This window comes from Adiantum capillus-veneris, chromosome 1 (assembly GCF_014529385.1).
Source record: "Adiantum capillus-veneris isolate H3 chromosome 1, ASM1452938v2, whole genome shotgun sequence".
In the NCBI taxonomy this organism is placed as follows: domain Eukaryota; kingdom Viridiplantae; phylum Streptophyta; class Polypodiopsida; order Polypodiales; family Pteridaceae; genus Adiantum; species Adiantum capillus-veneris.
Genome location: NC_140931.1, coordinates 13,486,845 through 13,558,933, shown reverse-complemented (window position 1 = coordinate 13,558,933; position 72,089 = coordinate 13,486,845). Strand labels below are relative to the sequence as shown.

General features: G+C 42.2%; 1 protein-coding gene across 1 annotated transcript; it reads right to left on the bottom strand.

The window, feature by feature from the left end:
- Window positions 1–13,322: 13,322 nt before the first annotated feature.
- Window positions 13,323–55,284, bottom strand: ATP5 (delta subunit of Mt ATP synthase). The gene is made up of 6 exons (XM_086514318.1): window positions 55,070–55,284; window positions 54,921–54,977; window positions 54,211–54,454; window positions 39,839–39,951; window positions 39,015–39,101; window positions 13,323–13,598 (listed from the first exon to the last, which is right to left on the bottom strand). The coding sequence occupies exons 1-6, from the start codon at window positions 55,163–55,165 to the stop codon at window positions 13,473–13,475; spliced, it is 723 nt and encodes a 240-aa protein (XP_086370444.1). The 5' UTR covers window positions 55,166–55,284; the 3' UTR covers window positions 13,323–13,472.
- Between the last annotated feature and the right edge of the window lie 16,805 nt (window positions 55,285–72,089).

The following is a 72,089-nucleotide window of genomic DNA, read 5'->3' as shown; positions in this document are numbered from 1 at the left end:
ACGATGGTAGAGTTAAAATATGAGATGGGAGTAGGCTGACATTCGAAGACGGGGTTACCTACCTCTAAACTTTGGACCATGCGCCTTCTTAATGAGCATCATTTCTATTTTCATGACGTTTGGTGGACCGTACTGCATGAGAATATGAGTCCATTTATTGCATTTACACTAGTTGTCCTTGTGTGATGGCGAACCCACGTGTCCTTTTGGAGTTAGGGGTCGGCATCACCATCTCCAAATAGGAGAAACAGATCAACCTTGCCTTTTTTGCGATCTTGCTCTCACCCACCTCTCTTGATCTCTTCTCAATGACCTACAAAGCTTTGAGTCTGTTACTGCCACATCACCATCGCCCTTGTCTTCACCTTTTCGTGATCTTGGTCTCAGCCACCTCTCGCGATCGTGCTTTCAGTGACCTCCAAAGCTTTGCATCTGCTGTAACGTGCTCCTTCACCATCTACCTCGGTGCCATTGAATATTGCAGAGACATGTTCTCTCTCTCTCTCTCTCTCTCTCTCTCTCTCTCTCTCTCTCTCTCTCTCTCTCTCTCTCTCTCTCTCTCTCTCTCTCTCTCTCTCTCTCTCTCTCACACACACACACACACACACACACACACACACACACACAGTGTGTGTGTGTGTGTGTGAGAAAGAGAGAGAGAGTAGTCGTTAAGGTCGGAGCACGATAACAATGGGTTGAGATTCTCCATGTGTACTTGTGAGGTTCAAAGCATAGTGGAATAATGACCCCTGTTTGGGCATCGTGAGTAAGTGGGCTTAGATAGGCTCTGGGCACACGAGGCTTCGTTATCAGCTATTGATAACTAAGCCAACTATCCTCAGCAGAGTATTAAATAAATAACAAAGCCTCTTGAATGGTTCTAACGAGGCCTCTCAACGCACGGGTCAAAACCACGTGAAATAGGGCCTTAATAATTTCCCAAGGGCCCCTTTCGGTTGGTTATAACCCTTTGTGCCGAATGCATGCGGAGATACCGTGAATTGTATTGATATATTCTCTTGGGTCAGAACCAAGCGAAAAAGGGCCTGAAGAATCCTTCAAGCCCTCTCTTTGCTTGATCCTGACCCCAAATATGTGTGCATAGTACCGAGAGATCACCTTGGTCAGAACCAAGCGAATATGGGCCTTGGGGGATTCTTTACGCCCTTACTTGCTTGGTTCTGACTTTTACCAAGTCCTCTACTCTACTAAACAAGCGGTCAAAACCAAGCAACTAAATACCTTTAGCGTATTAAATGAATAACTCAGCCTCTTGCATGGTTCTGACCGGGCCTCTCAACGCACGGGTCAGAACTCGATGAATAGGGGCCTCAATAACTTCACAAGGGACTCCTTTGCTCGGTTCTAAACCTCTGTGCCAAATGGATACAAAGATACCATGATTTGTACTAATATATTCTCTTGGGTCAAAACCAAGCGAAGAACGGGCTAAGGACTCCTTCAAGCCCTCTATTTGCTTGGTTCTGACCCCAAATGGGAGTGGTTGACCCAAGCGAAGAATGGGCTAAGGAATCCTTCAAGCCCTCTATTTTCTTGGTTCTGACCCCAAATGGGAGTGGGTACAACATGAATAGTACCAAGATGGTCACGTTCATTATATAACAGTATCTTTGTCTTGCTGTTTCTTTCAGACATGCGGAACATAGTACTAGAGATGGACGATGTAGGAGAGGATACATGTGAAGAAACATTGTTCACGTTCCTATACAGCGTCCGTGCTCATGGCCGTGCACAAGAGATATCACTAATGTTTAATGCAGAGTTGTCTATCCAGCGGATTATTGATTGCTTAATGGAGTACCTACAAACGCATTTGCAACAGTACGAAGCAGTCATTTGTGCTAGCTCTCTAGCAATTGATGGCAAGTGATTTGTGCATCCAACAGATCTTGACCCTGAGAAGTGTGCTACAAAAAGGTTGAATCGTTGTCTGGAAAAGTGTCCCTCCAATGCATTGCTTATTAAAGAAAGATGTCCTAAGCACTCTAAAAGGTGTCCCTTAGTGGAATTCAACCATGGGTTTGTGTGTTACTTTTACCCGTTGACGGATGGTAAGTCAGAGACTTCCCAGTCATCAAATTTTGGTACTTGCCCATTGGCACAAAAGGAAGAGGTAGAGGACGTGGGGTGACAGTTTGACCCAGAAGAAGAGCGGGTAGAGGTATTGAAGGAGACGTTTGATGCAGGCTTAACTCTTGCTTCTCTTGCCAATGCAGCACTTGGAAGCAAGCAAGAAAGCACGTATGAGGAAGGGTCTTTGACTCTGAATTGTGCTCCCACTTTTGCTATGCCCAATGGGGTGCACTAAATTCTCCTCATGGATATTATGCATGAGCTGAATATACATGAGGACTACTGCTTAGCTACAATTGCAAATTTTTGTGAGACAGACATAGGATTTGTGAAGGATGGAGTGGATAAACATCTACTTGCTGACACATCTATTCACCACACACAATTCACTTTAGGGGGTCAACTACTCAAAGATATAATCAACGAAGCAAAGTCTGGAGAAGCCAATTTTCCAACAGAGGAGCAATTCCAATCGACCACAAGACATCTCGGCTTGGAAAACATAGGTATCCCCGTGGCACCCCTTGCCCAAATGGCAAATAGCCAATCAATTCACTTGTGGGGAAGGTCCATGCTGGAAGTGGACGAGAATTAGATGGTAATTCCTTTAGCAACATGCAGATGATTGTGCCCATGTCCCAATATGCAATATTGAGATTAATCTAATTCTTGACAGGTGCTTGTGTATGATGGAGTTTCCTTAGAAGAGCAGGAGGCTCAAGGCAAGAACTTGTCACTGGAGTGCAAGGCAAGGATGCGGCGTTGTCTCAGTACATTGAGCTTTTTAACCACAAAAAGGTTTGTAGAAACAATTCAAATACTTGACACTATTGAACGCATATCAATAATAATCCATAAATGTTTTTATATTGTTTTGTAGATCATAATATACCACAAGGAATACTCTGAGCATAATGCAAAGTTCCCTTCGTTTGCAATTAAAGTTATTACAAGATTGTGTGGTGGATATCCCATTCCATTGAACGCAAAAAGGATAATCTTGATAAAGAAACAACTTGCTCTACGCATTTTTGGCATTGGGCATGGGTGCCAAGCACTCGGGGGCCTCTGTTTCATGTCGTACACAGCGGATGCCCTAGCGACAGGAGCCGAATACCCGGAGATCTTGGATCCATACAACAAAAGGCTATTTTTATGGGATAGAAGACGCTAGATGCTTGCAGGAACGTTGCCATCAACAGAGGAAAGAGTTTGGCTCAGGGGCGTGCACGTCAAAGAGGTACACAATGAAGAAGAAGGGGGTGCAGCGAAGATAATAAAAATGATGGGGTCAGACCATCTTCTCCCGCTCTGGACTCTTGACTATCGCCACCTCACATGGCGCTCCCCCACATTTGAGTTGTCCCAAGCCCTTAGCTTCCTCTCTTTGTGGATGAGTTGTAAAGAATGTGTAATTTTTGAACTCTAAAGAATCTCTTTCTGGCTTGCTCTATGTATAAGTCGTTTAGAAGTCCATTGGTGTAACTCTAATAGGCTATTGGATCTATCTTTGCCTCCACCGTATCTAGTGTGCTTAAACTAACATGTTCTTGCCATGTAGTGTATATTTTTCATGCTTTGTGTGGACCATATTGACAAAGGTAAGTGTTGAAGATAAAGGGACTGGGGATTGCAAGTTCAAATTGATGTTTTCATCAGGAAGAGAAGTGTTGTTCATTACTATGACTAACAAAATATCTCAAGTTTTGGCAGCGAAAGCATAGAAGCTCGCATTTAAAATCGTTGTAGTCCCATGTTTAGAGTTGATAGAGTTCCTGTACCTTATGTTTTTGGAGGGAACGCTTGTAAATTGGTGTTTCAAATCATTAGTCATACGGTTATTTAGATTCTTGCCAAGAGAAAGAAGGACAAGAAAAGAAGACGACGGCTACCAAACAATGAGTGTCATTTTGGCTGATTATTGATGCAAAAAAGTGTCACCTAAAATATATTATCTAATATTTTTATTTTCTCTCTCTAAGATGATAGGGAACTTCTTACAGAGCCCAAAAGTGAGTCCAAAGCGAGCTCACTTGAAAATGCAATAGGTCAACGGAGTCCTTCGAATGGGGAGAGGTGTCAAGGTATTTCCATAATTCCATAACTCACTGGTCCCCTTGGCTCTCTTAGGCTAAAAACATTCTGCTAACCCCTTTTTGGAGAGAATTTTCCAAGGAGGAGCATCCCTGAAAAATCTCTCTCTCTCTCTCTCTCTCTCTCTCTCTCTCTCTCTCTCATCTACATTTGCATATTTATAGACATATATCTACCAAATATGTGACGGCCTCTAGTCTAAGAGTGTCATCCTTCAATGCATAACAATCCTTTTAAGAATTCCTTTGTAAGAGTATGTGAGGAAATAGATACATTATGCCTAATATGATGATCAAAAAATAAACCAAATAAATAGTAACATCCATACTCTCCTTGATTGTAGGCACAAAGAAAGGGCATCACTATTAGAATCATATAGACCAAAAGGCATAGTATACATTGTCAATCTGCCATTCAAATTCAAATGTGTATATAGCCAAGAAAGTATGAGCTTTTACAATTGGCAAACATGTTTACAATACCAAAATGCATGTCTAAGTGTCTCAGGCCTCCCACACATTGCACATTTCCCATAAGAAACATTTTTCTTTTGCATAATGTACCAAAGAAGGAGAGATCCAACCAACAAATCTCCATAGAAAAACTTTGTATTTGAAACAACAATGCATCTGCCATACATGTTTCAATATATGCATCTACCACTCTATGTCCTTTTGACTTGCCCAAGCCTTACTACATATGTCAGTAACATCATTGGCAAGCAACACCAATTGATACAATTCCTTAAAGGTAGCTTTGCTAGGAAATGCCTAGTCTCTAACTCTTACATCTATGTTCATATGAAGTGGTATTTGCAAAGGTTCAATCTAGGTAACCAAAAACTACCATACAACTCTAAATCCCACATAAAGTCTATGTACATTCTTTTTGCTATAAGAAAAGAAAGGGGGGGCCCTTACTATTCAACATTTGTTTAACTATTTGGGTCTTTCTTATGCACGACTTGATCGACTTGATTCAACATTCCTACCCCGCCCTCTAGTGTAGCTTCTCACCCTCCCTCTTCCAAACGTAGAGTCACTAGATGAAGGAGTAAGAAAGGAAGTGTAGGAAGTAGACGGAGAACCAAGCTTGTTAGGCCGTTTGGAAACCTGAGAGTCCTCATCCTCTAAGCTAGGCTTGATTTGTGCAACCATACCGTTGATCCCCTTATAGTTACCAAAGGTGGTTAATAAGGTGCCACATCCATCTCCACCCAACTCCTGGAGGGTGTCACACATAGTACTTCTATAATGCATGAAAGCAATTTGTCCAAGGACCAAATCCTTAGCTTGTCCACCAAGCCATGAACAGAAGAGGGATAGATGAAATTCTTCAGCTTTGTCAGGAAAAATGCTTGATAGATTGTTGAGGGCATACCAAATTGCATGGTCAAACCAGATAATTCTTGACTCACAAGGTGCTTTAGGATCCAAAAATCTGCAAGCACACTTAAGGTAGGGTCTGAAAACGTTCCAAACAGTTTCAGTGTAGTATTCTGCATTGCTTTTACTAAAGGTCATCAATCCTTTAGTTCTTACATAAAGGCCAGCATTGGAACTAGATTTTTTATCATCAAGAAACCTCATGTTGAACGGTGCTTTAATAAGATCTCCCTTATCAAGGAGCTGAACCCCTTTCAAGATTTTGAGTTTGCACTCCTCTATGGTAGCCGGTGCCAAGTTAGCTGGGAAGACCCAGGTTTCCATAGAAATTGGAGCAAGGAAGCCAGAGGCTATGGTCTACACCCAAGGATTCAACTTCGATCTATCACGAAGGTAAGAAAGGAAAGGCCCTAGAAACCTTTGGCACTAACTCACTGAGGGAACAAAGGTCTTTTTGAAATTCTTTGACAGCTTCGAAAGCAGCAGCATCTCTACAGAAGAGGCTATTAGGCGGAGGAACCATAGGAGTCGAAGGTGCAGCAACAAAATTAGGACTAAGCCCACAGAATTTCCTGAGCATATTAGACAATTCGGATCCTTTAGAAGAGAACGTTGCTAGATCTTGATTATGGGTTTTGGCAAGACACGCCACGTTAGCAATATATTCCAATAGAAGATTAATTCCATCAGCCCTGTTTTTAACGAGGAGAGCGAGCACTTTTACCCACTGGTCAAACGAGACAAGATGGATAAGGGATAAACTAGCATCCTTTGAGGCATCAAAAATAAGAGAAGAGGCTTCACCATCCTGGATACACTTCAGTACAAGGAGAGAGGTTCCATAGGTAGCGAAAGACCCTGGGAGAGAGAGATAATCTGCAATGATTACAAAGATTAGGTATACCATCCAAAAACTCGTACCCAAACTCATCATAGATCTTATGGATACTACATTCCTTTTTTGAGTTTTACATTTCCATGAAAATAAGGTCTAGTCCTATTCAAAGTATAGGGAGAATTAAGTTCTAGTTCTCTAGCTAGGCGCATTTTCTCCGAGATCAAAGCTCTCTTCACAGGATCAGAGCAGACCTTCATTCTAGCAATAAGTTTCTGAATGCCCTGGAGGACAGTAATACTATTTTAAAAGGTGAACTAACAAGGCACAATAGTATTTTCTTATGCATGTAAGTGCTAAACAAGGGTCATATAGATTGGTAGCATTAGCAACTTTAAAATAGTCCGGTCAAGAGGACCACTGCGACTGTGCACTAATGCCCCTGCTTTTTACAATATCCTAAAATATAGTAACAAGCACTAAGTGCTAGAACCGGAGTCCGAGATGAAAGGACAAGTCCTTCCCTCTTTTGCGCTTATTGTGTGTGTGTTGCTGTTTTAAATACATATATACGCAAACGAACACAAGTATTCACGAACACCCACATCCTAGACAAGTATAAGGGTTATGCACAAAAATTTATTTACATGTTTGAAAATAAATTATGTACATGATATCAGTAACCTAGAATACATCATAGGAAAAATATAATCCCTAAGAATGGTAGTAGAGTTGCTCCCCATTCGAACGAGCATCAATTCCAAAACATAAAGAATAGCCTGTTTTAATCAAAAAAGGTAGCCCTCACCTGCACCCATAATAAACAAGAAAACGCTCAGTTAGCAATTGTTTACCGTATACAGGTGATGCATGGACATCCCAATTGTTATCCATGTCACAATGCTAAAACAAATAATTCTTTATGTTTTTCCATATGATCCTTTGAAAATAATTTCACATGATACTATACTTCTTCTTTTTATTCTTCACAGCACCATATATATATATACACTTAGAAAAAAGTATCTCATGCAGATTTTATGTAGTAAAATACTCGGTATTTTTCCTCTCGAAGTGATAGAGGAAGGGTTCTTTTACATACATACGTTGGGGGATTTTTTTTATTTTTATCATAATTTCTTAAGGCCTTTGTTCAATTTTAAAACCCAGTACATACTGTTAAGGTTTTAGACAACATAAGTAGAGATCTAAGTATCATAGCATAAGGCAACAAATTCCCAGAATCAAGGTCAGCCGCGTTTATAATATGCACACAATATTGCTTATTTCTTGCTTAGGAATACGCAGCTCACTTCCTTGCTATAAAGCATTGAGATGTCTATATTTAAAGTATTTAACCAATCATTTTCAAGAGTATAATGAACCTAAAGTATTCAGCACACAGTACCGACACAAGATAGACGGCATCCCCAGAAAAAAAACAGGCTATAATACTTTTACACCGAGATGTGAAACCAAGATCAAGTCTTCCATACACAACCAGATCATCGAAGAAAAAATTTCATCAGAATATTACGTTCCTTCCTACTAGAGAGCAAAGTAAAATTCAGTATATATATTTAGAAATGAATACTTGCCAATCGTCTCCTAGTGCACCATGTTAGTCACCTAGGATTTAGTAGCTCACCACATTTTTGATCCAAATTTTGTAGTTTATCATTGAACTATACAGCAGCCAATTAAGGCCACTACCCTATTTTTTAGAGAACAATTTAGAATATTGGTTTCTATCATAGAATAGATCTATCCTTGAATAAAAGTCCTCATTTGAGATGCCTTACTGCTGTTAGTATACCACATGGCTAGGGCAAATATACAAATGATCACGGGCTAGACCTTTATATCAGGCTCATTAACATGGTTGTAATTAGGTTTTCTATGATGCCCGGAATGCAAAAATTGCTCCATCTCGGTTTAGAGCAGAATTTTTTCCGCTTTAAGAGATATCCTATCGTACACTATCCATAAGTGCCCCAATTATCGGCCTTTTATGTTATAGATACACAAAACCCTATCCATGTCATTAATCTCTATTTTTAGAAGTCAAGATAGGCCTCCTAGCTATTCAAATATTATGGAAACAGATTTTTAACGATACAAGCTTGATTCTTTACCCATAAAAAATCTCATAAAGGTGTCACTTTTATCATCATGTCCTGTAAAACACACAGTCAGCAAAACAAACTTCGCCTTGCGATTAGATACATATTGAAGTTTTCTAGAAGCCAATCAACAACCAGACAGAATACGACAGAGGTAGAGATAGTCCTCTTTAACCCGGATTTTTTCAGCAGATCTCTGACATAGTACAATACAATCAGTTCTCACATCCACAACCCCACGGTATGTATGACAAAAATGCCCCTAATCATAAAAACAAAGCACCATTTTACAATTTTTTATAGTTACGAACCAATCATGAGGTAGGAGAAACACCCACAGCAATCCTATGTCCCATAGGGTATCATTCTTAGTACGTACGCTTCATTTAGTTTGTAAGTTAGAACCCAACAACATGTATGGAAAGATTATCTCCGCATCAGAATCAAAACATAATACCAAAACAAATACACAGTATTTTCCACGCAGACAAAGCTACAAGCTATTCGACCTGTGAACTCGGAGTAGTAGGCAGTCCAGCCCCCACGATGATTTCCTTCCCACTTGTCATGATAGTCGAAGACAATTTTATCCGAGTGCAGAACAGTTCTCACCCCTCAATGTAAACATTTACATATTCCCTTACCATATACAGTAAACAAATGCCAAGTGAGTGCAAATACTCGCAAGTTTATATAGCCTTGGTGTCAATATAGAGCGTACTGTACAAGATCAGATTCGTCAACCCGTAATCCCAAAAGATATGCATACTGCAATACTGCTACGAGAGGATGACACAGGTGCACAAAGCCAAGCAGAAGCAGAAGAACGAGCACAATCGTCGCCGAGGCATGGCGTGTAGATCGAACAGCCGTGCAGGGTGTGGGTTGTCAGTAATAAGTATCTCAAAGGCAGAAGATAATGACCCACTCTTAGTCCAATTTAAACTTTTATGAGAAGTAGTAGTTACCAATTCCCCTTAAGAAGGAAATACCATGTTAAGCTAACATTCCCATGCACCATAGAAGTGCTGAGCGGTAGACAAGAGGTAATATACCCTGGTAGGCTACACCCAATTTTGATGATGGTATTTAAGAAACAATTATTCCAATCCTACTGTAGACAACTAGTTAGTATTTCAAAGGGTACTACACATTTTTCAAAGTTCTCCTTATACAAAGACCAAAACATCTATACAATACAAGTTAGGTGTGCTTCTCTTCTTTTTTTAAAGGGGATTAGGCCAAAAAAGTTATAGTATTTTCTCGTTCTGTATAGAGCAGGCCTGGAGTAGCATTAGTACACACGTACTAGGTTTTTTGATAATAGATTATATGCAAAAAAAATACCATAAGCAACTATATGCAAGGTATTCAGAGGAAAAACCAAACAATTATTCCATATATCTATCAAGGCTAAGTCATATCTTCCAGATATCTACAGCTTTGGTGGGCTAAAGGCCCCATACCCGATGATATTTTTAAGTACTAAGAACCAATTAGTCCGTGTCTATTAGTATTTCAAGGGGTAATGCATATTTTTCCAAGTCCCTTTATAAAAAAAGCTTTCCTACACCCAAGTTAGGTGTTTTAAGGTATTTCCTTGTTTTGTATAAAGCCCAACCTGGAGTGGCATCAGCACATACGTACTAGATGAAGGGTTTTTAACACTAGGTTATATCACTTCATAAGCAACTACATGCAAGGTATTCAAAAGATTCTTAAACATTATTCTCTATACCTATCAAGGATAGGTCATATCTTCCACATACCTATTGTTTGGTGTTTTAACCCGAGTCAGGGCATAGCAGAGTTATACCCTATTTAGTATAAGAGAAAGGAAGCCATTGGAGTGGCATCAGACACTAGTACAAGAAGTTAGTAAGCTTTTTTACACTTATCCTTCATGGCAACAAACACCGATCTAATATTAGCTTTTGCAATCCAACACCTGCAGCAATCTAATGAGTTAGCTCGCAGATCATTTGTCAAAAAATATGACAGCATCCTCTTTCCGAACCAGGAAACATCTGTAGCCCAAACACAGTGGTGGACATATCAAGATAAACTCACCAGAGTAACATTATGGGGTCGAGAGAATTTCAAGAAGAACACTAGTCTGGCAATGGTAAAAGAGGCCATGGGTTTAGGTCCGAAGTACTATTACGTTGAGCAGTCTAAGAGGCGCGATTTCTCAATGCGATTATTCCTACTGGCACAATTTATTCCTCATCACAAGCTCTTCTTATGTCCTCATTTTGGCCCCTATTTATGAGGATACTTTAATTATTCTCCCCGAACCAGAGGTTTAAGCGTGCCATTAGCTAATCGTATCCTGCCCCTTATTGAACGACCACCCATATGTTTCTATTGCGATAGTTGTTTGTGTGATCATGTAATTGATGGCTTAACTGTGATGTAAGAGGAACCTAGGCGGTTTATCTACTCTTATTTATGATAAGACTCTTTTTCTTGTAAGCAACACTCTAATTAAGAGCGCATTTTAGATTAGCTTTGCATAATTTTTGCAATCCCTAATTTCATGCTTCAAAAATCCTGCAATAAGAGCTTTCATTATAGCATTTTCAAGCTCTAGAATCGGATTTGATTAGCCCCATTAACTATTGAGTTAACACCGTGCGTATGTGTGGTTGACCCTACAAAACCGAACATAACACACTATGGGCTCCCTTCACATGCAACCCACGTGGAGCATGGCCGATAGCCCATTCACTATTTAGGAAGGTGCCTAGAGGTTGAGGATTCAAAAAATCCACTTTTGGATTGCAGGGACACTAAAGATGAGAAACACGCACACAATCATCTATACCACAGTATAGGGAGCAGATAAGGAAAATTAGAGTAGAATTAAAGAAAAGAACAAATTGATGTGGGATTTTAATCTCCCTCTAAAGCTAGAGAAGATACCACCATAAAGGAGCACTTTAAGAGGTTTCTCAAGGGTTAGATTAGATGAAATTATATACTAGAATCCATGGTGGCAAGATTGTGGGCTTGATTGTTTTAATGACCTTGCCCTCCTTGACAATGCAAAATGTCTCCAAGACTCTAATAACAAACACTTGAATGCAATAAATGTCATAAGATAAGATATACAATCAAACTATGGTGATAAATCTTAACATGCAAGGCAGTGGATGGTTTATGCAAAGAGATTATTTCATAAGCTACAGATCTGGCAATTGCAAGTGTGGCTTGTGTCAACACAAGAACGACTCACTGCACCTGAGTCTTGAAAGGAGATGTTCTACCACATGCATTGCCCATCCAAAATAGGAAAAGTGAGCTTCCAACACAAGAGGATATCCGTCATGGTGACCCTCCAACCTAATGAACATGTGAACAAGAGGATGAAAGGAGGATGTAAGGCATTCAAGTCTAAGGACCTTGAAGGAAATGGACTCGTATAGTACACAAAAAGAATATAACCCCATCGGAGAAGAATCATAACAACCCTACATACCTAAGGAACATATTGTGACCCTTCAACACTGGAGAAGTTACAAAGGACGAATACATTCCGTAAGGTTTAAAAAATTAGGTGAGGATGGTGTCACCTAACCACCATCAGCATGGTTCTCTCTTTTTGTCTCCCCCAGAGACATGTTACCACGAAATGCATTGATCCTCTTGCAAAACGGAAGTCATATGAATCTATTTCCTCCATATGATTCTTTTTTTGTTTTTTCTTTTTTATGGACCGTCTTACATAACAAAACAAATGCAAATCAATTGTGTCCATAGACAGCCAAATCCTCTTTCCTTTGTCGTGAGTCTGAAAGAGTTGTCTTAGCTGGCTGTATATTATGAGGAGACAGTGGCCTATGAATTATCTACCTTCAGCCGAGAAATTTGAACTGTCCTATCTAGCTTCTACCCTCTCTAGAGAGAGAGAAAGAGAGAGAGAGAGTATTGATCTCAAAACTAAATCTGTGCAAGCTTGTAGGGCCGAGCAACACCACTAAAAAGAAAAAAACCAATCAAGGCAAACAAGTTAAGTACTAGTTATAGCTTTCAACACAAGCCCACTTGCAAACAAAAAGCCAGTGGCTTTATGATGATTCATCTTAGATGATTTGTAACTATTCACGAAAAAATAATGAGGCTGAAAGAATTTCAGTGTCGTGATCTATTAGCTAATTGGATTGTATGATAGATGTGTATCTTGGCCTTACACATTTAATTTGCTACCAAGAAAGGGGGGGAAAAACAGTCCAAGCTGGGGCAGAAGCAAAAAATGGAGTAAAAAACTGCACATTGAGACCAAGGCAACTCCAAAGGATTGAGCAGATAAATTAGTGCTCAAAACATCCCACCTACCAATTTGAGATTTACCTCTGAATTTTAAATTTGAAGGGAAGAACACCTATGAAACATCGAGAAATTTAGTGTAAAAACCTTCAAATATAGTCTAAAATGTCTCATATTTGGGTTTTCCAAGTTTGTGGAAAAAAGTTTTCACGAGCACTGGGATAAATATAACCTCACACTCAGACAACAATAAAGAGGAAATTGCTCACCTTCAGTACTTCAATTGTCCCTGCACTTTGCTCCGTTTGATCTGTGGCTCAAGCACAGCTTTCAACATAAACAACAAATACACTAATACACATACTATCTTTGTACTTTTATTGCCTTCACATCCTAGCAGCCAGCACTTATTCACTATGAAGCAAGTAGCCAGCACGGTTGCTCACTCAGATGATTGGTATATCGCCTCCTAAACATCTGTGAGACTACCTTGAAAAAACAAAGACTGTCTACCAACAGATGTCAGCAATTCAAAATTGTACATCCTTTTGATTTTGATGCTCCCAAACAAAAACTGTAGAGTAAAAGCTTACTACTTTTGAAAGCTTCATTATTTGTACTTGTCTGACTTGACTCTGTTACAAAACAGGAGACAGAACCTCTCGGGAGTATTCACACTAGGTCTGGTAAAGGCTCCCGCAGAACTCTTTCCATGTTTCTGAGTTTTGTCGCGATGGAGAGATCAATGTACTTTTCTCCAATCTCAACCACCAAGCCTCCCATGATGCGTCTATCGATCTACAACAAAATCTCTCTCTCTCTCTCTCTCTCTCTCTCTCTCTCTCTCTCTCTCTCTCTCTCTCTCTCTCTCTCTCAGGATAGTTTCCTACGACGTTAAAATTCTCTTCTTCTCGGGATAGTTTCCTACGACGTTAAAATTCTCTTCTTCTCGGGAGTGTGTGTGTGTGTGGGGGGGGGGGGGGGGGGGGGGGGGGGGGGGCGGGGGGCGCGCACTAATACAAAGAGGAAAATGGTATAACCTTTCTATCACCCAAGTGTGGTAGATTGGTTATGCCATTTCCCTCTTGAATAACAGGTCCTGAGTTCAACTCTCCTCGTCTGATAGATCTTTAAGGTCTCTTGGGATAGTTTCCTACCAAGATTGTATCAGTTTGGTCTCATAGGTCATTTTGGCCTTTTGAAGACGTTTAATATAACATTTCATCTCTCTCTCTCTCTCTCTCTCTCTCTCTCTCTCTCTCTCTCTCTGGTTACGGTGTGCCATTGGTCAGATACGAAAATCTTATACCAGCTTGAGATTGAGACTAGTAGATTCAGAGGGATACTAGCAACTAATAGGATATGCCGTTTGTGCCATACAAAGCCAGAGAGGGAGATGCATTATATATGTCAGTGCACAATGTATTATGAGATACGGGGTCGCTTCCATTGTCTATTCAAAGAAGGCTTTGGACCTTCTCCAGAGTCATGAGCTATCAGGACCAGAGATGTCTTGTGCTATATCTACTTGAGTTACACAGACACAGAGATAGTTTACTGGGAAGACCTGAAGAGAGCCAATCCTAGAGACAGATTACTAATTTCTTCGCAGCACACACAGGACAGATAGAGGAGCAGCCACCATCGCAAACCTCAGCTCATACTCACACCCGCGGTACTCTCATTGACCGAGCATTGGAGCTAGGGACATCGAGACGCCCACGATCGAGGAGAGGAGCTTCGACGGAGACTACAACAGAGGATTCGAGCCATACCATCTCGACATCCAGAGTACACGAGGATGGATTCATCACCCATTGTATCTCTCTCTTGTATTGGGCACCCATTGTATTAGTGATCACACATACCCACACAGTTCCAGCTAGTAACACTTCTAGATTCAATTTAGTCTCTCTTTTTTTGTTTTTGTACTTAGACATGGTATCAGATTCACCAGTATGTAACAAATTGGTCTCATAGGTCATTTTGCCCTTTTGAAAACATTAATATATCATTTCATTTCATCTCTCTCTCTCTCTCTCTCTCTCTCTCTCTCTCTCTCTCTCATACAACCACATACGACATGGTATGATCGTACGATTGGTAGGAAGATTGTAATAGACTTGGGCACTCCAAGCCGAAGATCAAATGAAACACACATGAGAACCCATCAAATGAACCTTCAACAAGTCATAGCAAAAACAATCGACGAAGAGATAGACGACCTTCTCTCACAGAAGACCAAAGAGATGAATATTTCAAAGCAGGAGTGTTTTGAATGTGGAGAACAAGGACATATCGCTACACGGTGCCCCAAAAGGGCACAAGAATCAAGATGACTGGTAGATTGATAGGACACCATGACAAGGCGATACTCGTTTTAGAACAGATTTTTGAATTAGCATTATTTTGCTTTATGAATTTATGAAGCAAGACTTTTTTGGAAGATGATTTTAAATTTTGACTAAAACTAATGTTTTATGAAAGAATTTGTTAATTATGGAAAAAGAGCAAAATTAAGAATGAGATGGAGCAGTGATAGCTTCTCAATGAACCGGATAACGAATCATGAATCACGACTGATTCAATGGAATGAATGACTTGACCACTCTGTTCAGTATGGACTTAGTGATAAATTGGGATCCCCGGAAATGATTTATGCACACGACAGTGCTTGAGGCGACAGATTCTCACACACGACAGTGCTTGAGGTGAAAGATTGCTCGCACACGATAGTGCTTGAGGCGAATAACAACTTGTACACGACAGTGCTTGAGTCGAAAAAAATCTCTATAAACATGATCACAATATGGGATTAATTAACCGACATCAATAAGGTCTGGAATGGATCTAGATGTGGTTACGAAATACATTGCTGACAGTCATTGTCTGAGATTTGGAATGAATGTTTCTGTGATCGATTGTCATAAGATGTCGTGTGATGTCATGTGCAGTGATGTAACCGTTGTCTTTATACATGTGGATTTGTTGTCTAGTGCGTTGGTACTAACAGTCAATCTCTATTAAGACAGTTTATCGCCTCTATCTGTTTTGCAGGCGTAATCGAGGGCGATTACAATTCTTTCAAGAGGAGGGTATGTCACAAAATGGTGATATGGAATGACCACCTGCGGACAGAAACTGTACGAGCAGATGTGCTGACTTGGCAGTACGGACAAGTGCTGACGTGGCAAAAACTGTGCTGACAACGGTACGGATCTCCGCATATCGCGTTGATATGCTGATGTGACTGTTGTACGGATTTCCGCAAATTGCGTTGATGCTTTTTTCTGGGCAGATTTTTGGGATCAATTGTTTTTGGAACAAATTGCTTTAGGGACTATTCGCTTTTGAGTTTAATTGCTTTTGGGGCTCTGCTTTTGGTATCCCTTGTAAGAATAAAAGAGCCCTAAGGTAAGGGCCTCACTTCTCAGAGCATTTGGACGCAAAATCTGAGAGCAAAGGACCCTGCAAGAGTTGTACTTTGCTCAAAGATTAATACCAAAGAAATACCGAAAGGGGCGCCAGTCTTTGGGGTCAATCTCTCTTGGCACAAAACTACGTCGAGCCGTGTCGACCAACTTGAACTGTGATTTTAAGGTTGTGAAGTGTTTGAAGTGATTCTCTCTCGTGTCGCGACAGAATCTAGACTTGGGGTGCCCAAGTTTGTTACACTCATAAAAGGTCATATGAAGCCGGTTTGCCAGACCAAACCTCTTCAGGGATGCCATTATCTAACGCACGATTCGATCACTCATGAATTGCAGTTTTAAGAGCCTCTCCCCAATACTCTAGAGAGAGATTAGCCATGGACAACATCCATCTCACTCTATCACACATTGTGCGATTATATCTTTCAGCCACACCATTAGATGATGGATTATAAGGGGCTATCAATTCCCGCTTAATACCGTACATCTTACAAAAACTCTTCAACTCACGTGATACATACTTTCCTCCATTATCCGTCCTGATAGCTTTTAACTTAAAACCCTTTTGTGTGGTCACAAATGCATGAAGCTTCTTGAATAAGTTAAGTACATCACTTTTACTTTTTAGTACATACACCCATGTCTTTCAACTATGATCATTAATAAAAGACACAAAGTACTGTGGACCTCCATGTGAATTCACAAGCATAGTGCAAACATCAAAATTAACTAAATCAAGAGCATGCAATTTGCGAGCGACACAAGAGGAATAAGAAAACTTCACTTGCTTTCTATAGATACAATCATTACAAAAATCAAGGCCCTGCAGGACCTTTTACATCAAACTTCCCCAAAGAGGAGCGAACATCGAGCACTTTTTCACTCATATGGCCAAGTCTTTTGTGCAAAAGCTCCTTGTGAGAATGAACTTCAGCCACAGCCAAAAACTTGTCTCGTAATGCCTTGCAATGCAACGAATAAAGAGTTCCCTTCTTGCTGCCCTTTACAATCAGCATAGAGCCTTTAAGCACTTTCCAAGATCCACCACCAAACATAGTGTGATAACCCTTCACATCTAGCTGCCCAACCGAAAGTAGACTTTTCTTGATGCCAGGTACATACCTAACATCATGCAAAATCAGCTCTTGACCATTTTCAAGCACCAAGTGTATAATGCCAATGCCCTCAATCTCACATGCATGGTTATTGCCCAAGTAAACTTTACCCAGACTACCTGCAATGTATGAAGCAAAAGACTCCAAAGAGCCACTGTGAGTGCACCTCGTCGAAGGAGGTCTGGGTGAAAATTTTTGCAAGCTTAGGGTCCTTCCCAAAATTCATCATCAACTTTATCGCATCATGGACCAATCTCCGATGTTCTATCTCTTCAAGCTCCACCTAAGTAGGCCGAGACGGGCTGTACTCCTCGCGTGAATCTTCTTCGTGATCTCTTCCCGCATCCTCGGATGCAGAGAAAGTCGACTATCCTTTGCTTGAATCCAAAGTGCCGCGTAAAAAGGATCAGATTTCCCGGTAGAAGAGAAATCGACAGCGCTCTGATACCACTGTAACAGACTTGGACACTCCAAGTCAAGAATCCACCGCAATACGACAGGAATCCACTTCAAAACAATTCACAATTAGATTCGACACTAGCCCATCGGAGTTCCCTGCCAAGAGGTATTGGCCCCAAAGACTGGCGACCCGTTTCGGTATTTCTTTTGTAATAAATCTATTGCACAAAGTACAAGGGAGTGGGAGGGTCTCACTCTCAGACTCTGCGTCCAGATGCTCTAAGAAGTGGGAGCCCAAACCACATGATGCCAAAAGCAAAGCCCCAAGAGCTGCCATCTTTTTAAAAATAAAACAAAGCTTCCAAAAGCTTCTAAAAAAAATAAAGCTTCTTCTCCCAAGCCTTGCTTAGTAAATAAAGCAACTCCAAAAGCTCTCTCTCTCATGCTTTTGCGTAGAATTCAACTGTTGATTTTCCCCAACGCAAAACGCGGAATTCCATACAACATGCCATGTCAACAGATTTTCGGAAATCACATCGCAATTCACGGGATTTCCGTACATTGCCTGTCGACGCATTTGGCGGGCCTACTTTTCCAGCGAGTGTGTGTGTGGGTACTCTGCTGCCCCATGTCCAGGCTATGCCACATGGAGCCACGCTAGCATGCCACATCACCAATTTGTGACGCTAACCCTAGCAATCCACAATGGGAGGCAGTGAAGAGCATTTTCAGGTACTTGAAAGGTACACAGGACACATGCATATGTTATGGAAAGAGTACATTGTCTGTGCGGGGATTTTGTGATTCGGACATGGCAGGTGATCTTGACACTCGATAATCTCGTGACAAGACAGGCACCACGTGCCAATAGAAAAGAGCAGACTGAACAGACTTTTAACACTTCAATAACAACTGCCTGAAAGAGAGAGACGACACGCGACGTGGAGTGGCGGAATTCCACCCCAGAGAGTATTGGCCCCAAACCTTGGCGCCCCTTTCGGTATTTCTTTATATTGCATCAACGCAGTACAAGCCGATACTCCAGACTCTGCACCTTCTCCAGGAAGCATGTCAGAGAATGAGCCCTAACCTCATATTTAAAGGCCCTAGGCCCCAAAAGCAGTTTACAGTAAAAAGCCTTCAAACTTAAAAGCATATGGTCCAAAAGCAAAGCCAAAAAGCTGTCAGCGTAAATCACGGAAATCCGTACAACTTGCCACGTCATCAGCCAACGCAAAACGAGAAAATCCGTACAGCTTGCCACGTCATCATTTTTGCACAATTTTCATAAATCTGCCACATCATCAGTTTGTGTGTGTGTGTGTGTATGTGTGTGTGTATGTGTGTGTGTGTGTGTGTGTGTGTGTGTGTGTGTGTGCAGGTCTTGCTTTATTTTAATCCTTTGTCACTTGGGGCCCCATTGAACGGGGTCCCTATAAGTTGGTAGGACTTCTTCTTCTATTACTTGTTCTTCTTAGGGTTTAGGCCCCTCGACCCACATGTGCAAGTTGGCTCCATTCTTTAGGCTTTGACACGTCAGCAGTTTGTTACAAATCTACCACTGGTTATGTCTTTACATTAGTTGGTGGAGCTATTTGTCACAAACTGGTGACGTGGCAGATCCCCGAAAGAACACACACACACACACACAGAGAGAGAGAGATGCTGACGTGGCGGTCCAGTACGGACAGGTGCTGACATGGCAAAAACAATATGGACAGCAATGCTGACGTGGCAGAAACAGTACGGACAGCAATACAGATCTTCGCATATCGTGCTGATATGCTGACGTGGCTATTGTATGGATTTTCGCAAATTGCACTGATGCTTTTTTTTGGGCAGATTTTTGGGATCATTTGCTTTTCGACAAGTTGCTTTAAGGGATTATTTGCTTTTGAGTTTAATTGCTTTTGGGGGCTTTGCTTTTGGTATCCCTTGTAAGAATAAAAGAGCCCTCAGGGCCTCTCTCTTCAGAGCATCTGGACGCAGAGTCTAAGAGCAGAGGTTCCTACGGGAGTGGTACTTTGCTCAAAGATTAATATAAAAGAAATAACGAAAGGGGCACTAGTCTTTGGGGCCAATCTCTCTTGGCACGGAATTACATCGGGCCATGTCAACCAAATTGAATTGTGATTTTAAAGTTGTGAAGTATTTTAAGTGAATCTCTCTCGTGTTGCGACGGAATCTAGACTTGGGGTGTCCAAGTCCGTTGGTATCAGAGCACGGCCGATTTCTCTTCTACCGAGAAATCCGATCCTTTTCTCACGACCCTTATGGATGCTAACGGAGATCAATCGACTTATTCTCGATCTGGGAATGCGGGAGAAGATCGCGGAGAAGAGTACAGCCCACCTCGGCCTACTCAGGCATAGATTGAAAAGATGGAGCGTCACAATTGGTTGACAACGCGACAAAGATGATGGTTAACATTGCGAAGGATCCGAAATCTATAAAAATTTTGACTCAGCAATCCTTTGACGAAGTGCACACCCAATGGCAAAAAGCCACAGAGCCACCCATCAAACCAGCACTCAAGAAACATCCTGCTCCGAGGATGTTTACAAACCAAGAATTGGAAGAGGTGGTTGATACACGGATCAATCAGCTTTTGGACGCAAACAATAAAGCCAAAAAGCATGACAAAAAGCAGAAGGAATTGACTTCCCAGGTTATTTGGGTCGTCAATCTACTTTTACATCGGCGAAAAAGCAAAAGAAGCGCGTACAATTTGAAGGACTACCTTGTTCTTCTTCTTCTTCTTCTTTTGACAATCCTTCTAGCTCTTCTAATTCGAGCGAAGAAGACAAAAAAGGAAAAAAGCGAAGCAAAAAGCAAAGCTTTGGAAAGGGCAAGAAAAAGGCAAAGAAGACTAAATTTTGCGCAATTTCCGACAGTTCTACCGAGGACTCGTCCTCCAACAGTTCGGACTCTGACGATCACAGGTTTTATGCCAAAAGAAAGCATTTTACAGAGCCAATCAATAAGATTTCTTAGACAACAAGGGAAAAAAAAATTCAAGGAGGGAGGTCAAGCAGTAAAGTTTGAGCACTTTTCAGGGTTTCGATCAGACAGGCGACATCCTTTCTGAAAGGCAATGCACAGACATGGTGATCCACTCTATTGTTAAGGAAACAAGCGCCGACAAAGTGGTTGAATGTCACGTGACACATCCAACCCTATGTGTCCGTGGACAAGCTACAGCATGATCAGGGTTCAGTTCAGTTCAGTCAGTATAGATTTAACAGTGATCTGGCACTTTTGTGAGTCTATTCGTAGACCGTGCATGCCCAATCACGTAGCATAGATGCATATCCTCTGGTTGCACACAGCATGATCATCAGTATTCCCATCAGAATCCATTAGAATCAATTAGGAGAATTTTCCAATGCATTTAGCCTATTTTTCCTATTTTTGGTATTTTTCACTTATTATTTTTAAGTGACTTCCCAACAAAAGTAGGTAGGGCAATTTTGCTAAGTTAATATATAAGCAAACCCAAGTTAGCACTAAATGGCAGAAGAGGCAGCAGGAGCACATGCTCAACAAGCACCTTCTCAGCAAAACCCCCAACAGATCCTTGGCGTTTGGGTTCCTCCATCCTCGCCGCAGACATCAGCCCCAGCGTTTTTCTCAGTGCATCATTGCCATCACCACAGCTTGTGTAGCGTTTTTGCAGACCATCGTCAGCATCACAAGGTCCTCGCGTTTCCATCCATTGCAGGATCGCTATCATCAGCAGGCAGCCCTAGCGTTTCTGATTTTCAGCCAATCATCCACAAAGGCCCAACACTTTTACTAACGCTCAGCAAGCATCAGCGTTTTTGGTTTTTCAGCCTTAGCGACATCAAGACAGCAGCATTTTCAGCCTATAGCAAAGCAGCAAATTCAGTCCCATCGGTTGCAGAAGATCCCCCATTTTGAGCCATAAAAACGCAGCCCAAACAGTCATTTTCAGCCACCGAAACAGTCCCGAAATTCAACAAATAGAAGACCACAGATTCCAGCCCTAAAGTCATCATCGTCGTCATCGACATAGTTCCCGATCGCATCAGTCTATTGCATACGCATTGTACCACTTTGTGCAATCAAAAAGTAGACCACTCTCGCCGATGAGAGTGGGGCCTTGGAAGGATGGTTTTACAACGTCTCTGGTGTCGTATCTCTCTTCTCTCTATCTCTCAGTCTCATACACTTGCACGCACAGTGTCCATTCACTTTGTTTGTGATCATAGCACTTTCCATTAAGAATGGAAGGCTCTCCCTTCCATAAGAACTAAAAGGAACCTTGAGCACAGTTCGGAGCACTCATCTTGAGCAAAGCGCAAACAATCATTCCGCTGCACCTAACATTGGTATCAGAGCTTTGGCAGTGTTCTGTATCACTCAAGGAAAGAACCACAAGAATTTTTTTTGCTTGTTGAGGTCGCACGAACCCAAGTTCGCTTGGGCGTGTCGATTCCTAATCGTGTTTTTTGAAGAGTGACAGGAATCCCAGGAAAGAAGGGCTTGTCCAGGCTCCCCTTGTGTCTCTTTTCACTCATTGAGAGCGGACCGTGCACTTAGCGGCCGGCCAATCGACGTGAGGCGGAAAAAAGCAACCTTGGTGTGAGCGTAAGGCCCCCAAGAAGTGCGCCCGCGGAAAAGAGTAGAACTCGGGTGAAGGGAAGATCCTTCTCAAACCCGATTTGCAAGCGAAAGAAAACCTCAAGAACCTCAAGATCCTCACGAACCCAAGAACCCAAGAACCAAGACCCTCAAGAACTCAAGTTCCTCGTGAACTTAAGAACCAAAGATCATAGTGCATGGTCGTCACCCGAAGTGGAATGGATACTTCGCATACGGGTGATGAGCATGAGAGAGGTGGCGAAGATTTTTCCCCACCATGAGACTTTTTCGACCCTCCCCCTTCGCCATCTATGCCACGAGTTGTTCTAACTCCTATGGAGATGATGGTCAAGTCAATGATGGACATGATGCTGGCACAACAAGAAGCGACTCGCGTTACTTTAGAAGCGAATCGAGTTGCGTTGGCACAACAAGAAACCAATCGCCTTGCTTCCGAACGCGAGAGCGATAAACGAAATGAACGAAAAGCAGAAAGGGAGGCCGAGCGTGAAGCTAAAAGGGAGCTATGCACTCAAGAATTTATTTCCCAAGTGCTAGTCTCGAAGACCGAACCAACCAAAGACCGTGGGAGTTCCTCAAGTGGTGCAAGCCACGACGCGAATTCCAACCATCCAGTCACAGAGAAGTTGACTTTCAGTAAGTATGACGGTAAGATGGATGCTACAGTTATTCATTCTTGGTTGCATCAATTTAATGTTTATTTTGTGACAACTAAGAAGACAGGAAATAGCAAAGTTTTGACGGCAGCTATGTACCTTGCTGGTGATGCCATCAATTGGTACCACGCATGACAAGAGACACAACTAGCCGCGCACCTAGAGGCAGCCGACGGATTCACGCCCCTTTCCTTCGATTGGGCTGATTTTCGAGACAAGCTCAAGGCGCCCACCTCAGTACCTCGCACGATTGAAAGAGGATTGGCGCAATCTTAAGCAACATGATATGCCAGTCATGTCTTTTTCTAACCGTGTTTTGTAGCTAGGCACTCATTTACGCAAATCGGATGATGAGCGCAAAGAGGCTTTTCTCTTTGGGTTAGACGAATACATCAAGTTTGATGATGTCGAAGTCTTTGACCCCGCGGATCTCAACAAGGTGGTAGCAATCGCTCTCTCCCAAGAGATGAAGCACAACAAGGGAAAGCCTAAGGAGAACAAGACTTCCACAAGTACCTCGCAGACTTCTCAGAACCCTCAGAACGGTAAGAACGGTAAGAATGGTAAGAATGATAACTCTTCTAACCAATCTTCCAACAGTCTCTCATCAAAGAATTCCTTCCAATGAATCTAAGGGTAAGGCTAAACCTAAGATTACTCCAAATGAAAAGATAGCACAAGGAATTGTAGGAGGATATATCACGTCGGAAGAGCAAAGCACTAATTCTAAAGAAGGTCGTTGTTTTCATTGTCATATTAAGGGTCACATAAACAGAACCTGTCCTAAGCTTGAATCGAATGAATCTAAAGAACCCACAGCACCCACTTCCTCTATCAATGCAATGAATGATAACACGAGTGTGCCCCAAGTTTCTCAGGACCCTCCCATTGATGATTCTCTCATTAAATGTTATGGTCGTACGTCGGGGCACCGTTTTGTCATATTGTTTGACCCAGGTAGTATGCATGATGTGATCAGTTCCTCTCTCGTTGAGAGAGCCTGCCTCGAAGTTAGTCCGAGATCTCATATCGAGGTCTCTGGCTTTCGTCCCAATATGGACGCTCTCATCACGGAGGAGTGCCTTGATGTGTTGTTTGCAATTCAACAGACTGCCTTCACTAGAAGATTTGTTGTTTCTCCTCTCTCAGGATGTGATATGATTTTAGGCATTAAATGGTTTCGTGATACTAAGGCTCTCATTGATTTTGCGACTAACACTTTAACTCTCAATGCCACAAGTGATTCTCTTATTGTCATTCATGGAGAGAACATTGCTCATTCTCCATCTCTCATTGCTAATATGCAGGACAAGATTGAAAGGATTCAGGAGAAGGAGACTCTCTCAGTCTCTTCTTCTCCAAAGCATGACACACAGGATTTGCATGATTGTGTGAAGCATGATGATGAGTTGATTGACAATGACTTGCATGATGTTTTGATTGACAATGATAAGCATAATGATTTGGATGACAAAGAAAAGCATGATGGTTTGAATGATATTGACAAGCATCATGATTTGCATGATCAAGATGTGATTTCTCATAAGCATGAAGATGATGTGATTGTTCACAAGGATGATGAGTTAGTGGATGCTTTTTCTAGCGAAGCTAACCTCGTTGTAGATTCGATCAATCACGAAGAACCGATCTTGGCTTTCGAGTCGAGGTTCAAAGAACCCTCACAAGACAATTCGATAATTCAAGGAGAACCGATCTTGGCTCTCGAGCCTAGGCCCAAAGAAACCTCACAGGAAGTATTATGTGTTCGCATGATTGATACGCACGCATTGTTCAAGTGTTTCATTCGTGACGGTTTCCTATATTTTAGTCAGCATCTTTATGTGATCCCTTTTCCTAGGCATGACATACTGTATGTTGCGCACGTTTCTCCCATGGATGAGCACGAATGTATGCGGAACTTTCATGAAAAGTTCAAAAGTCTATATGTCACGGAGTCACATTCTATGTCTCTTCCTTGGCATGACACAGTTTCCGAACGAGCACATGAAAGTATGAGCACCAAGCACGGACATTTCCGTTGTGAATTGCCACAGTTGATTGATTTAGATCAAAAGAATGATAAGATTCGATCTCATTGTTTGCGTGTGTGTGATGAACGGTTTAGCACTCCGTCTATTGATTCATCTACATTGCATGCACAGTCTTTGAGGAAGACAAGATTTTTCCCACTCACTTTACATGGAATAGGTATGTTCATGGTTTTGTCTTGGAAGTGGTTTCAGGAATTTTCAGCCATGGAGATTCTTGAAGACGAAAGAAGCATGACTCTAGATGAAGTTGAAGCATCGAAGAAGCCACAGAGACTTTGTCGCTTTCGGCACGACCCAAAGAAGCAAGCGTTGCAGACCTTTATGAAGTTCAAGTACCGCACGACCCACACATCGGAGTGGGCCGGCGAAGAGTCCCTTCCAAGATTCCGGATACTATAGGTGATCTCCCTCGACGCCATAGAGTTCGGTACCAGTACCTCACTTTGAAAAGGAGGGGATGTCACGTGACACATCCAACCCTATGTGTCCGTGGACAAGCTACAGCATGATCAGGGTTCAGTTCAGTTCAGTCAGTATAGATTTAGCAGTGATCTGGCACTTTTGTGAGTCTATTCGTAGACCGTGCATGCCCAATCACGTAGCATAGATGCATATCCTCTGGTTGCACACAGCATGATCATCAGTATTCCCATCAAAATCCATTAGAATAAATTAGGGAATTTTCCAGTGCATTTAGCCTATTTTCCCTATTTTTGGTATTTTTCACTTATTATTTTTAAGTGACTTCCCAACAAAAGTAGGTAGGGCAATTTTGCTAAGTTAATATATAAGCAAACCCAAGTTAGCACTAAATGGCAGAAGAGGCAGCAGGAGCACATGCTCAACAAGCACCTTCTCAGCAGAACCCCCAACAGATCCTTGGCGTTTGGGTTCCTCCATCCTCGCCGCAGACATCAACCCCAGCGTTTTTCTCAGTGCATCATCGCCATCACCACAGCTTGTGTAGAGTTTTTGCAGACCGTCGTCAGCATCACAAGGTCCTCGCGTTTCCATCCATTGCATGATCGCCATCATCAGCAGGCAGCCCTAGCGTTTCTGATTTTCAGCCAATCATCCACAAAGGCCCAGCGTTTTTACTAACACTCACCAAGCATCAGTGTTTTTTATTTTTCAGCCTTAGCGACATCAGGACAGCAGCGTTTTCAGCCTATAGCAGAGCAACAGATTCAGCCCCATCGGTTGCAAAAGATCCCCCATTTTCAGCCATAAAAACGCAGCCAAAACAGTCATTTTCAGCCACCGAAACAGTCCCGAAATTCAGCAGATAGAAGACCACAGATTCCAGCCCTAAAGTCATCATCGTCGTCATCGACATGGTTCCCGGTTGCATCAGTCCATTGCATACGCATTGTACCACTTTGTGCAATCAAAAAGTAGACCACTCTCGCCGACGAGAGTGGGGCCTTGGAGGAGGGTTTTACAACGTCTCTGGTGTCGTATCTCTCTTCTCTCTATCTCTCAGTCTCATACACTTGCACGCACAGTGTCCATTCACTTTGTTTGTGATCATAGCACTTTCCATTAAGAACGGAAGGCTCTCCCTTCCATAAGAACTAAAAGGAAACCTTGAGCACAATTCGGAGCACTCATCTTGAGCAAAGCGCAAACAATCATTCCGCTGCACCTAACATTGAAATTTAAGAAACTCTTTATTTCTTCATGGCTCACACAAGAATATGAACGAGACGTGATTACTGACTAGAACCATGTTCGGATGGTCAAGACAGAATCATTGGATTCTTACTATGAAAGATTCTGGGAAATTTTTTTACCCTTTAAGAAGATCGGTTTTAGGGAGCAGATTGAACGATTTTGTTGTGGGCTTCCCAAAGAAATTCGAGACTACTATCTCGAACAGAAGTCCGAGTCTATACAACAGTTGATGGGATATGCGAAGCGGGGATTTGTTATACATTCGGGTAAATTGGCTTACCCATCAGATGAACCTTCAACGAGTCATAGCATAAACAATCGACGAAGAGATAGACGACCTTCACTGACAGAAGACCAAAGAAATGAATATTTCAAAGCAAGGAAGTATTTTGAACGTGGAAAACAAGGACATATCGCTACAAAGTGTCCCAAAAGAACACAAGAATCAGAATGACTGGCATATTGACAGAACAGCAGGAGGAGGCGATACTCGTTCCAGAACAACTTTTTGAATTAACATTATTTTGCTTTATGGATTTATGGAACAAAGCTTTTTTTTTTTGGAAGATGATTTTGAATTTTGAATAAAACTGATGTTTTCTAAAAGAATCTGGAAAAAAGAGCAGGATTAAGAATGAGATCGAGCAATGACAGCTCCTGAAAGAACCTGATAACGAATCATAAATCACAACTGATTCAATGGAATGAATGACTGGAACATTCTGTTCGATATGAACTTAGTGATGGATTGAGATCCCCATAAAAGATTTCTCACACACGACAGTGTTTGAGGCAACAGATACTCGCACACGACAGTGCTTGAGGCGACAGATCCTCGCACATGACAGTGCTCGAGGTGAAAGACTTCTCACACACGACGGTGTTTGAGGCAAATGACTACTTGCACACGACAGTGCTCGAGTCTAAAAATCTCTATAGACCTGATCGCAATATGGGATTAGTTAACCCGACATCAGTGAGGTCCGGAATGGATCTAGATGTGGATACTAAATACGATGCTCGCAGTCATTGTCTGAGATTTGGAATGATTTTTGAATGTGATTTGTCATGTGATGTCCTCTCATGTGCAGTAATGTGACTGTCGTCTTTGTACATGTGCTAGATGTGTCGTATCTAGTGCGTCGATACTAGCAGTCAGTGTCTACTAAGACAATTTATGCCCTCTGTCTCTTTTGCCCGCATAATCGAGGGCAATTACAGTTCTTTCAAGAGGGGGGTATGTCACAAACTGGTGACGTGGTAGATCCCCAAACAAACAAACACACACACACACACACACACAGAGATGTTGACGTGGCAGTGCAGTACGGACAGGTGCTGACGTGGCAAAAACAGTACGGACAACAGTACGGATCTCCGCATATCGCGTTGACATGCTAACGTGGCTCTTGTACAAATTTCCGCAATTTGTGCTGATGCTTTTTTTTGGGCAGATTTTTTGGAATCAGTTGCTTTTGGACAAATTACTTTAAGAGATTATTTGCTTTTAAGTTTACTTGCTTTTGGGGGCTCTCCTTTTGGCATCCCTTGTAAGAATAAAAGAGCCCTCAGGGCCTCTCTCTTCAGAGCATCTAGACGCAGAGTCTGAGAGCAAAGGTTCCTGCAGGAGTTGTACTTTGCTCAAAGATTAATATAAGAAATACAGAAAGGGGAGCCAGTATTTGGGGCCAATCTCTCTTGGAACGGAATTACGTCGGGCTGTGTCGACCAAATTTAGTTGTGATTTTAAAGTTGTGAAGTATTTTAAGTGAATCTCTCTCGTGTCACAACGGAATCTATCACTCTTCCACAACACAGATTAGAGAGATAAACACGCCCAAGTGGTCTTGGGTTACGTGCAATCTCAAAAAAGCAAAAAAAAATTATGTGGTTCTTTATAGCTTAATTGCCCTTAAGAAAGTGATGAAGACAGGAGCGCACCTAATGCACGATAGACTAAGGGTGGGAATGGCTGATAATTCCGGGATCATGGCACGAAGATTCTTTCAGAGAAAATCTGAGAGAGATTCTTTGGGTTCTTTTCTTGAGTGATGATACCGAACACTTCCAAAGAGCTCTGTAATGTGCAACAGAAGTGTTTGATGGTGTGTGCTCAAAATGAGTGCTCAGTGCGTACTCAAGGTTCCTTTTAGTGAATGAGAGACATTCCTTTTACTTCATAAGAATTTTGCAATAGACTTAAGAGAAAAAAAGAATCATATTGTGAGTGACACACACACACAACACACAGAGAAGACCGACACCAGATGGGAACCTGAAATCCCCCTCCAAGGGCCCCTCTCTCTATCGCTAGAGAGGTATTTGCTTTAGATTGCACAAATGCTCATACAATGGTCCTAGATGTTGAGATGCTACACGGGAATTGGCGGTACTGCTGGGGACTGCGAGGCTAAAGGCTGAATGCTGAAAACGCTAGTGATCCTGAGGGTAAAAACCTGCAAATTGATGGCGATGCAAGCTGAAATTTGCCTGCTGAAAATGCTGATTTGTTGGCTGAAAAACGCTACTATTGGGCTTGACCTGCGGTGCTGGCGAGGAAGGCTGAAACGCTGGTTGGCTGTAGTGCTGAAAATGCTGAATTGATGGCTGAAACGCTGGTTCTGATGAGGGAAAGCTGGAAAGGTTGGCGATGAGGGTACTAAGACGCTGGAGTTGCTGTTACTTATGTTGTGGCGCTAAAGGTACCTGAGGGCGCTCAATTCTGGTCCTTACTTGCCTTGAAGTGACCCCCCAAGGGTCACTTATATAGGAACGTTTGCTGGGTTGAGCAACATCCTTTGACCCCCACGATCTTGAGAAATAAAGCTTAAAAAGTACTTATTAATAAGTTGGTGCACTATTAATAAGAGGTGGTTCACATGCAATTTTTCCTAGTACTAATGGGAACACTCCCCAATGCCTACATCCAGCAGACACGGGTTGTGCTCTTGTGCTTGGACATGCACGTCCTCCGTATAGGCTCACAAGGGTGCCAGAACACTTCCTCGGTTATCCTGAACCCTAGAAATAGGAGTCAGCCTATCCACATGAACATTGTGTCAGATGTGCGCGTGACACATAGTTAGCTTAGGATCTGGACTAGCATTTTGTGAGCCTCTAGAAGGACATGCATGATCAAGCAGGGCATAGTTGCATACCCTCACTTGCACAATACAATCACTTAAGCATATAGGCATATGAACAATCACTTAAGTCACTTGTTAATAAGTGACTTTGACATGACATTTATAAAAATAAGTTAAGACAAATGGCTAAAAAAACCTACATAAGCAACCCCTTGGTCCCCATTTGGAGCATCGGAAGATCGGTACTACCTAGTACCCAGTACCAAGTACCCAGATCAGCGTTTTCAGCTAGCACCCCATCCCTCTGGCGTTTCTCAATCAGCATCCATCAGCGTTTTAAGCCTCATCACCATCAGTATTCAGCCCTACAAATCAGCGTTTTCAACATGCAACACCTAGTACCATTAATTATGAAGGCTTCAGTACTCAGTATCCAGCCCAGCATTTGCAGTATTCAGCACCAGCTTTTTCAGCCTACAGCGTAAGATCAGCCTAGCGTTCTTGCATTAGATATTCAGCATCAGCATTCAGATTTAGTCATTGTATCAGCATTTGTGGCAACAAAGCAAGCCATTCAGGGTGGTTGGGACCCGACATGCAATGTCCTCTCTCTTTTCTCTCTCTGCCTCTCACTTTTATTGTGTTCACTTTAGTTCTCTCAATTACATTAAAATAACTTTGTGTTTGTGGGAAGTACTAGATCCGAGCGAAATCCTCCTTTTCACTGCACCAGACATTGGTATCAAAGCTCTGGACGTGCTTCAGCTTCGCAAATGAATCAAGAAGTTTCTCAAGAAGCTTCGTGTGTCACAAACTGCTGACGTGTCAAAGCCTTGAAGAAGGGAGCGGAGCCAACTTGCAGATGCCGGCCGAGGGGCCTAAACCCTAAGAAGAACAAGTAACAGAAGAAGTCCTACTAACTTATGGGGACCCCGTCCAATGGGGCCCCAAGTGACATAAAGGAAATAAAGCAAGATCCACACACACACACACACACAAGAAATTGCACAATTGTTGATGATGTGGTAGTTTTCGAAAATTGCACTAGCATGATGACGTGGCAGGCTATACGGATTTCTGCGTTTTGCGCTGGCTGCTGATGTGGCAGCTGTACGGATTTCAGTAAATTACCTTGGCAGCTTTTTGGGCATGGCTTTTGGACCAGATGCTTTTGAGTTTGAAGGCTTTTCACTGTAAACTGCTTTTGGGGCCTAGGGCCTTTAAATATGAGGTTAGGGCTCATTCTTTGGCATGCTTCCTGGAGAAGGTCCAGAGTCTGGAGTATCGGCTTGTACTGTGTTGATGCAATATAAAGAAATACCGAAAGGGGCGCCAAGGTTTGGGGCCAATACTCTCTGGGGTGGAATTCCGACACTCCGTGTTGCGTGCAAGAGAAGGATCCAAGATTTGTTTCGAGCTCCTATTTTTCTCAGAGAGAGTACCATGCAGATGTTGATAGCTACCACGCAGCATACTCCAAGTACTTGGCAAGCTTTCAAGAAAAATTTTGCCCGAAGTTGTATGGTTTCTGACATCTTCCTTCAGAGTGCAACTTCTGGCAGAGTGGGGTATCTTGAAATGCTTGCCATGGAAACCCTAGCAGATTATAACTTGAAATTCCTGGACATCTCTTAGCAGGTGTCTCTTGTTGATAACCTCGGAGGTTTAGTGCGATTGCTATCTTGGGACTACCATCGCCGCCAAAGAAACATTGTTTGTCAAAGAGCTGATGGACCATACTGTGCTCGGCTATGACCCTATGGAATGAACCTAACCCTAGTTTTTTGGTGCAGGTTTCAAGATGGAAAGTCAGTCGACTTTTCGAGCTCGACTGATGTCGAGATTGCTTTGTAAGTTTGAGTTCTGTTTGATCTTGTTTGGTGATCCTGGTTGGAATTTGTTTGAAATGGATGCTATCTGTTTTAAACTTGTCTTGGTGCCGATTTGAATTGTTTGACTCTAGTTTTAGAACTCGTTTCAATGATTGGTGATTTTACTCCCTGGTTGAGTAGTGAGAAATGATATTTGAGAATGCTTGTTCATACTCATGGCCCGGACCCTTGCAGTTATTTGCGGGGTGGAGTATTGAATGATTGAAAAGTGCCGTTTTTACTCATGGCCCGGACCCTTGTGGTTATTTTACGGGGAGAGTATTGTTGTTGTGACTCCCGGCCCGGACCTGGATGGTTATGCGGGAGGAGTATTAAGAAGTCTGAGCAGTGGTTACTTTCAACACCTCCAATCGACGCAGGCTACGGTCTGGGGGGCGTTTGGTTGTAAAAGGCCTCTATATCTCCCGGCCCGAACCTTTTTAGGTTAGGCGGGAGGAGTGATGAGGGAGTCGTTGAATATCTCCTGGCCCGGACCTTGTTAGTTTATGCGAGAGGAGTCTTCATCGACGGTTTTATGTTTCTATGTCTTGTAACATGCATATGTGAGCATTCGTGTTGCATTGTGATGTGCAAACTACTGAATATTCCTGATTGGATGAGATTGCCTAGGTATGTAATTTGAGTGCATTTACACTCTCGTGGAAGATCAATACGGTCTGGGTGTGATGGCTAATTTACTATGCCGGAATATCAAGAGTTCCGATCTAGACGAAAGGAGAAGCTAACTCCTTGATCAAAAGAGCCGAAAGGAGAAGCTAACTCCTTAACAAAAAGAGCAAACTGATTGTCCCTCGGAATGACCCTCGAAAATTTTTGAGCTAACTTGAGTTGTTTTGCAGATATGCTGTAATCGCGGATGATTACTCTCTTTCAAGAAGGGGAGATGTCACAAACTGCTGACGTGTCAAAGCCTTGAAGAAGGGAGCCAACTTGCAGATGCCGGTCGAGGGGCCTAAACAAGAACAAGTAAAACAAGAAGTCCTACCAACTTATGGGGACCCCGTTCGATGGGGCCCCAAGTGACATAAGGGAAATAAAGCAAGACCTACACACACACACACACACAAGAAATTGCGTAGCTGCTGATGACGTGGCAAATTTTCAAAAATTGCGTTGGCGTGATGACGTGGCAAGCTGTACGGATTTTCGCGTTTTGCGATGGCTGATGACGTGGCAGTTGTACGGATCTCCGTAAATTACACTGGCAGCTTTTTGGGCATTGCTTTTGGACCATATGCTCTTGAGTTTGAAAGCTTTTCATTGTAAACTACTTTGGGGCCTAGGGCCTTTAAATATGAGGTTAGGGCTCAATCTCTGGCATGCTTCCTAGAGAAGGTGCGGAGTCTGGAGTACCGGCTTGTACTGTGTTGATGCAATATAAAGAAATACCGAAAGGGGCGTCAAGGTTTGGGGCCAATACTCTCCGAGGTGGAATTCCGCCACTCTGTGTCGCGTGTCGTCTCTCTCTCTCAATTCAATTGTTATTGAAGTGTTGAAAGTCTGTTCAGTCTGTTCTTTTCTATTGGCACGTGGTGCCCGTCTTGTGATATCGTGTCCCCACCTCGGAATTATTAGGCACTCCCGCCCTTAGTACATCGTGCATTGGGCACACTCTGGTCTTCATCGCTATGTCTAGGATACCCTTAAGCCATAACCTCGTCTTCGTGAACGAAGATCGCCATCAAATACACGAAAATCCAAATCTTAAGTACCAAGATCTACTTTCCTCATATTCGGATATAAAAGGAGTCAGTGAAAGGATCCCGAACCCTCGTTTGCTTTCGCTTTTGCATTTAGCATGCATCTACTTTCGTCGACATGAAACCATTGGAAATACCTCCGAGCATCCTCACCTTTCATCTTCACCCGCAATGTTTACACAACAAGACTATTCGGGTGGTAGTACTTACTCGCAAGGCAGAGAAGGCATCAAGGTTGGCATACTACGACAGTAGTAAGGCTGCCTAGTAATTCGTATGGTTGGTGTTTACATGGCAACAGTACCTGCATCCATAGTACCCACCACTTTGGAGGAGTTTGGAGAAGTTTTCATCTGTTTATGCATCCACAAGCATCAAAAGTACAAAAAGCATCCACAAGAAGAAGTTCGGTAGATGTCTCACCTTTAACAAGGGGGGATGTCACGTGCAGATTGCTCTGGAGCCATGTGGACAAGCTACTACTACAAGTTAGCATGAGTCTTAGCTTAGGATTTAGCCTAGCATTTTGTGAGCCTCTAGAAGGACATGCATGATCACGCAGGTCATACTTGCATACCCTCACTTGCACAGTACAGTCACTTGAGCATATAGGTATATGAACAATCACTTAAGTCATTTGTTAATAAGTGACTTTGACAGGACATTTATAAAAAGTAGGCAGGGCAAATGGCTAAAAAATACCCATATAAGCAAGCATCAGAAGATCAGTACTACCCATAACCCTGTACCAACTACCCAAATCAGCGTTTTCAGCTAGCACCCCATCCCTCTAGCGTTTCTTGGTCAGCATTCATCATCGTTTTCAGCCTCATCGCCATCAGTGTTCAGCTCTGCAAATCAGCGTTTTAAGCATCGAGGACCTAGTACCATCAGTTCTGAGGGCTTTTGTTGAGAAGAACCTTCAGTACTCAGTATCCAGCCCAGCATTTTCAGTATTCCGCACCAGTGTTTTCAACCTATAGGATCAGATCAGCTTAGCATTTTTGCATGAAGCACCAGCGTGAAGCATTCAGCATCAACATTCAGATTTAACCATTGTATCAGTATTTCTGCTAGTAATTAAAGCAAGTACTTGCTTTGGCAACAGAGTAAGGGGGCCCTTGAGGCTGGTTCGGACCGGACATGCGGTGTCATGTCACATAGTGATGACGTGGCATGACCCAAAGGACGGACTCCGGACAGAGAGGGATCAAATCCCTAGAGAAAGATGCAGAAGAAGTTTATCAACTTTCAAGTCTTGCTGAGTAGCCTATTTTTAAAAGTTCAGTTCCTACCAACTTAGACCCCCTGTCCGATGGGGCCTAAGCAACACAAGGAATTAAAAATAAAGCAAGTCTACTCTCGCAACCCCAAAAATTGTGTAGAAGTCTGATGACGTGGCAGCTATAGAGACGCCCGCAATTCGCGCTACTAAAGTTACAGGCCGTACGGATTTTTGCAAATCACGCTCGCAGCTTCTAGCGCTAGCTTTTGGGCCAAGATGCTTTTAGACTTGAAGCTTTTCATGTACACTGCTTTTGGGAGGACCAAGGGCCTATATAAGAATTGCTAGGGCCTCTTTCCAACAGATTAGCTTTGGAGCACTGCTGAGAAGAGGGCCCTCGGACATTGTACTTTATGAACCATTAATAATAAAAAATACCAAACACGGCACCAGTCTTTGGGGCCAGTCTCTCTGGGCTCGAAATTTCGTTGTGTCATGTCATCTCTCCCAGTTTTGTTTAGTTCTCTCAATTTCTCTCAAGTGTGTTGCAATAGATTCTCGGTTTGGAGTATCCAAGTCTATTACATGTCGTCTCTCTTTTCTCTCTCTCTACCTCTCTCTTTCATTGGGTTCAGTTTAGTTCTCTCAATTAAAGTAAAGCAACCTTGTGTTTGTGCAAAGTACTAGATCCAAGCAAAACCCTTAAACCCTTCAGTTGCACCTGACATTCTATCTCAAATTTATTTGTGTCAAATCTGCCTATCTAAGCAAGAGATTCATCTCTAGATCTCTCTCATGGTCTCTAGGTAGTTGTAGCCATAGCTTTCTATGATAAATGAGTCCCATGTCACATCATTTTCATTTCGTTGAACTAAATAATAGTTCTCTCTTCGCATTGATAATTTGTAAGCATGTCCAAACAATAATGCATCAGTTTTAACGCCCTCATTTTATATACCTTCATAAGTTCAGAATAGTCGGAACTCACGAATTATAAGAGGGGATAACAGACTCATAAAACTGTTAGAGTTTAGGCATCTCTCCGGATTAGTATTCGGTCCCAGTTTCTCCCAAGGACAGGTGTTAGGTGTTTTGTGGCTGTGCCCGACTAGTGTGAGGTGAGTCTCTCATGTCGGGTTGTGTCTAGCCATGTTTAGCTTGGGTTTTGGCTTGTTTCCATGGTCCTTTGTGGTCCTGCATGCTGGGAATATTATTCCCTAGCCTTGGTACATTTTCCCCCTAGACCCCCTGTGCATCCAGTGCCCTCTTTCCACTTGCTCCCTATTTTTCCCCCATTTACCAAGGTCATGGGGTTGGAGGTGTGATCGGGCAGCTAGCCTTCTGGCCTATATATGCAGAGGGGGGGTCACCTTAGGAGTACTGCAATTGAACCCAAAGAGGGTCCTTACTTGGGTGCCCCAGAGGGGGTTGGAGTAGATGGCAGAGCTGCATAGCGATTTGGCATGACAACAGCCTAGCGTTTTTGGCATGCAAGACAGCCCCAATGTTTTTCATGGGCAACAGATGCATTGCTTGGAGATCACCTCTACGGTGCAACGCTATCTCATGACTGCCTTTCACGGGCCTTGTGCCCATGCAGTAGCAGGTTTCCTCGAACGAGATCTAGATCCGCATCTAGATCTGTGGAGATGCCAGATCTATGCTCTCAGAGCATGTTGAGTGATGTCCATGTGGAGACCGCGTCAGTGGTCTCGTGTACAGGAGCAGTTCGCAGTTCAAGTACATGAAATCTTGAAAAGAAGGAAAATCAAGAACAAAAGGATCATCTACAGAGCGCCTTACATTACATAACTTGTGCAAAAATATTGAGCAAGTGTTAGCAAGGACAAGACGCTCCATAAAATCAAACCCATAAGTAAAAAGATAAAAATTAGCAAGAAAAACAATGCAATTGGTGCCCATAGGGATACCAATTGTTTGCTTGAAAAGAGAGTCATTGACGGTTATATATAAAATATCCAAATGATGTCAATGTCATCTACAATCCTGGTGAATCTCTTTCTTCCTTTGTCTACATCTACATTCTTTCTTTTTTACCATAAGAAGTCAAAGTTCAAGGCTGACTTTTCTACTAGTAATTCCGTATACCTATCCTTCTCAAGCTTGTATGCGAAAACTTTTGAAATAAGAGACTTGACTCTCACTTTAAGGTCCTCCAAATTTAGCTTCATACATAGCGTTTTAAAATCGAAAGTTTGGAGACATGATGAATTGAAATCATTGATATAGTCTTTCTCCTCATGTGTGTACCAGTTCTTGAAGAGATCAAAGGCCTCTCAGTTGTGCTTTAGAAAGTATACCCAAGTAAAGCGGCTGAAATCATCCACCAGCAACATAAAATAGAGAGCCCTACCCAAGAAAGGATTCTTCATAGGTCCACAAAGGTCCATGTGAACCAAACTACTACAGCTCGAAGCGTAGAGTGCTTTTAGATAGCCACTTTATGTTGCTTCACACGAATGCAAGTGATGCATTTTCCATGCTTACTCACAATATCTAGTAAGCCTTCAATCGACTTGTTCACAAAAAAGCACAACGAAGAGCATCAACATTCAAATGGCCAAACGGATACTGCCATAAATCACCTATAGGAGCACCGGCCCCTTAAGAAAAATCTTGGAGCGTGTGGAGACCTTGGTCCATCGTGCCCCCTCTGACCTCCTTGGCGAAGTCTAGATCTCGTATGGGCACTACATCCTTTGTGAAGACCACCTCCATGCCTAGCTTGCACACCCCTTAGTGCACCGACATGAGATGGATGCCCAATTTTGGAGCATAAAAAACCTTGGAGGTGTGCGTACACCCTCTACAGTTTAGAATCAGTTCCATGGTACCCTTGTTGTGAGCAGGAATCTCCGCTTTCTCTCGACGATGAAAACGGAACGACGTGTCCTCGCATGTTGGATAATAAATCCTTCAAAGGTGTCATCTGCCGTGAAGCACCATTATCAAAGATCCCACTCTGAGAATCTCCAACCACAAGAGCTTTCTCAACCTCCGATATCACTAGGGACATCTTTGTAGGTCGCATCTCCAAATGAACAAAGGTAGGGGCCTATACTACAGCCGGAGAAGTAGAAGCCTCACCAACTCGCTTTGGACGCATCCCCAAATAATGTCCTTTTTCTCGCAATGATTGCAATTCCGATCACCTTTCAAAGATCCTTTTCAACATCCGTCTTCTTGGTTTTCTTGTTGCTTTTCTTCTTACCCTTCTCCTTCTTGTAGTTGTTGTTAGAAGAACCGACCAAGTCTTCGTAGCCTAGCTTCTTCCTTGCATTGAACCGCTCCTCCCAGTCCAATACCTTTGTAACAATCTCGTCCCATGTGATAGTGTTCAATGGGCCACTCATAATCAGCAGAGAATAAAAGTTGGGCCACTCATAATCAGCAAAGAATAAAAGTAATACCGGAGAGGCACCTGGTCCAAAAGTTGAATGGCCATGTCCTCTGAATTGATCCTCTTGCCCATATGACCACCCTCCATTGCCTAGGGAATGCCCAGACCAATGGATGGCCAGGCGACAACAAAGGGCCTACAAACAACCACACATATGCGCGCACACCCCACGAACAACTCCACACTCCCCACACACGAACATTGGCATACGTAGGAAGGAACAATATCAACATTTGCTGCTCTGGCTCACACCCTTAAAAGTTCTCTTTGCCATCACCTCGCAATACTCATTCCAGCAAGCCTTCAAAGACCTCACACCTGCCCAAACCAGCATGAATCTGCTTGCATGATTAGAACTCTAACCAAGTATTACACTTATGGGTGATAAGATCCTCAGGAATATAAGAAACATACAGAGTATGACAATGTTACTAGTGTGCACCAAAACTGTTCCAATTAGACTAGTGGCTTTCAAGATGGGGCTCTCCTAGGGGCAAGTTTATAGCACCAATCAACAACAAAATTGCTCTGATAACATACAGGCATTTGAGCCATCTACTCATTCTCGCAAATCAAATGTCCCTCTAAACATCTCCCGAGTCCAAAGATGCTCATCTGACTCCAAAAATCAGCTAGATGATCATGTCAAACTCAGACCACCTTGTTGAATGCATAAGACACCTAACTCACTCTCATCACTCTGAATCTTCAGAACCTTCATGGCAAGACACTCCCTACGAGCTCCACCAGATCACGGAGTTCAAAGTATGAGGTAAAAAAAGTTAGAAGAGAGAAAAGGTGGCTCTAACAGGTGTGGACAAATCGTGTAAGAAGGCAAGTTTTTCTAAAGAAGGGCATGCTCTTAGTTGAGGTACTTTTAGGCCAATCTAGAAATCCCACGACAGTAGCTTCAAAAGCAAGAAAAAAAGAAAAGCTACCTTCTGCTCCAACATGATGGTGTGGTCTGGTGGCACAAACCTCTTTAAAGATTTCTTAAGATCCTCCAACTCCTTTGGCTTCAACTCCTAGCACCCAAGAAAAACCAACCTTAAAGATTAAGTCCAGATTATCACAACATCTAGATTGTGGCAACATAGAATCAGATTATCACAACATCTAGATTGTGGCAACATAAGAAAAGCATATAGCATCAATCTATGTGTTCGACACAATCATACGGTATGGCTAAACTGGCCTTTGCTTAGCTAATGCTCTCACGGGCTAAGTGCTAATGTCGTTTCAACAGCATATCTCAATAATCTTACCAGCAGAGTACATGCACATGTTCCTGATTCAGCCTTTGTTAATGGCATGCCGACATTGAACAACAAAAAGACTTAAGATCCATTCATTCTCATTGAAAGATGGATGTCTCCTTTGTGATTCAAGGCTATGTGTTAATCAGCCTCTGAGAAAGAAGGTTATGTGCACATCCCATGCTCCTTATGCAGGGCACCGTGATTTCCCAGCTACCAGAAATTCAAGGCCATCTTTCATGAAGGGATATCATGCCAAAAAGGTAAATTATAATCAAGGAAGCAAGTAGGGTTCCCCAACCATTACCAATTACTAGCATGTATAAGTTTAATTATAGTGTTCCAAATTTGTGAAGCTTTTCACGCAGCTAAATAAGCAGAGGAAATAATTGTCCCGACACATGACTTTACAAAGTGATGTGAAAATTTTCCAAAAACCAAGTTTTTTCGCTATGCTCTTAAATCAAAACAAGATTAAGCTTGTCATGTTCAGATATTATTCTCACCGTCACAGTTGCAACAGTTGCCTTTACTTGTTTTCGGTACGCCATCATTAGCTCTGATAAAGCTTGCATTACCTCTTTAAAGTTCTGAATTCTTCCATTTTCTGCTAAAAGAGCTGACAGAAAAACATTGAAAACTGGTAACATATCTTGCATAAAAACGAAAAACAAGCAGTCCAACTCCAAATTTGGGAATCCTCATGCAACTTGCAAGTGTGAAAACAAAATGAGGGAAATACAATATAGCCTTGAACGTGAAACAAGATGACAAAGTAGGTCTCTTAATCCTTTTAAGAGCTATAGCTTCTTACACAAAGTAGAATTAAAAAAAGGTAACTCCTTCACAAATTAAAGAAATATTTTCCACTCACACAAAAACGGGCATGAGTTGGCCTCTTTTCTTTCCCCAAAAGCATTTTCCTGATATTGCTGGGTGGCAAGCAAGAGGGCTACGATACTAAAAGTTCTGAGCATAATGTCCAAGAGCTAGAACCATTCACAACCCATTATGCCTGCTATTTCAAATCACCCCCGAGCTCACTCAATGAGTTACCCTCCTCTCCCCCCCCCCCCGCCCCCGGGCCCATATCTGCTATTTGCAGCTCTCTTCAATGCTGATAATTTTCTTAAGCACAAAACAAATGGGACATGCTTTGACTAAAATTCATGAACAATGGCACTTGTTTGTAAAAACAATCTATTTTAAACAAACTACGAGAGGGATAAAAAATATCATTTAACAAGTGCACCATCCCAATGAAAGGCACTCCCTAAAAAGAATGTGACTTTAAGAGAATAAAAATAACAAGCATTTTCGTCCTCCGCTAATCGGAGGGTATAGAAAACTTACCACATTTAAAAGGTCAAGAAAGCTCATTGTTATGTCCCTAGACATCACTATGGATGCCGTTAACAATGAATTGGTCCTATACTTACGGTAAGTAAGCAGTCTATAAACAAGGCTTACTCATTCCTTGCGCATTAGTTACATGCTCATAAGCCTTGTGTGTTTCATACATAGAATGGATGCTACAAGGAACAAATATTCATTTGACAACTTTTTGTTCTCTCACATGTCATGTGAACCCACCATGCACCACTACATTTCAGATGATCTACTTGAAAGGTCCATTGACTTACACGCAAAGTAGTAAACACCTTAGCAAGAGTGGGCAAGGGTTACAATGTGAACAATTTGGCAGTAAAACCTTTAGTACGTTTTGAATGGATCAATACGTGATCATTTTGAAAAAATAGACATTGAGAGACAACAAGCCATATAGGGTTGGGCAAGAATTTTGATGCTTTTCATGTGGTAAGGGGATGTTAAAATGTGTGAAACCTAGGATTACATCCAATGCAATGGGTTCAGCTCTAGTGTTTTGTATGAAAATGTTGACATATAGTGTAATTTTAGTTACTCAAGAAAAAATGGTATGTACAAATACGCACCAAAAAATGACAGACTTGCGGCTGCCGAAGTTGCGAAGCGTATAGACTCTGGCGAAACGAAGACACAGTCGGGAGCATCCCCAATTGTTCGATCACCCCATCATAACAACCAAATTGTTGTCAGATTTCGTCGCAAAGTTATAAATGTCCTATAAAAAGTCCACAAGATTGCGCAAATTTATAGATATCCTATAAAAAGTCCACAGGACTACACAAAGTTATAGATGTCCTATAAAGAGTCAACAGGATTGTGGAATACCTAGCGGATATGTGGACTGCAATCCAAATATGTATAGTAGTTGCACGAGAGTTTACGGATCCTCCAAAACCTACGTCAAAGTTTGGGAATCAAGTGAGTAACCATCCAACGTCTGGTAGTCCATCACCAACATGAACACCATTCAATCATGTTTATTGCGCAAGAAAAGCCAATAGATTGATTGAAAATGTGCCAAAGTCTCGAGTGAGAGTGTATCACAATCCACCATGCATAAGCTGTAACAGACTTGGACACTCCAAGTCAAGAATCAATCGCGACAGCACCAAATAACCACTTCAAAACAATTCACAGATCACAATAGATTTACACTGGCCCGGCGGAGTTCCATGCCTAGAGATATTGGCCCCAAAGACTGGCGTCCCTTTCGGTATTTCTTTATGTATTAAAATCAATGTCAGAGTACAAAGAGCGGTTAGGGTTTCACTCTCAGACTCTGCGTCCAGATCCGAAAGAAATACAGAACGGGGCGCCAGTCTTTGGGGCCAATATCTCTAGGCACGGAACTCCGCCGGGCTAGTGTAAATCTATTGTGATCTGTGAATTGTTTTGAAGTGGTTATTTGGTGCTGTCGCGATTGATTCTTGAGTGTCCAAGTCTGTTACATAAGCCTAAGAAGCCCATCCCTTTCGCCAATCATGAGCCGATGGCGGTCACTTTGAACTCTACAAGTCCTCCGAAAAGGGCCCCGAACAAGTTCAAAGAGACAAGAGACTCGTGATCAACGGCGAAAAATAGGAAAAGCATGCGAAGTGGGGAATGGAAAAGACGAGCCGACAAGGCGATCCCCATGTGAGTGTGTGGAGTCGGAAGGAGACAATAGTGTTTCCTCCATGGGTTCATACGTGCTAGAGGTGCCAATCTCATGCGGAGATCCGTTGTGTGATGACAATGCATTGAGGTAGAGTAATACGAGAGTACATAGTACTAGGTCACTTGAGGAAAATGCCCAAGACACTGCAATGAAGAAGCGAAGAGTATAGCGAAGGGGGGCGAGGGAGAGAGAGAGAGAGAGAGAGAGAGAAATGAAATGTTATATTAACGTCTTCAAAAAGGCAGAATGACCTATGAGACCAAACTGATACAAAAGTGGTGAATCTGTTACAAAGTCTGGGTACCTTAGTACTAAAGTACTAAGTGTGAAAAGTGTGAAAGTGTGAAAATAAATGTGAAAAACTAAATACAAAGTACTAAATAAACTTCTTAGGAGCATTCTGGGTGTCTGGCTAGAATGCTTCTAATCCTTTGTCGTAGTCTCCTCCGGTGAAGTGTGCTTCTGCATCTCGATCGTGGTCGTCTCGATTTCCTAAGCTCAATCGCCCTGTCAATGAGGGTGCCTTTGGTATGGATGTGGGTACTCCTTTGTGCTGGCTGCTGGTCTCTTGCTTCTCCTTCCCCTCCTGTTTCTCTCGATCCAAAGAAATCTGTGATCTGCCTATGAGGCTGTAGTGCTCTTTGTCTTCTCATTAGATTATCCCTGTGCCGATGTATTTCCAGTAGGTACAAGCCTAAGCATCTTTGATCTTGGTATTGCATGACTCTATCTAGAGGTCCAAAGCCTTCTTTAAATAGGCAATGGAAACGCCCACGTATCTCATAGTATACGGCCCAATGGCATATGTAGTGTAATTCTGTCTTCGGCTCCATTCCGCATAACTTGCAAATTCTGATCTCAGGTGGGATTCCCCTAAATCTGCCAAATTCAATTTCCAGCTGGTGTGAGGATGTACGAATCTGACCAATAGCACATCTCAAACCATGAGACAGGTGGGTATCCATGTAGCTCGGGCGAGTCACAAATCCATCTTCAGATAGCTGTAGGAAGTTTCCTTTGTAGTCGGCCATCTTCGTGCCCAATTCTTGTGTAGGGTCTACCCATGTCCTCTTAGTATCCAACTGTACAAGATCCTGACGGATGATTTTATTAATCTCCGTTCGTGTAATTGCCAGTGATGGAGCCTCAAGAGAGTATTGGTAGGGGGGTAATCTTTCCATACTGAACCCGTGTCTCTGAAACCACGAAGACAGTTGCGCATACCAGTATGATGTATCCCCTTTCATTGCTAACTGTCGAGAGGATCCGAGGGCCAATCTAGTATAGTGGCAATTATTTGTATCCCACAAACCATGTATAAAGGACACTGATCTGGTAAGAGCTTCAATTTCTATCGGAGGGGCAGCTAGTTCCGCTCGGATAATCACGTGTGGTACGGAGGCCTTGGCTCTAATCATTCGGGAAATCATAGATACCAAAGGTCTCTCCATTGGCTTCCAATTATCCTGATCCACAGATGGTCCCCAAATCTGGACCCCATAAAGCATAGCCGAAGCCACCACAGTATCAAAGAGCCAAAGTTTTGTTCGTGGTTCTTGAAATTGCACTTGTGAACACATCCTCTCCAACCCTCCCAAGGCCGCAGAGGCTCTGGACAATCTAGCCTCTGCTGCTTTCTTAAGAGTAAACTTCGGTCCTGCAAATACCACACCAAGGTATGTGTATGCATCTGTGTACTCTACTGTATCCTGGCCATATGCAAATGTAGGTGCCGATCTCCTAACCCACTGCGGTGTGGTGTTCAACACCATAACTTTGGTTTTACCCAAATTCACCGACAGTCCGCAATCCTCCGCGAATTTATGTAATGCATCTAACTGCCTCTACATTCCATCTGGTGATTCTGCTATCAATACAATATCATATGCATACAACAACAAAGGGATCCATGACCCTGCAAGTTGAGCACCTCTGTCACCCTCTCTATCAATGTAATCTGATACCTCATCTATATATATACCAAATAAAGTAGGGGACAATGGGCATCCCTGCTTTACTCCAACGGTGGAATGAACAATGTCGGAATCCCCTTCTGGAGTACGTACATAACCAGTTACTGACCCATATAAGGCCATGATCCCCCAGATAATCTCTTTGGGGACCCCTAACTCTTGCATCCTGCGCATCAATCTGGCCCTTGGTACTGTATCAAAAGCTTTCCGAAAATCCACAAAGCAACAATACATCCTTCTCACGCTTGCTCTTCCTTCCTCAATAATGGCTCTGAGCGTAAGAATATGATCTAGAGTGGAATAACCCCTCCTGAATCCAACTTGTCCTGTTGCCCTTATGCCCTCATTCTCTGCCCATCTACTCAGTTTTTGTTCCAGAATGGATGCGTACAGTCGGGTCAATGTGTAGCCCACCATAATGGTACGATAGTTCCCGGGTATCATAGGATCCCCTGACTTGAAAATAGGTACCATAGTAGATAATTTCCAAGATTCAGGTAATCCTTCACACATGACCCGATTAAACAGACGGGCAAGGACTTCTGAAAGTAGATCCCTTGCATGGATCAAATGTTCTGCTACTAGACCCTCATGATCATATGCTCTTCTTGTCTTCATCTTATCAATGGCTTTTTCCACCATTTCCGTAGTAAAGAAAGTACTAGTAGCAGGGCATGGCTCTAGCGGATCTGATAGTGGAGGCTGTCCAGATACCATATATAATGATGTTACATATTGACCCCAAATCTCAGGAGAAGTAATCGTCGGAGGCGGTGAGTGCTCGTGAAATAAGCGCCAGGCCTCATGTGAGTCTTGACTAAAGAAAAGCTGATATAAATCCTTCTCCAGTTTGGCTAAAAATGCCCTCTTCTTGCGACGTACTATACGCCGAAGAGCAATCCGAGACTGCTTATATGTGATGATCCCAAGTGTAAGCTCTTTCTGTACCTGGGTTCTCGTCTCTCTGCATTCCTCGTCATACCAACTGTTCTGAGGCATGTTCCCAGATCCTCTCTTCGGATCAGGTTGAGTATGTGGGTATGCCTCTTGTGCTGCTCCATGTAGTATCTTTGTTAACTGAGAAGTAATCTCCTCTACAGAATATACTGGCTCGGCTGCCCACATCTTATTATAGATCTTTGCCACATAGACTGAATCAATCTCTGGTGTGAAAGTAAATGGTAATAAGAGAGTAATATAATTACATAGTGTTGGATCACTTGGAAAGTTGGAAATATGTCCAAGACACTGAAATGAAGAAGCAAAGCATAGAGCGGGAGAGAGAGACGGAGAGATATGGTCGCACACGTGCATGTAAACGGTGATCAATATTGATCACTCTCTCACACGCTGCTATGTTGTTATAGGGAGAAGGAAGACCTACCATGCCCAACAGGTCTAACCTCCTTAGACAGGAGGGAAGGTAGGTAGAAAACTTTCCCACGTCTCTCTTTTGGTTTAGAGTGTTTTCTTTTGTTATTTGCAAGGTGCACACAGAATGTTAAAATTGCATGTTTTACACATAAAGCAACGAGTTTTTGTTTGCCGTTTTTTAACCGACCTGTTCACATTGTTTTTTTTTTTTAATTTGGCCAAACATTGGCTAGCCGCTTTAGAACTATGGTAAAAATTAACATATAGCGTGGAAAAAAAACCCTGATGGGTTGCGGAAAACTGCTATGCTCCTGCTGGCGTGGGTTGTACGCGGATAGCCACCCCTTGTTGCTCATGCGTCCGAAACGCTACCGCCCTTGCATGCCCGTGCTTCAAGTAACACGTAAATGCTGCCCTGCAGGCATCTGGCTCGGCACATTTGTGCTTCTCTAAGCAATGCATAAAACATTGTCCTGCAGCTGCATGTACAGCACCTACCTGTGCAGGTTGATCCTGTACAAGCTGCGTGTACAACACCTGCATGCGCAAGTTACACGTGTACAAGCTGCATGTACGCTTGTACGCTGAGATTCTCTAGCCTTGAGCTACGCAATAAGGCCTACGCACGATGCACCGATACACGTTGCGTATACAACATTTGCCAAGACTTCGAGCCTTGAACTACGCACCAAGGCCTCAAGGACTAGGGCTGTCGTGAGCTCAAGGAGGAAAACAAGTAATTTGGCAGCGGTATTTCGTGCACAACAATGAACAACCGACTGTGCACACACATAAGAACAATTTCCTTCTCTCTCATTCCATCTACAAAATACCCACCAAAAGGTATGGAGATCAAAGAGATTGCATGCCTCCGGGCAAAACCTTGACATATCTCCGCAAGATTGTAGTAAAAAAATGCTAAGTGCTTCCATCAGAGAGTATGCAGTGGTGTGCGACACCATTGCAAGATTGTAGTAAAAAAATGCTAAGTGCTTCCATCAGAGAGTATGCAGTGGTGTGGCCACACCCACGAACGTGTATACTCTCAAGGCTACAATAATGACGGAAAACTAAACACAACATGCCCAGCAACCATGTGATTAGACCACTAGCATCAACATCCACACATGAAAATCCATGTGCTTATCAAACAAAAAAAAAGGCTTACAATGGACTTTCACCATCGGCTTGCAATAGCCCCCCTTGCTCTCCTCTCTTGCTAGTAGCGTCCCATACCACCCTATGCAAGACGGTAGAGAGCCCGTCAGGCTAGGCCATCCCGACCTCATGTGTAATGTGGAGCAGTAGTGATTTATGGTGATAGCTCATAATGAGTGCTCAATGCATACTAAAGGTTCCTTTTACTTCATGAGAGAACCGTGCAATGGACTAGAGAGTGAAGAGAGAATCATATTGCAAGTGAAGGTTATGTAAGTGATAGAGAGAGAAGAAGACTAACACCGAATAGGATCCCAAACCCCCCTCCAAGCCCCCCCCCCCCCCCCCCTCTTATCGCTAGAGAGGTATTTGCTTTAGATTGTGCAAATGCTAATATAATGGTCCTTGATGCCAAGATGTTGATGGGATCTTGCTACTGATGCTTGGATCTGTGAGGCTAAGTGTCACAATCTTGGTCACCTCCAAGACGAGAATCCAACAGGACACACGAGAGAGAATCACTTAAAATACTTCACAACTATAAAATCACAGTTCAATTTGGTCGACATGGCTCAACGTAGTTCCGTGCCCACATAGGTTGGCTCCAAAGACTGGCGCCTGAAACTGGCGCTTTTTTGGTATTTCTTTTATATTATTGCTTGATCAAAGTACAACTCTCGCGGGTCCTCAACTCTCAGACTCTGCGTGCTCTGAAGAGTGAGGCCCTTGGGCCCTTTTTATTCTTACAAAGGGATGCCAAAAGCAGAGCCCCAAAAGCAATAAAACTCAAATGCAATGAGTTCCAAAAGCTTCTAGCTCAAAAACAATGTAATCCCAAAAGCAACTGCTCAAAAAGCTGCCTCTAAAAAGCATCAACGCAAATTACAGAATTCCGTACAATTTGCCACGTTAGCAGTGTAATTTATGGGCAGTCAACGCTTTTTGCGAAATCTGCCACGTCATCAGCCAATCAACACACTTTGCGGACAGTCCGTACTGTTTTGCCACATCATCATCTGTTATGTGCGTGTCCACGTAGTTCTACCGGGTCATCATTTTGTGACATACCCACCTCTTGAAAGAATTGTAATCGCCCTCGATTACTCCTGCAGAACAGAGGCCATAAACCAATTTAGTAGACACTTACTCTTAAGTACCGACGCACTACATGTAACAAACTGCTGACAAGTCAAAGCCTAAAGAATGGAGCCAACTTACAGATGATGTGGCTACCCGAGAGCAGAAACGCTAACCCTAATTTCTGCCAGAAACCCTAACTGCTGAAACCCTAATTCTGGAAGCCTTAACCCTTAAACCTGCAAACCCTAATTCTAGAAACCCTAAGAAGAACAAGCAACAGAAGAAGAAGTCCTACCAACTTATGGGGACTCCGTCCGATGGGGCCCCAAGTGACATAAAGGCATTAAAAATAAAGCAAAACACACTCAAAAGACTTTGCACATCAACACATGATGATGTGGCACCTGTACGAACGTCCCGGAATTCGCGGCAGATTTTTAGGGAAATCCTAAAATTTTAGGAAAGTGATTTTTTGGGGTTAGCTTTTCATATTTGATGCTTTTAGGCTTTGGGCCTTTAAATATGAGCCTTTGGGACCCTCTCTGGCACTTTTTAGCGCGCAGATTGTAGAGCAGGTGCTCTTCGGCTGTTGTACTTTGTGAATCGGCAGTAACATAAAGAAATACCGAAAGGGGCGCCAAGGTTTGGGGCCAATACTCTCTGGGGTGGAATTCCGCCACTCTGTGTCGCGTGTCGTCTCTCTCTCTTTCCGTTCAGTCTGTTCTTTTCTATTGGCACGTGGTGCCCGCCTTGTGACAGTGGTATCAGAGCTACCAAGCCGCACTCTTCCAAGCACTTGTCAAGCTCTCAAGAAAAATTTTGCCCGAAGATATATGGTTTCTGACATCTTCTTTCGTTGTGCAACTTTTGGCAAAGTGGGGTATCCTGAAATGCTTGCCATGGAAACCCTAGCAGATTATAACTTGAAGTTTCTCGACACCTCCCAGTAGATGTCTCTTCACGAGCAGATGACCTTGGAGGTTTAGTGTGATTGCTATCTCTTGGGACTACCATCGCCGCCAAAGAAACAGTTTGTCCAAGAGCTGATGGACCATGCCGTGCTCGGCTACGACCTCATGGAAGGAACCTAACCCTAATTTTTGGTGCAGGTTTCAAGATGGAAAGTCAGTCGACTTTTTGAGCTCGACTAATGTCGAGATTGCTTTTTAAGTTTGAGTTTTGTTTGATCTTGTTTGGTGATCCTGTTTGGAATTTGTTTGAAATGGATGGTATCTGTTTTGAACCTGTTTAGATGCCGATTTGAATTGTTTGACTCTAGTTTGATACTGGTTTCAATGATTGGTGATTTTACTCCCGGGTGGAGAAGTGAGAAATACTGTTTTGGTATTGTTTGAACCTTGGAACGACGTAGGCCGATGCCTGGGGAGCGTTTCGTTGTATGTTTGAAAACCTTTGAACGACGCATGCCGATGCCTGGGGAGCGTTTGGTTGTATGCTTGTAAAATAATTGTTGTTGCGATTCCCGGCCCTGAACTGGATGGTTATGCGGGAGGAGTATTAAGAAGTCTGAGCAGTGGTTACTCTCAGCACCTCCAAACGACGCAGGCTGCGGTCTGGGGGGCGTTTGGTTGTAAAAGGCCTCTATATCTCCCGGCCCGGACCTTTTTAGGTTATGCAGGAGGAGTGATGAGGAAGTCCTTGAATATCTCCCGGCCCGGACCTTGTTAGGTTATGCGGGAGGAGTGTTCATCGACGGCTTTATGTTTTTATGTCTTGTAACATGCATATGTGAGCATTTGTGTTGCATTGTGATGTGCAAACCACTGAATATTCCTGATTGGATGAGATTGCCTAGGTATGTAATTTTAGTGCATTTAGACTCTCGTGGAAGATCAGCACGATCTGGGTGTGATGGCTAATTTTACTATGCCGGAATATCAAGAGTTTCGATCTAGACGAAAGGAGAAGCTAACTCCTTGATCAAAAGAGCCGAAAGGAGAAGCTAACTCCTTGATCAAAAGAGCAGAAAGGAGAAGCTAACTCCTTAATAAAAAGAGCAAACTGATTGTCCCTAAGAATGATCCTCGGAAATTTTTGAGCTAACTTGAGTTGTTTTGCAGATATGTTGTAATCGTAGAGAGTAACGATTACTCTCTTTCAAGAAGGGGAGATGTAACAAACTGCTGACGTGTCAAAGCCTAAAGAATGGAGCCAACTTACAAATGATGTGGCTATCCGAGAGCAGAAACCCTAACCCTAATTTCTGCCAAAAACCCTAACTGCTGGAACCCTAATTCTGGAAGCCCTAACTCTAAAACCTGCAAACCCTAATTCTGAAAACCCTAACCCTAAAACCTGCAAACCCTAATTCTAGAAACCCTAAGAAGAACAAGTAATAGAAGAAGAAGTCCTACCAACTTATGGGGACTCCGTCCGATGGGGCCCCAAGTGACATAAAGGCATTAAAAATAAAGCAAAACATACTCAAAAGACTTTGCACATCAAAATATGATGATGTGGCACCTATACGGACGTCCCCGAATTCGCGGCGAATTTTTAGGGAATCCTAAAATTTTACGAAAGTGATTTTTTGGGGTCACCTTTTTATATTTGATGCTTTTAGGCTTTGGGCCTTTAAGTATGAGCCTTGGGGACCCTCTCTGGCACTTTTTAGCGCGCATATTGTAGAGCAGGTGCTCCTCGACTGTTGTACTTTGTGAATCGGCAATAATATAAAGAAATACCGAAAGGGGCACCAAGGGTTGGGGCCAATACTCTCTGGGGTGGAATTCCGCCACTCCGTGTCGCGTGTCGTCTCTCTCTTTCAGTTCAGTTGTTATTGAAGTGCTAAAAGTTTGTTCAGTCTGTTCTTTTCTATTGGCACGTGGCGCCCGCCTTGTGACACTACACAACACACATCTAGTGCTTGTACAAAGACGACAGTCACATCACATCAGATCACATTCATAATCACATGAGATAGAATCTAGGACCATGATTCCTGGCTACGTATTTAGCAATCGCATCTAGATCCGCACCAGACCTCACTAATGTCGATTTAACTAATCCCATATCGCGATCACGTCCATAGATTCTGAGACTGAAATGCTGCAATCATTTGGTGAATCATTCCATTCAAGCATTGTCATGTGCGAGTAATCATTTCCGGGGATCCCATTTCAAGGTACTTCTTTCATAAAGTCATCCAGTAGAATAGCAACAGATCGGTATCCCTGAAGTCCAAAGGGAAAACAGTGACTTTATTCTATCAAAGTAATCCGTGACAAAGGAGCGGAGTGACTCCCCTCTTGTGCAGTCCCGCCTGCACCAGATTCAACCCGCTGATTTGTGGGAACTCTTGGAATAGCCACATAAAGTTCCAAATCTAAGGAGTATCTGTTGGGTCCTCCTCCTCCATCCACTTCGCATTCAATGGCGGATGGTTCTTAGCTAAGAACCACCGTTCACTTTACCTTTCTCTTTCCTGTCTTGAAGGCCAATATCTGTTCCGGAACGAGTATCTTCTCACTCTTTTTCATTTCAGGTTCATCCGAAAGCTATCACTGCTCTAGGGCCATCATCATCATCTCATTCATGATCGTGTTATATGCTCACAAATAACAGGTTCTTCCATACAACATTGGTTCCATCCAAAAATTCAAAATCATCTTTCAAAAAAAGTCTTATTTCATAAATTCATGCAGCAAAATAATATTAATTCATCCATAATGTTCTATCTAAAATCTGTTCAACAACGAGTATCTCCTAATCCCACTGTATTTCCATTATGTCAATCATCCTTATTCATGTGCCTTGTTGGGGCACCGTGCAATGATATGTCCTTGTTTTCCACATTCAAAACACTTTCTTGCTTTGAAATATTCATCTCTCTGGTCTTCTATCAGTCGAGATTCTATAGTCGAGCTCATGTATCTGTCTATCGTCTATTTTTGTTCTGACTTGTCGAAGGTTCATTTAATGGGTAAGTCAAGTTACCTGAATGCATAGTGAATCCCCGCTTAGCATGTCCCATCAATTGTTGAATGGACTCTGACTTCTTCTCAAGACAGTTGTCTAAAATTTCTTTGGGAAGTCTACAACAGAACTGCTCAATCTACTCCTTAAAACTGATCTTCTTGAAAGAAGAGGTCGGAAGGAAAGTATTCCAAAATCTTTCTCAATAATTATCCAAAGTGTCACCCCTGATCATCCGAAGGTGATTCCAATCAGTTCTCACATCTCGTTATGAACAAGGTCTCACGCTTTCTATTCATGGGTAAATGAACACTCCTAGTATGCTTGCCCTAAATTCAATGTTCACAAATAGAAAAGTCACTTAAAATAGGTAAATAGAAAAAGTGTGAAGGAGTTTTCATTCCTTTTTGGCTCATAGGCCTAGCCGACTATGCCATAACTCAATAGATTCCAACTTGGCTATTGTGATAAAATCATCTTTTACACACGACACACATGGAATTCGTGCAATGAAGTGATTCATGGTGAATGCTCAAGATGAGTGCTCAGTGTGTACTCAAGGTTCCTTGTACTTCATGACAGAGTTCATTTTACTTCATGAGAGATGTGCAAAGACTAGAGAGGAAGGGAGAATGATACTGTGAATGAAGGTTCTAAGAGTGAAAGAGAGAGAGAAAGGAAACTAACACCAGATGGGGTCCCACACCACCTCTCTATCGCTAAAGGTATTTGCTTTAAATTGCACAAATGCTGATACAACGGTCCTAGATGCTGAGATGTTGATAGGATCTTGCAGTAGATGCTTAGATTTGCGAGGCTAAGGGCTGAAAATGCAAAACTCTAGGGCTAATTTGGCTTGGGACTACGATCTGACGATGAGGCTAGGGTTGAAATCTAAAAATGTTGGCTGATCTAGGGGCTGAATCTGAAAAATCTGGCTGATCTACTGTCTTGGGCTGAGAACTAAAAACGTTGGTACTGCTGGCTGGATCTGCGACGGTACAGGTGCAAAAACGTAAGAGATGCTGAGGTATTGAGGTACTTAGTGCTGATACTGAGGGTACTGACTTAAGCTTGAGAAGTGACCGGGCCAGGCAATGACAATAAAAATTCCACGATTTCTGAAAATGTCACTTTAATGAGTTAATAAATACACTTATAAGAGGTGCTTCACATGCAGATAAATACCTAGGCTGGGTACTAATGCAGATGTATGGGAACACTCCCCAGTGCCTACACGTAGCAGGCATTGGCTATGCTCATGTGCAATCAGAGGGTCTACAACTGGGCATGCAGGTCTTGCGTACACACTCACAAGGGTGTCAGTACTCTTCCTAGGCTGTCCAAAACCCTACAACTAGGAGTTAGCTTGTCCACATGCACATAGGGTAAGATGTGCACGACGCACATGACTTCACTATTCTCTAGATGCTCATTACATTCTTACCCAAAAATCCCCATCAATTACCTCAACACTCTATGGTTCAAGGTAGTTGTTTATAAGGCAGAGGCATACTTTGTTTATTTCTTGATTAAATAAACTTTTTAGTTTGTTCATAATCAAATTATCCGTAAAATCTTGTGATCGCCCAAATTTGTGCTAATAATGTTTGCCTGCTCAAACTAAAATACATATACTTCGCAAAATACCAAAAAATGTTTGTTTTAAACCCCATCACCATTCCCTGAGTCTGGCATCCCCTACCAATCCTTATTCTCATTTCATGTCCCTTGTTCGTATGACCCAATATCTCCTTACATTTTTATCAGGTTGCCTTCTGCATTTTAGTTGCTGCCACTGTGTTTTATTTTCAGCTAGCAAGATCCTGCTGTTGCTGATGATTACAAAATCTTGTTGGGGTAACCCCTAAGCCAAAACCCACTATGTAGTCTGAAGATCCCTGTTTTCAGCCTCTGATCAGGATAAGCCTAGCAGATAGGACTTACCTATGATGTAGAAGAGAGATACAGCCAAAGGCATAGGCTGGACATAGCAGCAATTCAGAATTGTGCACTATGGGGAAGAGCGAAGGAAAGTAGGCCATCTTGCACACATTGAGTTAAAGACTTTGCTCGTTGTAAGAAAACTATGTTCCGCCTTAACTTCCTGCCAAGAAAAGATGTACATTATGACTTTCAACATACTCATGACCTTTCAAGAATCTGTATCCCCTGTGCTGCGAAAGTGCCTTCCCACATGTTTGCCTTCAAATTTATGAGGAAATGTGTCTTAGGAAAAATAAATTAAAAGTACCAACTGCAGTCACACAAGTAAAAGAGATGCGTGGCCGAGGGGAGCATTGAAAAGTACCCAGGAAATTGACTGATATGTCAGTAAATTTCAACTCCCCAAATATATCACGCACTGCCTTCACTTTTTCTTTGTTTGGCACTGACAAATCCTTCAAAAATTCTCCAAAAGTTGGGCTTTTCTCGATGGACTTCAGAAGCTCATTCAAATCCTCGTAAACTTGATCCATTTTATTAGCCGGCACCGCTGTCTTGTACAAGGCTACTGCGTATCTTCCCGCTATACCATGCACTTGAATCGGTATCTACAAAAAATTTCAAACATTTGGTCTGTAGCAAACTATAGAGAGAAATAATGGTAAAAAATTGGAACAAGGAGGAAGCCTATGGCTTGAATAATTTGTATTGACTGCTCTTATGAACTAGTAAAGTTGTTTAATCTTTGCAAGCTTCATGATGAATGAAGCTGACACTGCCATGTATGGTAGCCACCCATATCCCTCTTTTCAAAGGGAATGAAACATGCAGAAGCACCATGGGAGGGAGTTTTGAATCTGAGAAAGCAATAACACTACTTCTTCCCACGCAAAAAAATTCCAAGATCCTTTCCAGCCATGATAAGAGTATGCAACATTTTTCCATGATTAGAGAATGTGCACCCATAAAAAACGTTTACTTGAACAGCTATACGAGCATACCAAACTTTTGCCTTGAAAAAATGAAAGGTTCTGTTTTCATAAATTCAAGCATTGCCACGTGATTTGTACCCACCTTAACCACAGACGCTTCTTTCTTCTTCGGTGCCTGCCCAGTGCTGAAATCTCGAACCTGTGAGAAAATGGCAAATGCAATGAGATAAAGAGACGTATAACTGCATTTAGGTAGTACACGCTCAGGTGATGTCGAACTAGTACACAAACCTGCAGTGAAACGGAAGGAGAGGCACGGCAGGCGGATCGTAAGGGGGCAGAGGTCGACGAGGCGACGAGCCGCAACAGACCGCGTCGAAGCGCCATGCCGCAGAGAGAAGTTGCACGGTCTGTGTGTGTGTGTGTGTGTGTGTGTGTGTGAGAGAGAGAGAGAGAGAGAGAGAGAGAGAGAGCAGAGGTAGTAGGCCTAGAGAAGTTCACGCTTTGAGAAGGGGGCCTTATATGCTAATGGCATTATACATTCACTTTTGGACATGAAACATCTTTTGGCTTAGGCTGGGTTCACAGTGTTGTGCGGAAGTCGCTCCTGTTTGCTGCGAGCCAATCAGCTTACCCGCTTTTCCCTGGCCCGTTCACATAGGGCGGTGGAAGTGGTTGACGAGGCAGCCGCGTCAAGAAAGAAAATCGTTCTTTCTCTTCCACCCTGCCGTGCAGCTCTTTCGAAGCCCCCCCCCCCCCACCCCACCCTGACAGGGTCTTCTCCAATCTATGGCACTGCACCACACAAGCGACTGGAGCCCAAATTGCCTCCACCTTGTGCGAATGATGGTTCGACGGAAGTGTTACGCTCCCCTATCCTGGAAGAGTTGAGCAGCTCCCTTTCTTCCACCTTTCCAGTCTAAATCGGGCTTTAGAGAAGACAAGCTCGCACGACCTACGGCGAGTCTTGCTCGCTCTTACCAATGGGCCACTTCACATCTCATTAACAAACACTTTACAATGGCCAATCCATCCAGTTTTTCAAGCTCACTCATGACCACACATAGAAATATTCACATCTTATCTCTCTCATTTCTCTATTCTTTCAAATGTCTCTATGTGCGTACTTAGGTGGGTATGTATATATATATATGCACGTACGTGTGTATATGTATATGTATATGTATATGTATATGTATATGTATATGTATATGTATGTGTGTGTGTGTCTATCTTTATACATCCCCCAACGACACATATCACATTCTCAAGCACCTCTTGAATACTCACGTCAAGGAGGATGACTCGACACATACATCTCTATCCTCCAACCAAGAACAGTCACCATATGAATACCGTGTATTAAGTTGGAGTTGGTCCCCCACCTCTTGAATACTCACATAGGCGTGGCCTTGATCATGGTCAGTTTTAACTTTAATGTAATAATACCCTTGCAAGCTATCTATATGATGGTAAATAGCTAGCAAAATAGATCATCGACAATAATGGTTCCTGTTAGACGAAACATACTCAATGTTAAATCATAAACTATGTTTTTTTTTTGGATTTTCAATGAGGCTCGTTTAGCTATACCAAAAAACTTCAAAATATTCAATGATGTAAACAACATCATCAGTCTGCAACATGATTAAAATTAAACTTATCATCCTAAAGTATCCACAATGCTATAAAATATCAGATATGTTTTGAATCAAGAAGCTTGGAAGAGAGCCATGGAAAGGGCGACAGGTGGAGGGGCACTTTAATCATCAACAAAATATATTGCCATACCTTATCCCTCACGAAAAGGCTAATTTTATTGGCAGTCATGGACAAAACCTTTGTAGAGATTAGGGAGGGAAGATTAGAGAGCCATTCATGATGTTAACATGCTATCACAACCACTTGAATACACAATGGAGATAGAGTAGAGTGTAGGCGAAAACTAGATCAATTGATTCAACAAAAAGTGCGTACAAAGGGCTCAATATATAGAGCTAACCAAGGCATCTCATCTGGCATCACTGAGACATCATACAAAGGCTTCAAATCAGTTAATCCACCTTGCAAACTCGTGGGTGACCTTTCGAGGCAACTTAGGGATCCATCAACTAACTCTAAGTGAGTCGACACCCTCTAGGAATGACCTCCATGGGTACCCACACCCTTGAGTACCTTTCCCACATGCTTATGTGCCACCTATGCATCCCAATAGGATAGAGGAGATACACACCAACATAGGACAAAGCCCACAATTCCCAACAACCCTCCCCTTGGGGTTTTGTACTATGACAACAAAAATTGCTACGCCAATCCAGGCTGACCATCACTTCCAATCCAGGAGCCCATCTCCAAATGAGACAACTGATAGTAGACACTCCAATCCATGAGTCCAACACACAACTTGTAACATTTAATGGTCTAGTAACTTGTGTGTAGTGGAAAATAACATAGACATAGTGAGCATTTCATTATAATAGATTCCTAGTGAGCATAGCAAGAGTGCTTGGATGGAGAGAGCAACAAAAGCATAACACCTAGTTAGATAGGCATGAACAATACTTCAGAAAGAGAGAGAAATTAAGCTATTGACAAGAGTTGAGGACCGGATTTACATGGTGGCGGTCCCCCTACAAAAGGCTTTGTATTATAGGTTCCCCCCCATCAAGGGAGACATTTTACAATACAATACTTTGTGTTCCGTCAATAACTTGCTCGTGCGATGAAGATGGAAGCTTCAAGCACCATGCTCACACTTATAAAACACAACATCAATTCCCTCACGGTCTCAGACCCAAGACCTCACACACCTTCGAAGATGGTGAGAGCTAGCAGGGTATGAGAGTAGATTGAGAGGAAGAAGTATTCTTACAAAAAAGAAGTATATCTCCTCACTTAATCACTCATAAAAGCTTAGCATAGCTTAGTAATTAGCATGGTAGAGGAGATGAGCATGCATTGGAGCTTGGCTCTTGGTTGGATTTGCATCACAAAGCCAAGAGTTGTTGGTGTAGGCCTCCCTTCTCACAAGCTTGGAGTAGATGATGAGCTTTCCATTAAATCTTGAGAAGGAGAGAGAGTCTTCTTTGCTTCACACATGAGATTGTGTGTGTGTGTGTGTGATAATGCCTTGTCAAAATCAGCCATCTCTCTCTCTTGGTCGACCCCTCTTGCATTTTACTCATGCTAGCATCCCATTGGACCCTACAAAGCTTAGCAAATGATAATTGAGAAGCATAAGTGATAGCCTTGTGACATGTGTCCCCCTTTTCCCTTTTACGAGAGCTTTAGGTAATTAAATAATGCAATTAAACTCTCATTGGACCCCTTAGTCTTTTGGCCAATAGGGAGATGACATGTGTCACCTATTCCCTTTGTGAGAAGGGAGCTTGCTAGAGTGTGTGTGTGTGTGTGTTTATCTCTCATCCCCTACTAAAAGGGCTCACCCACTCAAAGATAGGGATGTGGGAAGACTTTTGAGTCTTCCCAAAAGCATCCACTTTGCCCTAGGTTTTTACCATTGGACCTAACCTTTGAGTTTTGGAACCTTAGCATTTTGGAAGTCTTAATGGGATGAACCTTAGGGTCTTTGAAGCCCATTGTTGCACATTGCTCTTTTGCAGATGGCCCACCCTTTGGATCCCGACTATGACCGGTCTTCTAGCTTAACCAATATTCTAGCTTTTTCTCCCCCGGTACTTTCCCATATTAAATGATTAGTTTAACATGAGAAAATGATTTAGGAGAATTAGATAGTAGTTATTATGACACAACTCTAGTCCAAGAGTCTACAGAAAAACATTCATTGCCATAGCTTCATTTTTTGTCCTCCTCCACTCCTACTTCTTCATCTTCCGACTCTGCTACCTGCACCATCTTGGTGCTCTTGCTGCCATGGTTGTTGTCGTAGCTTTCTCATGAGTTTTATTGAATGAAATGAAAAGGTAAGTAACACTAATGCAGAAACAAAAGTTTGATGCTAATTATCCTCCCCTTGAAGGTAGGTCTCTCCTTTGCTTTCCCATTGTGCCTTGGAGCGGTCTTAGCGCTTGATTTTTATGCCAAGACCAATGTCTATACTCCTTACACTTGCACATGGTGATATCAACTCCAAAAATGAGAATTTAGGCATACATTGCAAGGTATTGTGCCATGGATGCAAAAATTTCAACTTAAAGTACAAGAATTTTAGAAAGAGAAAGGTGCTTTGAAGCTCTCTTAGTTCCTTTTGCATTTGCACTTGGAAAAACTATGTTGAAGCTTCTTTGAATTCCCTCTTGAATCCCCTTAGGAGCTCTTTTCGAAGCTCGGTGAAGCCTTTGAATGCTCAAGCAAAACTTTGGTTGCTGTTGCAGCATGGGAAGGGTTTCTTGAGGGGCTGTTCTGTGGGAAAGACCCCTAAGCAAGAAGGGCAAAGGGCAATGGCCCTTGAGGACGTCACACCATGGGAAGACCCTCCTGCACGTGGTCAAAGTGGCCGGAGAGAACGTTGTCAAACAAAAAGTCTCTCCATCAGCTATGAATAATCTCTTCAGTACTACACCACCAAGAGGTACATGTTGTGCTGGATAGAGCATGAGAGTCTCAACTAAGAGGCACAATGTTTCCTTATCGAACATGTTCTTTTGTAGGAGATGGCACGTGAGCATATGTGCGGGCATGAAGCACCGAATATTGCTAAGCTTAGCTCCCAAGGGCTGCTCGGGTTTGAATCCATTTGGACACAAGAACCTTTTGCAAACTTCAAAGTAAAACTTTCAACTTGTCCAAGATTCGAAAAGTAATGCGGTATTCCTGAAGTCAGATTTGAGCTCGAGACATACACACCTAATTATAGTCAGGCTCCCAACCACTTGCCCCACGTGATCTTTGGTGAGGTATCCATCTTCTCAAGGTAATATTAAACCAATCATGACAGAGCTGCATAATAAGCAGAGAAATCAGAGACTTTTCAAGCACGTATCTTGGTCAAACGACATTCAATTGCAAAGCTTGATAGCTCAACGGGAGCTCAAATGGAAGCTTATGTCAAGGAGTTTCTCTGATGTAGGTATGGGAGGAAAATGATGATGGGAAAGTAAGGAATAATTGCGCCTAAAATGGATCAAAATGAGATTTATTAATGAAAATTAGAGCTTAACTAGAAACCTTGCTCACTGATTAATGAAGCGTAGCTCTAATTAGGCTACTAACAATCAAAGAGTAGTGGCCCAAGAGTTCCAAGATTCAAGAACATGCTCAAGATAACCACTAGAGCTCTAATTAGGCCTAGAGAGAGAGAGAGAGAGAGAGAGAGAGAGAGAGGGATAATAATCAAGGATCTTAGAGATGATTAGAATGTGCTAATCATGATGTTGGCTCTCATGCCACTTGTAGAGATTAGGGAGGGAAGATTAGAAAGCCGATCGTGATGTTGACTGTAATGGAAATGGCCTATGAACTTTGAGGATAGCGGAATCAAGAGAATTAGAGTGAGCATTTTTGTGAGATTACTTTGAGAACATAGAGGGTGAACTTAATTGATGGTAGCAACATAAACATAGTACTTAATTAACTTGGCATGAACAATACTTTTGCGAGAGAGAGAGAGTATTAGAGAACATGACAGTAGTTGAGGACCGGATTTACTTGGAGCCGGTCCCCCCCCCTCCCCCCCCCCCCCTCCCAAAAGGCGTTTGTATTATAGTTTCTCCCATCAAGAGAGACTTGGTACAATACAATCTTTGTGTTCCTTGTCACCCAGGTGATGCAATGAAGATATAAAGCTTCATGCATCACAAGCATAACATAAACTTTGCAAAAAGCATTAACTATCCCAAGCCTCAATCCCAAGGCCTTAAACACCTTCGAAGGTGGAGAGAGCTAGCGGGGAATAAGGATAGGAAAGAGGAAGAAGAATCATTCATAGGAGAAAGAAATAGTTCCTCACTTATCATCACTCATCTTGCTTAGCATAGCATAATAGCATAGTAATGAAGATGAAGAAGATGGCAAGCTTAAGCATTGAAGCATGGCTCTTGGTTGGATTTGCATTCCATAGCCAAGAGTGTTGGTGTAGGCTCTCAACTTCTCAACAAGCTTGGAGAAGGAGATGGAGTTCTTGCACTTTGCACTTCACACAATGAGCGTGTGTGTGTGTGTGTGTGGGAGAGTATACCCCCCCTCTCATGCTTGGTCCACCTCTCTCTCTCTCTCTCTCTCTTTTGTATTATTTAATTATATCATTTGGACATGTGTCCTCTTTTTAATCTTTGAGAGAAAAAACTTAATTATTTATTTTTATGCATCTAAATTCTCATTGGACCCCTTTAAAGCCTATCCAATAGGATTCAAACACATCATGAGGGACATGTGGGGAGGATCTTAATATGTGTCATTTATGCTTCTTAACATATCATCTTTGAATTGAACACTTCAAGGAACTAGTCATTGAAGCATGGAAACCGTTATGCCTCTTGAGAGTTTATGTTTGAATTGAACACTTCAAGAACCTTAGTCATTTAAGCATAAGAAGCACCTCAAGCTTGGGAAAGGTTCCCACAAACACTTTAAGCACTTTAGCTAGCAAGCACGACAAGCACCTCATGCTTGGGTAGGATTCCCATCTCAAAGCCTAAGGTCAAAGGACTTTTTTAACACTAACCTTTGGAGGTCTTTAATGAAGATAACCCTCCGGTATTTTAAGCTCCATTAGATGCATGTTACTCTTTGATAGACTACCTCCTTTTGGAAACCTATTGAAATATAACCATCTCTCCTCTTGGTCCCTTGCTCAATAAATCTAGAAGCACTTATTGCACAATGCTCTTTGGTAGACCGTCTCCTTTTGGACCCCTATTGAGATAGGTTTAGAAGCACATACTTATATCCTAACTTTTGTTCCCCTTTTATCTTCCCATATTAAATGATCAGTTTAATATGAGAAAATCATTTGGTAAAGTTAGATATTATATTTTATGACATTACCTCTTTCTTGAAATCATAGTCGTCCTCGACTATGAGGTAAAGAAGATAAAGCCTAGTCATTAGTCCATGTTTCTTAGCGGATAGAGGATCCCTTTTTACCCTACAACATCATTCTAGAATGGATGACTAATCCATTTGGTGCTTGGGAGACTTAGTTGCCGCAAGCATGTTTGCTCTTTAGTGCATATCATACTTTCAAAGTAGAGTGACAAGGTGTACTTGGTGTTTGGGAGACATAGTCAGCACAAACATGATCCTAAGCATGCATACTTTTTAACTTTTGTGCACAATAAAAGAAAGAGAATGAGTCTTATAAGACAAAAACATTGCTCATTTGAAATGCATTTTCATTTGCTTACTCTAGTGTAGCATTGTAAGCATTGACAAGGTTCATTTTCTCCTTAAGCTAGGTTCCTTGCATCCATCTAACATCTTTAAAAAGATAATTTTTAAACTTAACAAGATATCATTGGATAACGTTACCGTTTCTTAGTACCTTGTCTTCGTGTCAAAGAATTGATCTAAGCTGCAACACTTTTGCTTGATCTTTGATCTCTGGTGGGTCCCTCCATTATTGGTTCTTTTGGCGGCTCTCCTTTGTAAGGCTTGAGTAGGCTCACATGGTTAGCATTGTGAATGAGCCAATGGTTGGGCAACTTTAACTAATAAGCCATCTCATTGATTGACTTAAGAATTTTAAAAGAAAGGACCATAGTATCTTTTTGCTAGTTTAGCATTATACTCTTGATGGCTTGTAGGATTCTTGTCCGTAGTCTGCCTTAGATGAGCCTTGAGAAACTTTAGCAAGACCCAATCATTTTTCTTAAAGGCTAAGGCTATTCTCTGCTTATTAGCAGCAGCCCTTTTTGGCTTTGCTGTGAGATGGATATAACCTTTTTAATCTTTGGAAAAGATTCTTGTAAGTCTCGGCTATATTCATTAGCATTGAATATCTTCCCATATACTTTAAGTAGTAAGGGACTTTTGGATCTTTCCTCTTTATCCTTGAAAGGTAATTTCCCCATAGAAGTATGTACAATGTCATTGTACGTATACTCTATAAGAGGTAGTACTCCTCTCATTGAGAATGTTGATCTACTTTTATGACATAGGCTTTTAGTAGATCAAGAATCGTTAGATTAGTTATTTCACTTTGGTCATCCGTTTGTGGATAGGCCAAAATAGAATTTTAATATAGATCCTAGATTCTCAAAGAGACCCTTCCAGAAATTACTGGTCATTCTAGGATCTTTGTCCGACACTATGGATGTTGGCAGGCCATGAAATTTGAAAATTTGAGATCTTAAGAGGGTTGTCATTTGATGTGCCTTTATAGTCTTTTTGACGGACATAGAATGTGTTTTCTTACTAAGCTTGTTGACTGGAACAATCCAAGTTGCTTCCCTCGGTCAAATTTTGACTTTTGGCATACCATGCATTTTGAAACATACTCTTCATGGTATGTTTACTTTTCATGGTAGGCCAACAGAAATACATTTTTACTCCTCGAAGAGTAGATTATGGAATTCTTCTTTGCCCCGCATAATGAGAAGCATGGGATTCATACTTGACTTTCTTATTGTATGGGTGAGTAACACATAGCCTATTGCCGTTTGGAAGATAACCATCCTCCAAGGTGAATGGTTCTTTTCTTTTCTTCCCTAATGCAAAGGCTATAGTTATGTACTTCAATTCTCGGACAGTAGCACACTCATCTATCATAAAAGATAGATCATTGTGAGTTGTTATAGACACCACATTTACGCTTGGCCATCGTGAAAGTGCATCAACCACTTGATTGTGCTTGCCAGCAATGTGAACAATATGAAATTGTGATTGTGAAATAAAATTTTCCCACCTCATTTGTTTGTCGGAGAGCTTGGTTTGCATCATGAAAATTTGAGGCTTTGTGATCCATTCGTAGGATGAATGGAGCTCCCAAGAGATAGTGCTTCCATGTGTCTAGGGCATGTGGAATAACTAAAAGCTCTATTTCGTATATGCACAAGACCAGTTCATCGTAATTGAGCCTTCGACTCTCATATGCTATGGGGTGCCCTTCTTGAAACAAAACTGCTGCAAGGCAATTTCCACAAGCATTACCTCAAATGGCTTTGAGAAGACCGAGTTCATTCTCCGACATGGAGACAAGGTATTACGAGGCGGTAAGACTATCCGGTGATATCTTATCCAGTTTAAAAATTTTCCTTGTGAAGATGCTAGATGGATGCAAGGCATACAATTAAAGGATATCCTAAACCTTGTCAATGCTAACAATGACTCCCTAGAGTAAGCAAATGTATATATGTATAAATGAACAAATTTTTTTGTCTTATAAGAGTCTCTTTTTCTTTATTGTGCACAAATGTTAATAAGTATGCATGCTTAGGATCATGTTTGTGGAAACGACGGCTCCCGAACACCAAGTACAGATTGTCACTCTACTATGGAAGATTGATACGGACTAATGTGCAGACATGCTTGCGGCGGCAGCTAACGCTCTCAAGCACCAAATGAACTAGTCATCCATTCTGGAACGGTGTCGTAGGATAAAATAGGGATCCTCTATCCCCTAGCAAACAGACTAATGACTAGGCTTCATCGAGGACAACTATGATTTCAAGAGAGAGGTGATGTCATAAAAACTAATATCTAATACTCCCAAATGATTATCTTATGTTAAACTGATCATTTAATATGGGGAAGTACCAGCGGAGTAAAAGCTAGAATATTGGTAAGGCTGCCATACCAGTCTCTGTCAGGGATCCAAAGGAGAGAAAATAGGGATCCAAAGGGGGATAGTCTGCAAAAGAGTTGTGCTTCAATGGGGCTTAAAAGACCGAAGGTTGAGCTCCATTAAGACTTCCATAGGCTAAGGTTCCAAAAATTAACTCATTTATCCAATGGCCAAAGCAAGGGAAAAATTGGATGGTCATGGGAAGACTATAAAGTCTTCCCACATTCCTAGGAAGGAGGGGGTGATCCCTTTTAGTAGGGGATGAGAGAGAAACACACACACACACACACACACACACACACACACACACCAAGGCTCCCCCTTTACACAAAGGGAATACTAGACACATGTCAGGCCCCTAGGCCAGTTGCCCCCAATCTCCCCTCAAATCCTATTGGATGTCCATAGAGGTGGACCAATGAGAATTAGGCTAGATTAAAGCTAGTCTAATCAATTTCAAAATGCTTGATAAAAAAACCAATAGAAATTAAGCTCTGTAGAAGACTATAGGAGAGTCTACCAACGAGTCCAATGAGCATTCAACAGCCCAATGGCTTGCCTGATTCCTATTGGCCAGAAGACTAAGAGATCTAATGAGAGTTTTATTAAATTATTTAATTACGTAAAGCTCTCACAAAAGGAAAAAGGGGAACACTTGTCAAAAGGCTATCAACTATGCTTCTAATTTGTGATTGGCTAAGCTTTACAGGAGCCAATAGGAGGCCAGCATGAGCAAATATCAAGAGGGGTCAAACAAGATGAGAGAGAGGGCTTCATTTTACTCGAACACATTGCCACACACACACACACACACAACTCATGTGTGCAAGAAGAACTCCATCTCCTTCTCCAAGCATTGAGAAGTAGAGACCTACACCAACAACTCTTGGCTATGGAATGCAAATCCAACCAAGAGCCAAGCTTCAATGGCATGCTCATCTCCTCTACCGTGTAATTTACTAGGCTAAGCTATGCTGTTAGAGTGATAGTGTGAGGATGATACTTCTTTCTCGTAAGTCACCTCTTCTTCCTCTCAATCTATCCTCATTCCCTGCTAGCTCTCACCATCTTTGAAGGTGTGTGAGGTCTTGGGACTGAGGCTAGGGACACTAGGTGTGTTTTTCAAGCATAATTTGGTGCATGAAGGTTCCATCTTCATTGTACCAACGAGTTTTGTCAAGGAACACAAGAATTGTACTATACAAAAAGTCTCCTTTGATGGGAGAAGCTATAATACAAAGCCTTTATGGAGGGGGGACCAGCTCCATGTAAATCCGTCCTCAATTGTTGTCAATTGTTCTATTTTTCTCTCTTTTCAAGTATTGTCAATGCCAAATAAGGTAGGTGTAATTTTCCATGTTGCTTTCTCTAATTAAGTACTCTCTCTATGCTCATTAGGAACTCGTTCTTAATGAAATGCTCACTATGTTATCAATTTCTGCTACACACAAGTTACTAGTGCATTAAATGTTACATTGGTATCAGATCTATTGGTTTCTCTTTCCTTGCTTAAGAAGAGAGGTCATCAAGCTTGCTAAAAATGGTTGGTGTTATTAATTGCAAAAGAGTAAGTAGAATAGGTATTTTTCATCCTTGAAGCACGCCTACTTTATGCAGTTAATGGGGACACCGTCGAGAGCTATGGTCTTAATAATGGAGTCCTACGGGGCTTGCCTATGGCTTAACCATTTTTGAGCTATTAAAAGCTTAACAGGAACCGGTGATGTCTTGGCTCTGTTGAAACCTCTCTTTTATTCCTTGCAATTGATAATATTTGAGCCACGGGTCTAGATGCTTCAGTGCTTACCTTTGAAGGTAAAGATGAGTAGCAACTAGGGCTTAAAGTGCCAAAGTACAAGTAAACATTTACACCTAAAATTTGCTAGTATGGTTTACAAAGGAAAAGAGATTGAAATGAATGTTGATAACTTTGATTTTGCTAATGAAAGAGCAACTAATGATGCCCCTATGCTTGTAAGCAATCTTGTTTCTAGGCTTCAACAAGCCTTGGGCAACCCATCCCTCCAAGGTGAAATGTTACAGCAATTGTGCACCGATGGTATTCTCCAAACTCCCCACCAAGAAGAGAGAGTACCTAGGAAGCCTCCTAGTGAGACTTCCAAAAGAGGACTCTCTCCGATAAGGGAAGAAGAGGAGGATCCGTACAAAGGGCTCAAAAACTTACTACTCTATGATGCATCTCCCTTCCAAAGGGGAACCCAAGTTTCAATGGTACAGGCCTCATCGAAAGAACGAGAAAGAAGTGAGTCTCCTGCCACCTCGATGGAGATGGCTTCACAAAGACGGCGGGCAAAGCGCTCTCCAACACCCCCTAAATGGAGAAGACCATCGCATACTTCTCTACACCATAATTGAAAGAGGGACAAAAGAAAACAAGAGAAGAAAAAGGCAAGAAAGAGGTCACCCCCTTCTTCATCTTGTTCATCCTTTTCCTCTTTTGAAGAAAGTGATGGTGCAGACAAGCAGGAACAAGGGAAGAAAAAGGTGAGAAAGAGGTCACCCTCTTCTCCATCCTCCTCATACTCTTCCTCTTTTGAAGAAAGTAATGGTGCAGCTCTCCAACCACCAAAAAGATGAGGCCATAAATCCTATGCCGCCTGGAAGAGGTCGTCCAAGCTTAAAAAGTTCAAAGAGGGAGGAAAAAACATCTCTTTTCTTACCTACAATAGAACCTTTGGTGCTACGAACAAAGTTTACGCCTTTATCCAGCAATTCGATGTGGCGTTTGGAGATGAGGGCTTCACGGGGTCCTCTAAGCTACATCATGTACCTATGCATTTTCAAAAGTCGGCAAGGCAATGGTGGTCTAGCCTACGAGCAAATGGTGAAGCTCCACAAACATGGAAAGCTTTAAGAGCTTCCATCATGAAGCAGTTTTGGCTACCGATGCTTTTATTCTCTTTTATCATAATGCTTTATTCTCTTTGACCCTGGTTCTACTCACAATTTCATATCCACAGAGTTGGCCACCAAGCTAGGCATCCAGGCCTATGAGATGGGAGATGTCCTACCTGTCGATGGTGCTTTCAAGGGGCAAGAAGCCTCATTCACTCCATAAATTGGGAAATTGAGGCTCCATGTCCAAAGCTATGTGGACAAGGAGGATTTCTTCATCTCTCCTCTCAAGCATGAGGATGTAATCTTAGGGGCACCATGGTTTGAACGCATGGCTTTCAATGTTAAATTCCCTAAAAGGAACATCTACGTTAGGTTCAGGGAAAAAGATATGTACATAGATGCTAAGGAGTTGGGTAGTACCATACCCCTTGTACATAAGCAAGCTTTCATTAAGTCAATAGAAAGCTCTATTTCTATGTACATGATTTTTGTTAAAGACTCTCAAAATGAACCTAATGCTTTAGCAAAAGATAATATAAACAATCAAAAGGAATTAGAGTTATCCAGTTTCCTCGGTTCCAAGATGTTTTTATTAACGATATCCCTTGTGGACTACCTCCCAAACGAGGCAATGATGACCATGCAATTGAACTTCTTCCAGGAAGCTCACTGCCTAATAAACCTCCTTATCGACTTTCTCAAGCTCAACAAGAGGAGATTATGCGGCAAGTGCATGAGTTAGTTGAGTTCATTGTAAGCATTGACAAGGTTTAGGTTATCCTTTGATTGTATGCCTTGCATCCATCTAGCATCTTCAAAAGGATATTTTTTAAACTTAATAAGATATCATTGGATAGTCTTACTGCCTCATACTACCTCGTCTTCATGTCAGAAAATGGACTCAGGCTGCAACATCTCTTCTCGGTCCTCGATGTCCAGTGGGTCTTCAATGATTGCTTCTTGAGGTGGCTCTCCTTTGTAAGGCTTTAGTAGGCTTCACGTTGAAAGCATTGTGTATGAGCCAATGGCTAGGAAACTTGAGTTGATAGGCCATCTCATTGATTGGCCTAAGAACTTGAGAGGGGCCACAGTACCTTTTTGCTAATTTAGCATAGTACTTTTGGTGTCCCGTAGGATTCTTGCCCGTTGTATGCCTTAATCGAGTCTTGGAAATTCAAGCAAGATCCAATCATTTTGTTTAAAGGCTAGGGCTCTTCTGTGCTGATTAGCAGCAGCATTCTGCCTTTGCTGAGAGATGGATATAGCATCCTTAATCTTTTGGAAAGATTCTTGCAGGTCTCGGCTATATTCATCTTCAACGAAGATCTTCCCATGTACCTTAAGTAGCAGGGGACTTTTTTATCTTCTCTCTATCACTTGAAAAGGTGCTTTTCTCGTGGAAGTATGTACAATATTATTGTAAGCATACTCCATTAAGGGTAAGTACTTCTCCCATTCGGACTTTTGATTTACTTTTGTGACATAAGCTTTTAGTAGATCAAGAATTGTTAGGTTAGCTATTTCACTTTGGCCCTCCGTTTTGGAGATGATAGGCTGAAGAGAAGTTTAGCCTTGTACTTAAATTCTTAAAGAGACCCTTCCAAAAAATACTGGTCATTCTAGGATCTCTACCCGACACTAAAGACATTGGCAAAAGGTTGCTGCTAATAAGCACAGAAAAGCCCTAGCCTTTAAACAAAATAATCCGGTCTGGCTTAAATTTCCAAGGCTCGATTAAGGCATACAATGGGCAAGAATCCTACGAAACACCAAAAGTACTATGCTAAATTAGCAAAAAGGTACTATGGCTCCTTTAAGATTCTTAGGCCAATCAATGAGATGGCCTATCAACTCAAGTTGCCCAGCCATTGGCTCATACACAATACTTTCCACGTGAGCCTACTAAAGCCGTACAAAGGAGAGCCACCTCAAGAAGTAATCACTGAAGACCCACCGGAGATCGAGGACCAAGAAGAGGTGTTGTAGTCCGAGTCCATTCTCTGACATGAAGACAAGGTATTACGAGGTGGTAAGACTATCGGACGATATCTTATCAAGTTTGAAAATTATCCTTTTGAAGATGCTAGATGGATGCAAGGCATATAATTAAAAGATATCCTAAACCTTATCAATGCTTACATTGACTCCCTAGAGTAAGCAAACGTAAATATGTATAAATGAACAAATTTTTTTGTCTTATAAGAGTCTCTTTTTCTTTATTGTGCACAAATGCTAATAAGTATGCATGCTTAGGATCATGTTTGTGGAGACGTTGTCTCCTGAACACCAAGTACAGCTTGTCACTCTACTATGGAAGATTGACAGACATGCTTGCGGCAGCTAACACTCTCAAGCACCAAATGAACTAGTCATCCATTTTGGAACGGTGTCGTAGGGTAAAATAGGGATCCTCTACCCGCTAGCAAACAAACTAATGACTAGGCTTTATCTTCTCTACCTCATAGTCGAGGACGACTATGATTTCAAGAGAGAGGTGATGTCATAAAAACTAATATCTAATACTCCCAAATGATTTTCTCATGTTAAACTGATCATTTAAAATGGGGAAGTACCAGTGGAGTAAAAGCTAAAATATTGGTAAGGCTGCGAGATCGGTCTCTGTCAAGGATCCAAAGGAGAGAAAATAGGGATCCAAATGGGGATAGTCTGCAAAAGAGCTGTGCTTCAATGGGGCTTAAAAGACATAAGGTTCAGCTCCATTAAGACTTCCATAGGCTAAGGTTCAAAAAAAATTTAACTCATTTATCCAATGGCCAAAGCAAGGGGAAAATTGGATGGTCATGGGAAGACTAAAAAGTCTTCCCACATCCCTGGGAAGCAGGGGGGGATACCTTTTCGTAGGGGATGAGAGAGGAGCACACACACACACACACACACACACACACACCAAGGCTCCCTCTTTACATAAAGGGAATACTCGACACATGTCAAGCCCCTAGGCCAGTTGCCTCCAATCTCCCCTCAAATCCTATTGGATGTCCATAGAGGTGGACCAATGAGAATTAGGCTCGATTAAAGTTAGTCTAATCAATTTAAAAATGCTTGATAAAAGAACCAGTAGAAATTAAGCTCCCTAGAAGACTATAGGACAATCTATCAAGGGTTCCAATGAGCATTCAACAACCCAATGGCTTGCCTGATTCCTATTGGCCAGAAGACTAAGAGGTCCAATGAGAGTTTTATTAAATTATTTAATTACCTAAAGCTCTCACAAAAGGAAAAAGGGCAACACTTGTCAAAAGGCTATCAACTATGCTTCTAATTTGTGATTGGCTAAGCTTTACAGGAGCCAATAGGAGGCCAGCATGAGCAAATATCAAGAAGGGTTGACCAAGATGAGAGAGAGGGCTGCATTTTACTCTAACACATTGCCACACACACACACACACAACTCATGTGTGCAAGAAGAAATCCATCTCCTTCTCCAAGCATTGAGAAGTAGAGACCTACACCAACAACTCTTGGCTATGGAATGCAAATCCAACCAAGAGCCAAGCTTCAATGGCATGCTCATCTCCTCTACCGTGCTAATTACTAAGCTAAGCTATGATATTAGAGTGATTGTGTGAGGAGAATACTTCTTTCTTGTAAGCCACCTCTTCTTCCTCTCAATCTACCCTCATTCCCTGTTAGCTCTCACCATTTTTGAAGGTGTGTGAGCTCTTGGGACTGAGGCTAGGGACACTAGGTGTGTTTTTCAAGCATAATTTGGTGCATGAAGGTTCCATCTTCATTGTACCAACGAGTTTTGTCAAGGTACACAAGAATTTTACTATACAAAAAGTCTCCTTTGATGGGAGAAGTTATAATACAAAGCCTTTATGGAGGGGGGACCGGCTCCATGTAAATCCGGTCCTCAATTTTTGTCAATTGTTCTATTTCTCTCTCTTTTCAAGTATTTTCAATGCCAAATTAGCTAGGTGTAAATTGCCATGTTGCTTACTCAAATTAAGTACTCTCTCTAAGCTCATTAGGAACTCTTTCTAATGAAATGCTCACTTTGTTATCAATTTCTTCTACACACAAGTTACTAGTGCATTAAATGTTATATTGGTATCAGATCTATTGGTTTCTCTTTTCTTGCTCAAGAAGAGAGGTCATCAAGCTTGCTATAAATTTTAGCTATTAGAAGCTTAACAAGAATTGGTGATGTCTTGGCTCTCTTGAACCCTCTCTGCTAGCCCTCTCTTCTATTCCTTGCAATTAATAATATTTGAGCCACAGGTCTAGATACTTGAGTGCTTAACTTTGAAGGTAAAGAGGAGTAGCAACTAGGGCTTGAAGTTCCAAAGTACAAGTAAAAATTTACACCTAAAATTTGCTAGTATGGTTCACAAAGGAAAAGAGATTGAAATGAATGTTGATAGCTTTGATTTTGCTAATGAAAGAGTAACTAATGATGCCCCTATGCTTATGAACAATCTTGTTTCTAGGCTTCAATAAGACTTGGGCAACCCATCCCTCCAAGGTGAGTGCTACAACAATCGTGCTCCCATGGTATTCTCCAAAGTCCCCACCAAGAAGAGACAGTGCCTAGGAAGCCTCCTAGTGAGACTTCCAAAAGAGGACTCTCTCCGACAAGGGAAGAAGAGGAGGATCCGTATGAAGGGCTCAAAAACTTACTACTCGATGATGCATCCTCCTCCCAAATGAGTACCCAAGTTTCAATGGTAGAGGCCTCATCGAAAGAACGAGAAAGAAGTGAGTCTCCTGCCAACTCGACGGAGA

Excerpts from the sequence above, each read along its gene's own strand:
- ATP5 (XM_086514318.1), bottom strand. The coding sequence starts at position 55,165 with ATGGCGCTTCGACGCGGTCTGTTGCGGCTCGTCGCCTCGTCGACCTCT. Across the intron at positions 39,952-54,210 it reads CATATCAGTCAATTTCCTGG|CTCTTTTAGCAGAAAATGGA; the intron begins GTACTTTTCAAT and ends TTTTTCTGTCAG. Across the intron at positions 13,599-39,014 it reads CCATCATGTTGGAGCAGAAG|ATCGATAGACGCATCATGGG; the intron begins GTAGCTTTTCTT and ends ATTTTGTTGTAG.